Raw genomic sequence first — 70749 nt, 5'->3', positions numbered from 1 at the left:
TTTGGCTGTGCCCTCAATCATCTCAAGAACTCAGATACCAGTCCTCCCAGGACCGTGTGTATTCCCAAAGAAAATAATGGGAGGCATGGTGGGGTGGGGGGCAGATTTAACGTGGAGGGGGCTCTGGGTGCTTTCCCACAGCAGCAACCATCCGCAGGCTGTTTGAGGCCCCACAGCCGCTGTCCTCGGCCACCTTTGGGTGCTGGCATCTTTCACGCCAGGGAAGCCCCAGGATGGTGAGAGCTGCTTGCAGGGGCAGCCAGGCCCCTCTTCTGGACACTGTGGTGCTTGTAGGGATGGGGGGAGGATGTCAGGAGTTGCATAGCAGGGGTGTCGAGCCCTGAGGCCCGCCTGGGAGGAAGAGGCAGGGGGTCCACATCTTGGTGCTGTGAGAGAGGAGAGGCCCATTCTGCACCAAGGCCAAAAGCAGGAGCAGTGGACTAGTTGAGGCCAGAGGGCTGCAGGTTACCTTGGCTGGAGAGCCCCTGCCAGCCATAGGGGGCTTTGTGCCGGCTCAGGCTGTCCCAGAGCTCCTGGGTGAAGAGGTTCCCTGACAGCAGCACTGGAATGGAGAGATCAAACAGATCCCGGAAGTGAGGGTGCCGTCGAATGGCGAGATAAAGTCGGTGTCGACAGGACAGGTTCTGTGGGTGAGAAGAGGGCTGTTTCTGGGGGTAGGGGTCGGTAGGAGCCACCCTTCTCCCCCTAGACTTGGGCAACCCCCAGATCTGCAGGCCCAGGTGGCCTGTAGTGCAGCAGCCCTACAGCCCAGTGGGGGTGAGAGCTTTCTGGATTTACCCTGCCCAGCCCTTCTCCTGGATGCCACATCTCTGGGGCCTGATGGCTCTGGCCTCCTACAACTTCACCTCACACTTGGGGGGAACTTTGAGGCATTTTCCCACAAATGGGTAAGACCTGCCTGCCCTGTGGTGGAGGAGGAGGTCCAGCCTGGGCTTAGGAATCCGTCAGCCTGGATCCAAATCCTAGCTCTGGCAGTCCTTGCCGTAGGATTCACGTGGAACGGGCTGCTGGGAAGATTTATGACATGTTTCTGCCAGTCGGTGCCTATACTGAATTGAAGAGTGTCCCCTCCCCCAATTCATGTTTGCCCAGAACCTCAGAATGTGACCTTATTTGGAAATAGGGTCTTTGCAGGTGTAATTAGTAAGATGAGGTCATACTATATTAAGGTGGGCCCTAAATTCAATGACTGGTATCCTCATAAGAAGGCATGTGCTGATGCGGGCAGAGATTGAGTGATGCAGCTACAAGCCAAGAAACACCTAGAGCCTCCAGACGCTGGAAGAGGCCAGGAGGGATTCTTGCCTAGAGCCTTCAGGGGGAGGCTGGCCCTGCTGACACCTTGATTTCAGACATCTGCCCTCTAGAACTGTGAGAGAATCCATTTCTCTTGTTTTAAGCCACCCAGTTTGTGGTCATTTGTTCCAGCTGCCATAGAACGCCCTCCAGGGCCTCTGCACACAGCGACCTTGAAGGAGGGCAGTGTACCAAAAAGGCCTCAGCTCCATCTGCCTGCAGCCCCCATGTCAGAATCCTGAACAGCCTCGGCTTGGGTGGAACTGTTCTTCCCACTGAAGGGGGCTCTTTGTTAAGCCGTTGGTTTGATCAAAGGACAATGCAGGATAGAGCTGTACAGTCATTTCTGCTATTATGTGACATATGAGTGCCTAAAAACCATTATGCAGAATTATGCAACCAAAACCACAGGGCTTTTGGGAAAAGGGAATAGCAGCGCAACACTCAAAAACTTGATCAGTGGTGCATAAAATAAGGAAGAACGTGGGTAAGATAGAAGCAGTTTTTTTTTTGTTTTTTTGCGGTACGCGGGCCTCTCACTGTTGTGGCCTCTCTCGTTGCGGAGCACAGGCTCCGGGCGCGCAGGCTCAGTGGCCATGGCTCACGGGCCCAGCTGCTCTGCAGCATGTGGGATCTTCCCGGACCGGGGCACGAACCTGCGTCCCCTGCATCGGCAAGCGGACTCTCAACCTCTGCGCCACCAGGGAAGCCCGAAGCAGTTTTACATACATTTGCCGGTTAAGAAATATATAAGTACTACTAAAAATCTGGCACTTGACCTTGGAAAAGACTTGACATTTGCTTGGGGATGTGGGTGTCGGAAGGGTGGCAGCTTGGGAGTTTTCGTGAAGTGGTGAAAAGCTGGTTATAACATATGCGGTGAAGCAGACGGCTATCTGAAGTGTGCGTGTGTGTGCCTTTTGTGTATTCCTACATGGCTCCCTTTGGTTGAGTGTGGTTTTCCGCATTTACCAGTGTTCTTGCTGACAAAATCACTGATAAACACACACGAAATTTGGATTATGCTCATATTGTTTACTAATATAGCAATCTTTATGGAACAAATTCATGTTTTCAAAGCAAGCATTAAGCCGAACTGACAGCACTAATTTCACTACTATTCGGTTTATCATAGGGATGTTTTCTAGGGCCTTCTTTACAAGGCTCCAAGAGAAAAATCTTCAGGTCTCTGTATCTGGAAAGGCTGCACTTTCCTTCGGCAGCTGGCTTGCTTTTTACCTCATGGACAGGGTGGCAAACTTTCCTTCTTTGCCGTGGCCACTGGGAAGCTAAGAGCTGGATATATAGCCCATCTCTTACACCCTGTGGCATATTTTTCATGCACTTATCTGACGTTGTCTAATTTTCCTCCCTTTATTTTTCCTTTACCTGCTTCTTCATTTTATTCTTTTTTTTGCCATGTCATATGTGTCCGAAAGCCACCTCAAATCCTCTTCTTAAACGGGGTGGGGAAATATGTCAATTAGCACCAAGCAGCTCAAGGTGAAAAGGACTTTAGGAAAAGTAAAGGTGACCTGACCAAACACTTATAAGATCCTCGAGGGCTCTCTTCAGCCCGCTGGCCAAGTGTCCACCCGGCCTCTGTTATCAGTAAGGGGTCCCCATCACCTGACCAGGGCTGCCTACTGTCTTTGACCGCTCAGCAGTCACTAAGTCTTGCATGGGGTGAAATCTTACTCCCTGAGGCTTCAGTTAACAATTTCCAGTTTCTGGGGCATTAAAAACAACTCTTAAACCCGAATCAAGCCAGAATTACACAGTCATCACCCCTCCCAACTGCAGCACGCAGAGGGGGTGAGGCCGTATTGCTCAGTGGTTCAGAGCCAGGCTCTGGGGTCGAATGAGAAGCTCGAACCCCTGTACCACCTCTTCTCCATGAGTGACCTTAGCCTTTCTGCACCTCATTTTACTCATCTGTAAAACTGCCTCACAGGCTTGCAATGAGGCTTAAGTGAGAGAACTCACGTAAAATGCTTGAGACGGCCTTTCAGGCCACAGTCAGCGTGATCTGTTATAGAGCAGGGCCCGGAAGTTCTCAAACGTCTTCCCAGGGCTTGGTGTTTACTTCATGGTGAGCAGTTTAAATGTGACTTTTACAGTAAAAAGACATTTTGAGGAGTAGAATGTAGAAGTCACAGGACTTTTAAAGATAAATCAAGACTTCCCAGAACTTTTCAGCTGGCTACACACCAAGGAGTAAATATGGAGTCACCCTTCTCTGCTGTTGGGGTTCAGGGAACCCCAGTGGTCAGGTCTGAGGAGCCCTGACTGGCTGGCCGCTCAGTTCTGTGCTTCCTTTGGGGGAATGGCGGAGCGGGGGGGGGGTTCCAGAGTGCTCTCGCCCAGCAGGCTCACGAGAATGTTCTCATTTGTGCTATTCTTTCCCCTTTTCCCTGAATGCTAACTTGAGAATGTGAGAAACCGCCACAGGGTAGCTGGCCCCAGTACCTTTCTCGTCCTAGAATTCGATGGCTTGGGTCCAAAGAAAGCTCGAGACGATGTGATGTTCCTGGGGGAGAAGGCAGAAGTAAAAGCAGGGGTCTCACCTGCCCCTGGAACCTGCTGTCTGGCTCTGTTAGCTCTGGGGGCTGACAGTCCATCAGGGTCTGATTGTTTTTTCTGTGCTCTGATTCTTTTGCCCATCCCTCTCTTTTTGGGCACACAAAATACTGTCCTATTATTATGTTCTACCCAGAAACCAAGAAATAAAGAAGCCCCTTGGCAAGCGGCTGAAATGTGGAGTATATAAACAGGGAGGTGGTGGTTAAGAGAGGAAAATATAAAATAGGAAAGATTGCCAGCCCCCTGGGATTGTGACCATCTGAGGGGTCTCCCTGCCAAAAGGCCCCAGAAACAGGTGTTCGATCCCAGGTGCCTTGGGCCCCCTTCACCTGGTGAAGGGCATGGGTCTGAAGCCTGACTCCGTGGATTTGTATCCCAGGATCTCTGGAAGCTACTGAACTTCTCGGAACCTCAGTCTCTGTGTCTGTTCAGCTGAGATAATCATATAGGTGTGAAGATAATCACATTGAGACAGGCTGGGACCTGGGGGCCTTTGCTGCAGTGCTTGCACGTGGACAAACGACCCCTCGAGCCACAGAATGCAAAGAAACTATAAAGGACTAAAAATAGCTGGGTGCATGTGCAACTGGGGCAAATTATGAACAACAAGATACAAAAAGACCAAAAACTCAGCAAAAGCAGGGTGTCGAGCAAAAGCAGGATACTGCACATGTACCCTGCACAGGATACCACCAAGGGGGTGGGCAGACCACCTAAGCGCCCCCTCTGGCCCAACCCCTGGACCCATTTCTACTGTCACCCAGTATAAGGAACCAACTCGCCCCCCCACCACCACCAGGAGCAAGCAAGGGAACCTGTTACTTGTTTTCACTTCCCCTACTGCAGCAGGGGCCCCAGTAAAGCCTTGCCTGAATAGTTGGGAGGTGCAAACACAGAATCTATGTTATCTTACATAAAAAGCTTGCCTTCAGGTTTGTGAAAGACCATGGAGAAGCAGGCCAGGAAAAGCAGGGTGATCCCTTCCCCCACCTGTCCCTTTTGCCCCAGACTGGCCACCCACATAATCCTGTAGTTCCTTTTTGAGGAACTGGGACTGTGGTGCTCAGCCTAGGTGGCCTTGGAGAATCCTAGGGAGCTTTTGCTCCCTCCCTGGTGATTCTAACACGCAGCCAGGTTTGGAACCTGGTGGAGGAACTGCTGAATTGGTGGAATGGAGACAGAAGGAACAGAGTTGTGGGGCGGGGATGGGGAGCCCCCCAATCCAGTTTTGCTGCTCTGAATTGCCCCAGCCTCAGGGAGGCCTGCTCCTCTCTCCAGAGCACCCCTTATGCTCACAGACTTCCCCCCAGCCCCTCCCACTTCGGAATCCATGGGCATTTACACACCAGCCTGGGAGCTGGGAAGGAGTGGGGAAGGGGCCGGCCCAGCTCACCCGCACGCCTGTGGAAAGTTTAACCAGCCCGAGGAGAAAGGAGGTCGACGTTGTGCAGTTTTTCATAAAACTAAATTTACTCAACTTACATCATCTTCTTAGGAATTCTTTGCCCTAAAATAGCCTTTTCTTTTACAAAATAATGTTGAAAGTAGATGGTAACTGGCAGGTAACTGGCGTCCTGTAGCTATCCTCACCCCCTCCTCCAGAAAAAAACAAGTCTAGAAATCCCAAGCCCAGGAACTACTGATTCAGATTCTTCTGTGAGTAAATTCCTGAACCGATTCCACTCTCTAACCTGCAAGGAGAGCCCCGTCTCGGGTGTGGTAGGCCTGGTCCCAGGGCCTTGCTTCCCTGGACTCTCCACTGTAGCCAGCCAGGTAGGTCCATTTTTGGTCCCCAGTTGGGGAGGTCGCACAGCCTGCTGTCCCTGCCCAGATTTCCATCCCATCTGCCACCCTGCTTATCCACCTCCTACCAAGACTGAGTCTGGACCTGGCCCCTGGGGGTTAGTTACAGCACAGACATCACCAAAACAAGGATATGGACAGGTTCTTGGGTTGTACTAGATTTTTAAAAGATGAAAGATCTTTAAAAACTTTGTTGAGGTGTAATGGATGTTCAGCAAACCTCATATTTAGAGTGGTATTAGTTACTTTCAACAGATGTTTAAGTGTGTTTCAAAACATCCTTACATAAAACTGACAAGGATCCCCTTTCTTAATACCCTCAATATTCTCAGTCCTCCTTACGCAATTTCTGACTCCAGGGAGATGAAGTAACTTCAGGTATTGCCTGCTAGAGCACCTTTTGTTCTAAAGGGACCAGACTCATCATCAGTGGCAAGGGTGTTTCATATTGTTTTGCAACTTTGGGTGCCCTCTGACCTTGTTTCCTGAGAGCAGGCACTAATTTTGATTTCATTCCCTTATTCCTGGAGCAAGGTTTAGTAAGGACTGTGCTGGTGGGGAAGCGCTGGGAAGGGAAAGCCAGGCCCCGGAGGCCTCAGAAATCCAGACTCTGGGCAGAGCTCGGCCCACCTTCCAGAAGTAAAGCTAAATCCTTTTGAGGCTTCTTCAGTAACTGGAACCATCACCTAGCAAAGGCAGGCTCTCAGATTTCTCCTCCTGGGGCACAAATGAAAGAAAGGTGCCCAGGGTCGGCGAAAGGGAGCGGAGCGCAGGAGGAGGCCCAGGGACGGGAACTTGGATGGAGCCCAGGATGGGCCCCTGTTCGCCGATCGCTCCCGATTGCGCCCAGACGGTGCTTATCAAAATAAACGGAGCAGAGAGCCGGGAGTTAAGGGAGCCGGGCGCGGGGAGGGCGGGGACCACAGCTAGAGGGAGAGGCGACCCGCCGCAGCCCGGCTGAGGAGCCCGGCCAAGTTGGAACGGGAGACTTGGATTCCTACCCCCAAGGAGAGCTTGAAAAAAACGTGACGTTAGCGAGGGACAATGGGTGGCAAAAACGGGACTGTTTTTAAAATATTCAGGTGTCCTAGCCAAATCTGGACAATAGAAAGGGTTTCTACTCAGGGCCGGAGGGAAGTAAGCGTAAGGCTGTCGAGAGCGGATCGCCGGTGCGCAAGGGGCGAAGCTCCTCTCGGACCCCGGCAGAGGCTGTGGGGCCCCGGCAGCACGAGTTTAACGCCGGGGTGGAGGCTCTGGGGACAAAGGGCCGCAGCCCGAGTGCCCGCGGCAAGCCACCCCGGAGGGCGGCCCAGCCCTGAGCTGGGCGCCCTGCGCGTCCCCTGCGCCCTCCGGACAGGTCCCGCGCGGCAGCCCCTACCTGGCTCGGGTCAGGGGCCCCGGGTACGACTCCACCGCCGAGGAGTACAGGGCGACGAGGATCCCCGAGCAGACAACCGCCAGCAGGAGCAGCAGCCAGAAGAGCGGGCCGCGCGGGAGCCCCATGCAGCCCCGGCCCGCGGGCGTCCCGTCGGCCGCAGTCCCGGGCAGAGGGGAGAGGCCCGGGTGGGCCGGGCCGGACTCCCAGAGTCGTCCTCCCGGCCCCCGTGGCCCCTCCCTGCCCTGCCGCTCCCCCTTCTGCCCGCGCCGAGCCTCCGGACGCCGCCGCACCCTCGGGGCCTGCGCGACGGGTCCGGGAGGGGAGAATGTGGCAACGGCGGCGCCCAGCCCGGGGACACCGCGAGCCGTGGTTGGGCAGGGCGCTTCCCGGTACCTTCAAGGGCGGGCGCGCGCGGTCCGGGAGCTGCGGGGCGCGGGGAGACGCCGCCACCTGCCGCGTGGGCTGCGCACTGCGCCCTCGGGGGCCCCGGCTCGCAGCTTCCCGACGCCCGAGGCCCATGGGAGGGGCGGCGAGGATGGAGGAGCAAACCCTGACAGCCCAGACCCTGGGTGGAGCTGGAGGGGGTGAGGTAGGGGGCCTGCCGGGTTGGGATGGGTGGGGGAGCTGAGGCTGTTCATCCCCCTCATTTGGTGACTGGCCGGGGCCCTCAATCGCACTGTGTTCCTGTTACAAACCGAGGCCAACCTGGAGATCTCAGCAGTCCAGAGACACCTGAAGGGTGTAGCAGGGGATCCGGTGTTAGCAGGAAGGGCTGGGGAAGCTCGGGCACTCGTGCTCTGGAAGCAGAGCCCTTCCAGGGAGTGAAGGTGACAGTAGGTGACACAGTGTATTCTCCAGTGGGCCACGTCCTGGCCTCAGAAACCTGTGAAATACCCCAGACTCCCCCTCCTCCCCCCCAACTATCAGAACCTGCAATGACAGGGACCTTGTCCCTTTCCACTGGCTTTCTGCTCTCCCCTGTTCTTCATGTATGGGAGCAGGTCTGGGTGCAGCAACAGGTATCTGTCCAATTGCAGAGCTTCCCAGAAAGCTTCCTGGAGCCTCTGCTCGTGGGCAGGAATGGGTCTTTCAGGCTCAGTTCTCACAATTTAAAAAAATGCACCCTGCCACCCTGCTGATGGACACTACTTAGAATTGATGGTTTCAAGTCTTTTCCTTTAATCTTTATGGTTTTCAATCGCCAAAATCCCTGTCCATGTTACTTATCCCTTGATCAGCACCTTCTCCCATTTCTTCAGTGGTTGATAAAACATCAGACATCTCTCTAAGCCCCCCAATTGCAAACCTATCCCTCTCTCTCGTGACAGCCTCACCTACTTCATGAAGAAGGGGAATCACTATTGCATACATACGAACGAGTCATCTGTATACAAACAAGTTCTGTTCGGAGAGTGTGTTCTAAGTCCAGTTTGTTTCATAAGTCCAACAAAGTTAGCCTAGGTACCCAACTAACACAATCAGCTATATAGTACTGTACTGTAATAGGTTTATAATACTTTTCACACAAATAATACATAAAAAACAAACAAAAAATAAAACATTTTTAATCTTACAGTACAGTACCTTGAAAAGTATAGTAGTACCAGCTACATCACCGCTGCTTTTACACTTGCTTCCGGACATCCTGGGTTTGAAATAAAGATAGTGTACTACTGTACTGTATACAGCACTGTACAGTAAAGTACACAAAAGCACAACCACTTGTAGAGGATGCACGCACGTGACAGTGTACGCCAGACACATAAACTAACTTACGTGATTGGACATGCAAACGCATGTTCTCATCTTTGAAAGTTTGCAACTTGATGGTTTGTATGTAATGTCTTCAACGTTCCATCTTCAAACCTACAAACTTGGCCCCCACCACAGTCCAGCTTCCACCTGCCTGGACTCCAGCCTCAAGTTGGCGAGGGCTCTCCTCCTGTGTCGGGTTGATCCTCCACCATCTGTGTTAAGGATTTGGATCCACCTCCAGTGCCTAAAAAGCAGTACCCCGCTCAGACCAGAGTCTCCTATCCACCATGTGGGGTTCTCCTTCCTGTCTGCAGCTTGCAGTCTCTCCACCCCTCCTCTGTCTCCCAACAGATCAGCCCTCTCCCTGAAGCTTTCTTTCCTATCCAGCCAGGACCCGGGGAGTCATATCTAAAAGCTACTCTCTCATCGTAACCCAGATTCTCTTGTCTTCCTGGCTTTCCGCCCAGCAGAACTCCAACCTGGATTCACACTCTGATCTGCCTGTGCAGTGTCCCCTCCCCCACGCTGCCCACTCCCCAGCCTGGCTGAAAGCTGCTAGCCAGTGTCTTATTCCAGAGTAGAATGGTACACATTGTGCATCAGCTGGGCTCCCCACACCAGCCATTTCCTTGTCCTTGTCCAGCTTCCTTCCTGCTCAACGGTGATTCCAGAGCGTCACCTCTTTCCTCAAGCCTCCTCTTCTCCCTGCCATGCCTCTGAGAGAGGAGCTTCAACTTCCCATGCCCTCAACTACAAAGTCACCTCTGGCCAGAACTGTGAAGGGTCTGAGGTTTACCCTATGTTCAGGCTAACAGGTCAGCCTGCTACAGTTTTATGGATGCTGGCAGAAGAAACGAGACTCCAGGGCCAGAGACAAAGGACATGATTACTCATGACACAGCAAGCAACATAGACTTCATGAGAAGTCTTGCCCCTCCTTGCCTCTCAGACCCCACAAGGGTGAGGCAGAGGGACCTAGGAGGGGCCACATAACGGGTTTGCTGCACACTCAATGGGATTGCAGCACAGCTGAGGAACCCTGAACAAGGAAAACCAGAATCTTCTACAGTGGGTTGCAAGCAAACCTGCCCTTGCCCTAGAGGGAGGCGTTAAAAATTAGGCTGGGGGGCTTCCCTGGTGGCGCAGTGGTTGAGAGTCCGCCTGCCGATGCAGGGGACACGGGTTCGTGCCCCGGTCCGGGAAGATCCCACATGCTATGGAGCGGCTGGGCCTGTGAGCCATGGCTGCTGAGCCTGTGCGTCTGGAGCCTGTGCTCCGCAACGGGAGAGGCCACAACGGTGAGAGGCCCGCGTACCGCAAAAAGAAAAAATTATGCTGGAAGTAAGAAAATCTGCCCTCTACTCCAGGTGGGGGCAATATCTTTATCTTCCAAGACCGTTTGCTGTATACCAACATTCTTGGAAAGACAGTCTGGGACAACAGGCAGTTAGTGCCTCTGCTATCATGTGCAAAATATGCCCCACCCATTGAGGCCTCCCAACGTATTCATACCCATGCATCTTCACCTGCATCCCTGCAGGCTCTCCTCCAGGGAAAGCCGGCCTCCCTGCTGTGTGCTCCCACCTCTTCTGGTCTTGCTTTTGCAGCCATCCCCTCCCTATCTACAGGGTCGTTATCCTGGCCTTTGAACATGCCCCCAAATATCTCATCCTGAAAAGTAAAGCAAAGCAAAACAAAGTCAAACAAAACCTCTGTTGAGCTGACACTCTTCTTAGCTACCCTTTCCTTTTCATCCTTGTTCTTGGTGGGAAGTCCATGCTGTCACCATTTCTTTCTGAATCTGGTTTCTTTACCTACTTCACCACTGAAACTGTCCCCAGTGAGGCTACCAGGGCCTTCATCATTCCCAGTGGGACAATGGAGCAGACATTTTCCAGTTCTAGTCTTGCTGTGTCTGCCTCTGACTCTGAATTTGGAAAAAAAAAAAAAAAAGTGTCCGCCTCAGGGCTACTTTCAGGCTTTGTTAAATCCAACATCCGGCCACTCCCACGAGGTGGTTCCTACTTCCTACCTTTTTCCAATGTGAGTTATGCTTTCTTGTGTGGACCTGAAACAAGCAGACGGACAGATATTTCTCCAGTAAAAATGGTTTTATCTGACCTACTGTATAGCACAGGGAACTATACTCAATATCTTGCAGTAACTGATCATGGAAAAGAATCTGAAAAAGAATGTATATATAGATATCAATATGTACAATATATAACTGAATCACTTTGCTGTACACCTGAACCTAACACAACATTGTAAATCAACTACACTTCAATTAAAAAAAAAATTGGAATCAGCAGAGAACTGGAATTCAGGGTCTGCAACTATGGACCATGTGCAAGTCCCCCGGGGCAAGGGAAGGAGATGGCTTTTATAGAGGGGAAAAGAGAGTTGGGAGGGCTACTCCATGGCTTTTCATTGGCTGAGTCCTTGCCAGGAAGGAAGAGGAGTCTTTCTTCTTCCTGTTGGGTTCTGCAGCCCTCGCAGGGCATGAGAGTTACCCTCTTCTGTCTCCCGGGTCTATTTAATTGAAGTTTCTGTTTATTAATTTTTTACGCCTGCTTCTTTGCTTGTCTCGTATATTTTTGTTGGAAACTGGACATTTTAGATAATATATTGTAGCAACTCTCGGTGCTGGTCCCCACCCCCACCTCCTGGCCCCAGGCTTATTGTTACTTGCTTGTTCAGTGACTGGCTGGCTTATTTTAGTGACGCCTCCCCCCTCACTCCCCTGAAGTGTGAAAGCTCTGTTGTCGCTCCGCAGGAGTGTGCAGTTCAGGGTCTGTCCACAGTCACCCTGGGACTGCACTCACTGGCTAGACTCTCTTCCCCTCTTTCCCTGACCACACCCAGCTGTCAAGATCCATTAATTGACAGCTGTTGATCTAGCGCTTACAAAAATGCCCTGGGACATAAACTGGTCTACAGGCTCAGGCTCCTTTGAAGGAGTAGCTCCTGAGGTTGGGTGTCTGCTGTTTCCCTCCCTGGTTCTCTCCTGCAAACTAGCTGGCTTACACTTTAGCCTGTATCTTCATGGAATCTACCAATCTCCTCCCAGTTGCCTTTCACCACAACCTCCTTTTTTGAGAGCATCCTTAGGCTTGAACTTCTTCACTCTCTGTTGCAAATGAAGTCAGTTCCTTTGGGAAGAGATTAGACCTGTCTGTTTTATAGCCTGCTTGTATCCCTAGGCAAAATCTCTGAGCCTGGACTCCAGCTGGGGGTGGGGACAGTGATGTGCTTCTCTCTGCCTGATACCTCTGTTTAGGAGTTGACCATGTGGCAGAAGAGAGGCAGTAGCCTCAGGTCTTCTCTGCTTGCCTCTCCTGGCATGGAACCACCACTTTATAGCCGGGGCAGGGATGACCAAGGTCCCAGTATCCTCAGTGACACAACGCCCGAGGTGGAGCCCCCGTTCCATGACTGGGGGCTGAGCAGAAGGGAGTCGCACCTCTGGGTCACACTTGCCCAGAACTTAGCCTCAGCAACAGGTAGCTGGGGCAGGATGAGAAATGCTGATGTATTGCTCCTCCCAGAAAGCAAGCCCTCTGACCAGGAACAGATGGGGGAGGGAGCCCTGTGCGCTTGGCTGTGCCAATCTGGAATGGAGTTTTTGTCTCCACTGGGCTGGGAATAGGGAGAGAGGTCGCAGGTTTGGCTCAAAGACTCTTATCAACTTTTAGTAGATTTTCTTGAAGAGATGTTTCTTCATTTGCTGTATATCCTTAAGACCGTTTCCAGATACTTCAAATGATTATCTTTTTATACTTTCACCAGTTTCATTGCATAGTGGGTCTGTTGGAGTTCCATCAGGTGTCATGCTGGAAGTTTATCCCCTGCAATGGTTTTTAACTTAATGTTGGCTTTTCTGTTGATATGTTATCTTACAATTCTATTGTTTGAGTCAGGGAAATTTTGAATACAAACTGGATATTTGGTGAATCTAAGGAACTGTTAAATTTTTTAGGTGTGATAACATTATTTTAAAGAGTTCTTACCTCTTAGTAATACATACTGAAATATCTACAGATGAAACAATATGATGCATGGGATTTGCTTAAAATAATGAAGTGTGGGCTATAAGTGGGGAGGGGATGGGGACTACAGATGAAACAAGATTGGCTATGAGTTTATGTTATGTTGTATTAGTACTTATAGTAATTATTATTAATATGAGCTGCATAGTAGGAGTTCATAACACTATTCTTTCTACTTTTGTATATGTTTGAAATTTTCCGTAATAAAAAGTTAATTTTTTTCTTTTGTCTACATGTGAAATATACTTCGTTAGATTTCTTAGAAATATGTCATCAAGTTGAATTAAAATCTTGAGCATATATACATACGTTTCACCTAAGATTAAGTTTTACAGAACCGAGAGATCAAACTTCAAGTACTCTAGGTTCTGAAAGAATTTTTATAAGCATCTTCGTAAAAAAAATTTTTTTACTAAAATCAATTATTTTTCAGTATCTGAAATGGCATGAATTTCAAGCAAGTTCCTAATCAAAATTTATCAGATGTTCTAATTATGCATCAGAAGCTAGTTTTGTCATTTCAATCAAATCCATTTTTAGATGATTAATTATTTTATGAAAAAAAGCCATGATGAAAATTGTTCCAGTTGTATTTCAAGAATTTATAAGAAGGCAGATTTATACACTGAATTGAAGCTGAGTAGAAACTGAGCTTACAAAAAGAAAATACAGCTGATGACAAAATTTTGAATATCAGCTGGGATGTTCTGGATCAGTCAGAATATGGATTAGCATTTGTGATTCAAACAATTAGTGCCTAATGCTTTTCAAGATGTAAAACGTTTCTTTTTTTTTACATTCTTCTCTATAGACCTCTTAATGGGAAGTTTTTTTTCAATCCCTTGAAAATGTCAGCTTCTTGAAAAAATAAATGTTATTTTGTCAGAAATGAGAAACTAGTTTTGACAATAGATAATTTACCTATTTGTATGACAGTGCAGTTGATAAAATTTTGCACAATTATAATTGGTCTCGGTAACAATAGGAAACAAAAATGTTAAAATTATGAAACTTAAAGTGATTTCATCATTAATCTCAATTGTGCTTCCATAATATTGTATTTATTATAATGAATTAACTATTCCCAAAATAAATCACAGTGATTTATTATTTTTCTGTCTATGATGTTTAACACTGTTCACCGTGATTTTTTTTTATTAGTTTGGAATCCAAATTGAATCCATTTGCTATCTTTTTAAAAAATATATTTATTTATTTTATTTATTTATTTTTGGCTGCGTTGGGTCTTCGTTGCTGCACGCGGGCTTTCTCTAGTTATGGCGAGCGAGGGCTACTCTTCGTTGCGGTGTGCGGGCTTCTCATTGCGGTGGCTCCTCTTGTTGCGGAGCACGGGCTCTAGGCGCGCGGGCTTCAGTAGTTGTGGCACACGGGCTCAGTAGTTGTGGCTTGCGGGCTCTAGGGCGCAGGCTCAGTAGTTGTGGTGCACAGGCTTAGTTGCTCCCCGGCATGTGGGATCTTCCCGGACCAGGGCTCGAACCTGTGTCCCCTGCATTGGCAGGAGGATTCTTAACCACTGCGCCACCAAGGAAGTCCCCCATTTGCTATCTTGATCCTAAATATTTTACAAATCTGTGCTCATCTCTCCACGCGGCCCATATCTACTTGGGTTCCAATTATTTTCTAATTCACCAGCCTCCTTTCCATCTTGTTCTCCCAAATTTACCTTTCGCTCAGCTAGCTGCCAATGTGACTTATATAAGATGGAGATCTGACCATACCTCTCTTCTGGTTAAAAATTTTCAGGGGGTCTGTATCACTGATAGCAATTTTTCAAGTGTGAGAATACTTTTCCATATATAGCAAAGCCCTGCCCTCTAGTTTGAGAAACACTACGGTAGAAGTTAGTTAAAGTATGACATTTTAGGAGATTGGTAAGTAATCATCAGTACAAATGTGGGCACTGAAACCATATGGCAATACTTGACTATGAGAGTCCACATGAGCAGGAAGTCTTCTATTAAACTCTTAAAAGAGCATCATTAAAATAAAAACACTAGGCTAAACATTCCTTATAGGATTCTGAATAAAGATAACAGACTGAACACATGCATTTATTTATATTCCCTCCTAAAACCCCACTAAGATGATTTTTAAAAGCGTAAACCCACAAGGTTGAGGAAGAGAGGATTAGAGACAACAGCAACACAGTTCTGCAAATTGAAAGCAGAAGGATAAGGGGTAACTGATTTAGCAACTCCAGATAGCTGCATAACTGAACTTGTAGTGAGGAGCCAAGAAGCAAACTAGACTGTACTATAGAGACTTCAAAGGCATTAGGAAGTTTTGGCATTTTGTACCTCTGGAAATAGGATAAGGGGGTGAGCTATAATAAGGATTCATAGAAATCTGTTTAAGACAGTTCCCTTCCACACACTCTTCACGTGACTTCCCCTCAACCTTGGCAAAAGAACAGAGGCTTGTTTTCCTCTAAAGAGTTAAATAGAGTCTTGGTCTGGAGGATACCAGGCACAGTTGAAGACGTGGTACATTAATGAAGCCAGGCATGTTAAGGGAATGTATGAATACTTAATGCTTCCAGAGAGGAGGGCAAATAAGATAACTGGATGGAAAATAGGAGAAAAAAAATAAGAAAAATTACAGGGTAAATGTAGGAGGCCCGATGCCCAAATACTAGAAGTTCTGGAAAGAGAGAGGAAAAGAGAAGGGTACAAATCATTGATTAAAATAATTCCATAAAATTTCTCAGTGTTGAAGGACATGAGTTTCCAGAATGAAAGGGCCCACAATGCCCGGAGAAGATTCTACATAATTCCACAGAGAGAAAAAACAGGTCATATTAAAAAAGATCAGGAATGGCTTTAGGTTCCTCAAAGGCAAAAGTAGAGGCAAGGGGGTTTCCCTGGTGGCTCAGTGGTTAAGAATCTGCCTGCCAATGCAGGGGACACAGGTTTGAGCCCTGGTCCGAGAAGATCACACATGCCACGGAGCAGTTAAGCCCGGGCACCACAACTACTGATCCTGTGCTCTAGAGCCCGTGAGCCACAACTACTGAGCCTGCATGCCACAACTACTGAAGCCCGAATGCCTAGAGCCCGTGCTCCGCAATAAGAGAAGCCGCTGCAATGAGAAACCTTCACACCGCAATGAAGAGTAGCCTCCGCTCGCCACAACTAGAGAAAGCCTGCGCACAGCAATGAAGACCCAACGCAGCCAAAAATAAATAAATAAAATAAAATAAATAAATTTATATATATATATATATATATATATATATATATATATATATATATATATATATATATATATATAAAGTAGAGGCAAGGAAACAATGGAGTAATGTCTTGAAAACTATGAAGGAAAAGTACTTCCAATCTGGAATTCTATACCTAGCCAAACTATTGATGCAAGGGAGGAATAGACTTTTCCGAGTTAATGTCTTCAAAACTCCCTCTTACTCCTTTTCAAAAGGAAGCTACCAGAGGACTTGCTCCACTAAAATGAAAGTGTAAATTAGGAAGAAGACATGGGGTAAGGAAAGGAGATTCAGCTCAGAAAAGAGTTGCCAAGATGACAGTGAAAACATGGGCCAGGTGAGGAGGACAACCAGGACAGACTACAGGAGATCAGAAATTCAGGGAAAGATTTCTTCCCCAATAATGAAACAGATAGACTCCTTGACATAAATAATCAGCCTGAGTGGGTAGTTAGGCAACTGGCAGAAAATTTGAGCTAGAATTACTGACAACTATGTGGAAAACAGAGCTAACCCCAAAATATAACAAATATCAATGCCAGGGCAGGGTTGGGAAAGTTGTGCAAGAAAGGAAAAGTAATTATAGTTTACTACATGGCCCCACTGTGGATAGCATTTATTTAACCTTAATAACGTGAACACTGGATTCTGAACTAACTAAAATTATGATAGGGACTTCCCTGGTGGCACAGTGGATAAGACTCCACGTTCCCAGTGTAGGGGGCCCAGGTTCGATCCCTGGTCAGGGGACTAGATCCCACATGCTGCAACTAAGAGCTCACATGCCACAACTAAGGAGCCCACCTGCTGCAACTAAGACCTGGTGCAACCAAATAAATAAATAAATAAATAATTTAAAAAAATTATTATATAATCAAGTTGCACGTGTGTGGTAGGGTAGAGTAGGGTAGGCAGCCAAATCCTTATTTTCCCTGTGAGACACCAGTAGGTAATGCCTAAAATCAAAAACATAAGAAGTATCAATGCAAGCATGTAATTTAGAAGTATGGGGGTTGGGACTTCCCTGGCAGTCCAGTAGTTAAGACTCTGTGCTTCCACTGCTGGGGGCACAGGTTTGATCCTTGGTTGGGGAACTAAGGTCCCGCATGCCGTGCAGCACGGCAAAAAAAAAGAAAGGAGGTAAATACCAAAGCTCAGCTGGAAGATTTGAAAGTGGTTGACAACTCTGGGCAAGAAAATAGTGGGACAAGAGTAGCTGGGGACTACTGCTTTTGAAAACCAAAATTCTAATGGGGCTATTTCATTAAAAAAAAAAAAGAAAGAAAGAAAGAAAGAAAAGAAGAAAAAAAGAAAAAAATTCTCATAGGGAATGTACAGATTGGATTTTGTCCTCAGGCCCAGTGCCTCAGAACAAAGCCAAGCTCTGATGCTTCTCATTAAAGGCTGTCAATGGTCTGGACCTTGCCTACTACTCTAGTAATATTCCTGCCTTATATTTTCTACAATAGCAACACCTTACTTTCTTGTAGGTCTCCTGTATCCATGCCATTCTCACACTGGTGGCCTTGCTTCTGCACTCCTCTTTGCCTGGCTTGTTATTTCTTCCCCACTGCCCCCAATCCCCACCTCTCCCACCTTTTTCTGCCTTTCTGTGGGTTATTTTTAGTATTCTGTTTTGATTTATCTATAGTGGTTGTGGGTTTTTTGTTTTTTGTGTTTTTTTGCCATGTTTCATGGCATGTGGGATCTAAGTTCCCTGACCAGGGCTGGAACCCGCGCCCCCTGCATTGGAAACATGGAGTCTTAACCCCTGGACCACCAGGGAAGTCCCAATTTATCTATAGTGTTTTTGAGTGTATCTCGTTTTATAGGTCTTATACATTTATTTACTTATTTTTGGCTGCATTGGGTCTTTATTGCTGCGTGCAGGCTTCTCATTGCTGTGGCTTCTCTTGTTGCAGAGCATGGGCTCTAGGGTGCATGGGCTTCAGTAGTTGTGGCACAGAGGTGCAGTAGTTGTGGTGCATGGGCTTAGTTGCTCCGCTGCATGTGGGATCTTCCTGGACCAGGGATCAAACCTGTGTCCCCTGCATTGGCAGGTGGATTCTTGACCACTGCACCACCAGGGAAGTCCCTGTATAGGTTTTAAAGTGCTTGCTCTAGGCATTATATGGGGCACATGTAACTCATCTCAGTCTATTGCTTTCCTCATTTTACCAGTTTGAGTGAAATGTGCAAACCTTACCTCTATTTAGACCCCTTTGTCCTCCTGCACTTATCTTAAATGTTTAAATTTAAGATATCCCACACTGTCTTAAATATTTCCTCTACATACATTTAGAACCGCATCAATGTTATAATTTTTGCTTTAACCATTGACATAATTAAAAACTCAAGAGGAGGAGAGTCTATTATGTTTACTCGTATTTTGACTCTTTCCATTGTTCTTTCTTCACTCCTGATGTTCCATGTTTCCTTCTTTCGTCATTTCTTTTCTGTTTGAAGAACTTCCTTTGGGCATTCTTTCAGGGTAGTTCTGTTGGCAACAAATTCTTAGTTTTTTTATCTCGTCTGGACTCTACTCTGTTATTATGGTTAGTCTTCTTGTGCCAATAGCCATGTTGCCTTAATTACTGTAGCTACGTATACATCTGGGTAGCTGGTAGTGTAAGGCCTTCAGCTTTGTGATGTTTCTTCGGTATTGACTTGGCTATTCTTGGCCTTTTGCATTTCCACATGCATTTTAGAATCAGTTCTTGGTTTCTACAAACACCTGTTGGGATTCGATTCGGATCACATAATCTGTAGGTTAACTTGGGTAGATATGATATCTTAATAATATTGAATCTTCCAATCCACTAACATTGTGTATAGTTCCATTTATTTGAGTTCTTTAATTTCTCAGTAATGTTTCATAATTTTCAGTATAGAGATGTGCACATTTTCCCTTATACATATTCCTAGGAGTTTGGTGCTTTGGGATGTTATTGTAAATAATGATGTTTGTTGTTTTTTTTTAATATAATGCTGCTTTTAAATTTTCATTTCTTATTTTGTTTGTTGCTGACATATAGAAACACAATGGTCTGTTGAAGGGACTTTGTATCTAGAGATCTTGCTAAATTCACTAATTAATTATAATAGTTTTTAGATTATTTTGGATTTTTTATGTGTACAATCATGTTGCTAGACAATAATGACTTTCTAATCTTTATGCATTTTATGTCTTTTTCTTGCCTATTGACATGGCTAGGATATCCAGTTTAATGTTTAATAGTAGTAGTGATAACTGGCATCTTTATCTTTTTCTCAGTCTCAGGGAGAGTTTTCAATATTTTGCCATTCATAATGATATTTGTTGCTGACTTTATTTATTTATTTATTTATTTTGGTAGCTGATCTTTATCACACTAAGGAAGCTCCCCTCCATTCCCAGTTTTCTAAAAATTTTAAAAATCATAAATGGGTGTTGAATTTTGAATTTTTTCAAATGCATTTCCTGAATCAATTGAGATGATCCTATTAGGTTTTTCTTTTACCTCTGTTAACGTGAATTATATATATATATATTTTTTTTTGCTGTACGCGGGCCTCTCACTGTGTGGCCTCTCCCGTTGCGGGGCACAGGCTCTGGACGCGCAGGCTCAGCGGCCGTGGCCCACGGGCCCAGCCGCTCCGCGGCATGTGGGATCCTCCCGGACCGGGGCACGAACCCGTGTCCCCTGCATCGGCAGGCGGACTCTCAACCACTGCACCACCAGGGAATCCCCCAACGTGAATTATATTGATTGCTGTTGCCATCCCATATTTTAAATTGAGGAATAATTCATATACACTGAAATACATATATTTTATTTTATTTATTTATTTTAATTTTTAAAATTATTTATTTTTGGTTGCATTGGGTCTTTGCTGCTGTGCGCAGGCTTTCTCTAGTTTCTGTGAGCGGAGGCTACTCTTCATTGCAGTGCACGGGCTTCTCATTGCAGTGGCTTCTCTTGTTGTGGAGCATGAGCTCTAGGCACACGGGCTTCAGTAGTTGTGTCTTGCAGGCTCAGTAGTTGCAGCGCACAGGCTTAGTTGCTCCGCAGCATGTGGGATCTTCCCGGCCCAGGGATCAAACCTGTGTCCCCTGCATTTGCAAGCAGATTCTTAACCACTGTGCCACAAGGGAAGCCCTGAAATACATACATTTTAGTATACAGTTCAATGGATTCTGAAACTGCATATGCTCATGTAACCCACACCCAATCAAAATGTAGACATTTCCATTATCCATCCAATCAATCTGCCGTTGCCTCTAGACACAACCACTATGCTGCTTTCGTTCAGTATAAATTAGTTTAGATTGTTCTAAACACACGGTCAAAATCACAGTCTGTATTCTTTGTGATTATGTGCATTAGCAGTTTGTTCCCTTATCTTCTAAGTATTTATAATTCCATTGTATGAATATACCACACATTGTTTATACATTCTCTTACTGATGGACACTGAGGTTGTTTCCAGTTTCTGGCTAATATGCACCATGAGTACATCTGCTATGAACATTGTTGTACCAACCTTTTTGTGTGCATATTTTTATTTCTCTTGGGTCAATATCTAGAGGTGGAATTGCTGTGTCATAAGGAAGGTATATGTTTAGCCTTAGAAGAAAGGGCCTGACTTATTTCCAAAACAGGTTTGAATTTGTCTATTTCTCTTTTCAGTTTTGTCAGTTTTTTTTTTTTAATATTTATTTATTTATTTGGTTGTGCGGTGTCTTAGTTGTGGCGGGCGGGCTCCTTAGTTGTGGCATGTGAACTCTTAGTTGCGGCATGCATGTGGGATCTAATTCCCTGACCAGGGATTGAACCCAGGCACCCTGCATTGGTAGCGCAGAGTCTTATCCACTGTGCCATCAGGGAAGTCCCCAGTTTTGTCAGTTCTTGTTTCATGTAGTTTGAAACTCTGTTATTTGATGCACTGTCTGTTTCTGATTATATTCCTTGTCCTGAGGTCTATTTTGTTTGGTATTAATATAGCCACTCCAGCTTTTTTATTATTAGTGTTTGCATGGTTAACTTTTTTCGTTCTTTTATTATATCTTTGTTTTTATATTTAATGTGCATCTCTTATAAACACAAGACCACATATATGGTTGGTCTTGCTTTTTTGTCCAGCCTGTCAATCTCTGTCTTTTAGAGTATTTAGTACATTTATCTGTAATATAATTATTGATATGATTGTGTTTATGCCCACTGTATCACTGTATGTTTTCTATTAGTTTCATGTATTCTTCATTCTTTTTTTTCTTTCCTATTCTATTTTATCTCCTCTATTGCCTTATTGGCTGTATTTCTTTGGGTTATTTTGAAAATCGTTGTTCTAAGGTTTACAATATTCATCTTTAGTTTATCATCGTCTACTTTTAAATGACAGCATGCCATTTCACGTATAATGTAGAAACCATATACTTCCATTTCCCCTTCCCATCCTTTGTACCAATATTATTGTACATTTTACTTCTACATGTGTTAAACACCCTATAGTTCATCACTGTTGTCTTTGCTTTAAATAATCAATCATCTTTCAAAAACATTGAGCAATGAAATATCTACCCATGTGTTTATCATTTCCAGAATTCTTACTCTCTTTTTGTAGATCCGAGTATCCATCTGGCATCGCTGGCCGTGACTTTTTGAGCTGTGTGAGCTCTGGTTCATTCAGCTCCCGGATTCTTAGTAGTTGTTCTTTATTTGGTGGCTTTCCTTTGCTTGGCTTTGTGGACTCTTGCACTATACTGGCTCAAATTAGTATTCACCAATAGACTCAGATTTCTGTGAAGATTTCTGACTCCTTCCTGCACAAATCCTTGTCTCCAGTACCCTGACCTTTTTTGTCATTTTGGCTTCTCAAGGTATACCCTATGAACGAGCAGCTTACAAGTCAGGAGAGCCTGAACTCTTAATCCCTCTGCTACACTGTTTCCATGGAAATTCTTTTTTTTTAATATATATTTATGCAACAGGATCTCTTTTTAAAATTTATCATTTATTTTATTTTATTTTCGGCTGCGTCGGGTCTTAGTTGCGGCACACAGGATCTTCGTTGCGGTGCAAGGGCTTCTCTCTAGTTGCAGCACGCGGGTTCCAGAGCATGTGGGCTCTGTAGTTTGCGGCACGGGGGCTCAGTAGTTGTGGTGCATGGGCTTAGTTGCCCCGTGGCATGTGGGATCTTAGTTCCCTGACCAGGGATCGAACCTGCATCCCCTGCATTGGAAGGTGGATTCTTAACCACTGGACCACCAGGGAAGTCCCATCCGTGGAAATTCTTAATGCTAGCTAATACCATGGACTGAGGTATCCTTGAAATGGTGTATGATTATGGTGTGAATGTATGTCTGTGTTTTACTGGCTACACACCAAGTACATACTTCCTTTCCCTTTCTGTCTTATGATCTGTGTTTATTCTCTCCTATCTATCCAAATTTATATACAACTCAGAACAAAATATGTTCCCAGAGCTTCCCTGGTGGCGCAGTGGTTGAGAGTCTGCCTGCCGATGCAGGGGACACGGGTTTGTGCCCCGGTCCGGGAAGATCCCACATGCCGCAGAGCGGCTGGGCCCGTGAGCCATGGCCACTGAGCCTGTGTGTCCGGAGCCTGTGTTCTGCAACAGGAGAGGCCACAACAGTGAGAGGCCTGCATACCGCAAAAAAAAAAAAAAAAAAAAAAAAAAAAAAAATATATATATATATGTTTATGGAGTTAAAAAAATTAATCTTCTTATTTATCATTTCTGGTTTTCTTTATTTCTTCTTGTAGATTTGCATTACCACATGGTGTCATTTCCTTTTTTCCAATATAACCTCATTCTCATCACCTTCCTTTGTATTGTTGTCAAGTATATTAACATTTCCATATGTTTTAGGCCCAACAGTACAATTTTATAGATACTGTTTTATGCAATTACTTTTTAAATCAGTTAAGAGAGGGAATAAAAATAAATATGTAAGTATACTTTCATTTATTATTGCCTACATAATTACCTTTATTGGAGTTCTTGGTTTTTTCATGTGGATTCAAATCCTGTCTGGGTCATTTCCTTTCTGCTTGTAGAACTTCTTTTGGTATTTCCTATAAGGAAAATCTGCTAGCAAAAAATTCTATCAGTTTTTGTTTAATATATAATTTTACCTTCATTTTTGAATGATAGCTTGGCCTGGTATAGGATTTTGGGGTGTCATTTGTTTGGGTATCATTTATTTTAGTACTTTGTATATGTTGCCCCACTGCCTTCGCGCCTCCGTTTTTTTAAAATTTTTTTAAAATAAATTTATTGTGGGAAGCAGCCGCAGAGCACAGGGAGATCAGCTCGGTGCTTTGTGACCGCCTGGAGGGGTGGGATGGGGAGGGTGGGAGGGAGGGAGACGCAATAGGGAAGGGATGTGGGAACAGATGTGTATGTATGACTGATTCACTTTGTTATAAAGCAGAAACTAATAAAAAATAAATAAATAAATAAAAATTTATTTATTTATTTATTTATTTATTTATTCTTGGCTGCGTTGGGTCTTCATTGGTGCACGCAGGCTTTCTTTAGTTGTGGTGAGCCGGGGCTACTCTTTGTTGCGGTGTGCAGGCTTCTCATTGCAGTGGCTTCTCTTGTTGTGGAGCACAGGCTCTAGGTGCGTGGGCTTCAGTAGTTGTGGCATGCAGGCTCAATAATTGTGGCTTGTGGGCTCTAGAGCACAGGCTCAGTAGTTGTGGCACACAGGCTTAGCTGTGCTGCGTCGTGTGGGATCTTCCTGACCAGGGCCCAAACCTGTGTCCCCTGCATTGGCAGGCGGATTCTTAACCACTGGACCACCAGGGAAGTCCCCTCCATTGTTTTTGAAGTCAGGTGTTAATCTTATTGTTAACACATATCAGATTAATTGTTTTTATCTTGATGTTTTCAAGATTTTCTCTATCTTTGGCTTTTAACATTTTGACTCTGATGAGTCTGGGTGTGGATCTTTTTGCATTTATTCTATGTGAACTTTTTTGAGCCTTTTGGATGTGTGGATTGGTGTTTTTTCATCAAATCTGGGAAGTTTTCAAGTGTTATTTCTTTGAATATATTTTTCTCTCTGCTCCTTCCCATCATGCACATGTTGGTATGCTTAAGTGGTGTTCCACATTTCTCTGAGGCTCTGTTCATTTTTTCTCATTATGTGTTCTTAGTGTTCTTCAGATTGCATAATCTCTATTGATCTATCTTCATGTTGACTGATTTCTTTTGCCAACTCAAGTCTATTATTGAGCCCCTCCAGTGAATTTTCTGTTTTGATTATTACACTTTTCAACTCCAGAATTTTCATTTTTTAAAAACAATTTCCATCTCTTTATTAACATTCTGCATTTCATGAGTCCTCATTGTCATACCTCCTTTACTTCTTAAACATAGTTTCCTTTGGTTTTTAACACATACTTATAACAGCTGCTTTGAAGTCTTTCTCAGATGTGTTCAACTTTTGGACCCCTTCAAAAGCAGTTTATATTGCCTCACTTTTTTCCATGTGTGTGAATCACACATTCCTGATTCTTTGCATGTCTTAAAGTTTTTTTGCTGCTGTTGAAAATTGGATATTTTAGAGATATATTGTAGCAACACTATATACTCAATCTCCTCCTGCTCTGAGCCTTATTGTTGTAACTGTTGTTTGTTTGGATACTAGTTTATTTGTTTAATTCTTAACTAATTCTGTGAAGTTGACTTCCTGGCTTGTGTGTAGAGTGTGCATCTACTGATGTCTCTGCTCAGATTTTTCTTTTTCTTAAAAAAAAAAAATCTTTTAACCTGGTTTCCTACAGATCACCCCAGGTCAGCATAAGCCACTTATTGGTCAAAAGTTGTGCTTAAGCCCCCTTAACCAGTTATATTTTTATTTCTCAACTATTGGATGTAGGTGTGTAGCTAGGAGACAGCTTTCACAGTTTGGGAGTTCACAGTTTTGCCCCATGTTCATCCCTTCTGGGGGGGTTGTGCAGCCTTGGGCATTTGCACAGTCTTCCAGACCACCAAGGATGAGTGTGATTTTATTTGGGTATGAATCTCAGGAGTCACCCTGGGGCACAGCAGCTTATTGTTCAGCCAGCATTTGGTCAGAATTTGTGCTTCAGTCCCTTGAGCCAGTAGGGCTCCTGCTCTTTGCTGATGGATCTGTGTGGTGTGGAGAATGCTCTCAAATCTGCTCTATATCCTGCTCTGACTGCTTCTGCATGGGTGCAGCCTAGCACATGCACCCACCTTCCAGACGCCCCAGGGATGAGTGGGATCCTGGGAAGACTCTTCTTGGCTGTCTCTTTCCCTGGTTCTTTCTGTTAAACTTCTGGCTGGTCTGCTACTATGCTGGTTTCTACTACTGTCATGGAGCTAACACCCCTTTTAATTATTTCCCCCAAATGTGCTTATATCTGAAGAACCCACAGATCTTCACAGCATCCAGGCGCTGTCGCCTTGGATTTTGAAGACATAGGGCAAAGGATGTAGGGAAGCCTCTCTGGGGCCTGACCAGTGTTAGTCATAAAAGTGTATGTTGGGGACTTCCCTGGTGGTCCAGGGGTTAAGAATTCGCCTTCCAATGCAGGGGATGCGGGTTCGATCCCTGGTCAGGGAACTAAGATCCCACATGCCGCAGGACGACTAAGCCCACGCACCACAACTACTGAGCACGCAAGCTACAGCTAGAGAGCCCGCATGCCACAACTAGAGAGAAGCCCGTGTGCTGCAATGAAAGATCCCATGTGCTGCAACTACAACCCGATGCAGCCAAAAATAAATAAATAAATACATAAAATAAAAAATAAACTCATTGTTTAAAAAAAAAAGAGTGTATGTTGATGGTTATGGGTCGTGGTCGTGCTGTGGCAGCTATGAGCCCCAGATCCAAGTGACATAGGTGCTCATTGGTCTTTAAGTCTGTACTTGTATGTTGGTGATATGGGGCCTTCTAAAGTGCAGGGTCCAGGGAAGGGGCTCCTGTCTGTGTCTCAAGGTGATATTATTCTATACTCTGTTTTGGCCACACTTTCCTTTTTTTTTCTAGCTAGAATGCCTCTGGTTTTTCTTTGTAACAGGCTCAACTGACATATCCATTTTTTAGAGGTTTCTCACAGGAACCCAAAGGCAAAAATAATATCGTTTGGTAAAAAAGGAAAAAAAATAGAACTTTAATTCATGGATCTTTGTTGTTTAATGAAGGAGTCGATGACTAAGGGTGCCCTAGGCAAGGATTCAATATTCAGTTGGCTTTCTAGCCTTTCTCCCACACAGAATGTTCTATTTCCCGGTTGGTCACACTCAGCAGGTGTGCTCATCTTGGACACTGAATCTGGATCAGATGGCCTGTTGCGAGCCCTCTTGTCTTCTGGAAGGGCCAGGCAGACCCTGATAGACTTGTATGATGACCCTTCTTCGGTCTCTGGACACAACTACGGTATTTCTTATTCTCTTAAGTCTCCAATATCAACAATAGAACCCTAGTTCGTTTTCTAAGATCACAGCTTACCGTTCCTCAGGGCTTGGGAGGTCATCTACCATCCCACTGCCTCTCCTTTTGGAGGAATTACTGTCTGAGGGAAAGGTAGATATACACCTTGGCCCACCGTCATGGTAACAAGTGCCGTCTAAAAGCAACATGACACAAGATCAAAGTTTTTGCTGGTGAATTCATTTACTTTACATTTATTGAGAAATTACTATATGCTGGACTCCTGGGGTGGGAACTGGAAACTGGTGTGTGACCGTGTGTCAGAAGACACGGGAGTCCACTGGAGGCACACAGGAGGGGGGTCTAACCAGCATGAGTGCAGAAAGGTTCCCCATGCCTTGTTCCCATCATGGCCAGTGAGACCCACAGAATAACATGGGACACAGACCCACAAAAGGCAGCACCAGGAAGGCTGAGGATGAGACTCAAGCAGAAAAACTCTACCCTGGCCACATCTAGCCCAGATTTCCACCAGTACCCAGAGAGGAAGGGTTGAAAATTAATGGCCAAATTGCAGGACACCTGCAATGTTAAAAATTGTTGTGTTGAAGGTGCCTTGTGGAGAGGTTTTCAGGGTTGGAAGGAGACTTTTTTTTTTTTTTGGCTGTACCATGTGGCTTGTAGGATCTTAGTTCCCTGACCAGGGATCGAACCCGGGCCCCCTGCATTGGGAGCACGGAGTCTTAACCACAGGACCACCAGGGAATTCCCAGGAGACTTATTTTAAACTGTATTTCCTCTACATCAAGCACCTTCAACGCGGCAGGTACAGTAATGAGCAGCACAGACCAAGTCCTCACCTCATGCTGGTTAACCTCCTGCAGCAGAGACTAGAGTCCATGAACAGATAGTGATCAGTGCTGTAAGGAAAAATGAAGGGCGTTGAGAGCTGTGATCAGGGACGGGCTCTCTGAGGAACGACCAGGTAAAAGAAGGAAGCAAGTCACGAGAAATCTATGGGCAGAAACTGGGCTGAGCCAGAAGAACAAAAATATAGGGCCCTGAGTCAGAAGCGCACTCAGCACTTTTTAAGATGCATACAAAGTCCAGGGTGGCTGGAGCTGAGTACAAAGGGAAGGAGGGGGAAGGGTAGCTAAAAACAAAATCTCCTCCTGACCCAGAAAATCTCTCCACAAAGGCAGAAGAGAAAGAAAACAATTTCATTGTTGAATAAGCATTAAACCAGAATTTGACGTGCATCATAGGCAATCCACTAAGAGGTGGCAAAGACAGGAAGACATCCCGCCCTTTTCTAGAGCCAAGCGGATACAACTTATTGCAAACATGTTCGCGAGAGAAACAGTAACTGGTCCTCAAGTAAGAGGGCTAAGCAGCATCCTGTGTCACAGCACGCATCCTAACTTCCCTTGGTGGTTGTGGAGGCCATCTGTGTTCACTAATTGGCTTTATCCAAAGGTAAATAGGTGTAGGCTCCTGAGCTCCCGGAGAAGTTGGGAGGTGGGGTGCTCTCGTCCTTGATGGTGGCATTTCAAAGGGAGGCTTCCCAAGTCCTTGAGAAAGACATTCCCAGATCTGGTGAGAGGATTCTTTAGCTTTAAACAGATTCACATACATTTCAAAGAGACAGGGAAAGAACGTACAGGTTTTCTAAAGTAAATGCTCTAAGAAAAGGAAGGGGGAAGGACATCTCTTCCCTTACTTTCAACAGAAGAATTAAGCCTCTTATTCTTTCCTTGTATTTGCCCTTACCCTAGAAAACCAGAGTATGCGGTTTATTCTAATTGTGATGAGAAGCCACAGGAGGTCTTGAGCTGGAGAGCGTTCTAAAGGTGCAGGGGGGTTGCTGGGTGGAGACTCAGCCCCCAGGTTTGGCCAGGGCGGGGATGATGGGGGCTCTAGGAAGTTGAGGATAGTGCTGATTTCCTTCATGGTTTGTGCCATATAACCCGAGGGTCTGCTAAACACAGCACCGGTGGTGATAAGCATGTGTGTTTCTTTTCCTTGTTTGGCTGGAGCCCCCAACTGCTGTACAATGAGTGTCACGTGGTCATTAGAGAACACATCCGTCCTTCTTCCACGGTTCTGATTTTTTCTCCAGGACAACCTCTCTCACACATCTCAAACTTCTCATAAAAGGTGGAAGTGGGGAGTTCCCTGGTGGTCCAGTGGTTAAGACTCTGTGCTTTCACTGCTGAGGGCCTGGGTTCAATCCCTGGTCAGGGAACTAAGATCCTGCAAGCTGAGTGGCATGGCCAAAAGAAAAAAAAAAAAAAGGTGGAAATGAAGTAAAGCTTTGGGAAACAAATTCTGAGGAGCTATTTTGTCGATGTCAAAAAAAATCACAAGCTCAGGGCCGGCAGAGTAAGGAAATGCTAATAGGACTGTTGTGCAGCAAAGTCAAGCCAAGGCAGACTGTAACACCTGCTGTTGGCGACCAGGGGACAAGGCTTTGACTGTGCCCAGCGCCTGAAAAAGCAGGCAAACAGGTAGAGAGGACACTACCCAGATCAGAGGGTTTTTTTCCAGTTTCCCACCTGGGTCCTTTGTGCTGCATCGTCCTTTACATAACCGCTTCCCAGTAGAATACTCCATTTAAACAGCTCTCTGCAAAGAAGCAAACTAATTACATACAGTTTCTTTCACGCTTGTGGCATTGACTCACACATAGAATTAAAATTGACAGCACTTCCTTCCAGGCCAGGAGCTCATTCCTACCAGTTGAGATCCACCTGCTCCCGGAATTCAAGCTCCACTTGGGTGTGTCATTTACTCTTGCTTGTTTTTGGCCATTTGGTAGGAGTGTTGGTGTTTATTTTAGAGCACTGCCCCTATCTCTGAGCAGTAGGCTGTTCAGAAACAAGAAGTTAATGGAATCTTTTCTCTGCATCTAAAGGAAGATTGATTGATTGATTGATTGATTGATTTGCAGTACGTGGGCCTCTCACTGTTGTGGCCTCTCCCGTTGCGGAGCACAGGCTCCGGACGCGCAGGCTCAGCGGCCATGGCTCACGGGCCCAGCCGCTCCATGGCATGTGGGATCTTCCTGGACCAGGGCACGAACCCGCGTCCCCTGCATCAGCAGGCGGACTCTCAACCACCGCGCCACCAGGGAAGCCCCTCCAATTCACTTTTTATTCCCATAATCTCCCAATCTCTCAATCGTGTGTGCCCTGTCTTTCTCTCTGTCTCTTTTTTTATTAACGTATAGTTGATTTACAACGTTGTGTTAGTTTCTGCTGTACGGCAAAGTGATTCAGTTATACATATATATATATATATACATTCTTTTTTATATTCTTTTCCATTATGGTTTGTCACAGGATATTGAATATAGCTCCCTGTTCTCTACAGTAGGACCTTGCCATTTATCCATCCTATATACACGGTAATACTTTGCATCTGCTAACCCCAAACTCCCAATCCATCCCTCCTCCACTCCCACGACCCCGCTGGCAACCACAAGTCTGTTCTCTATGTCTGTGATTCTGTTTCTGTTTTGTAGATAGGTTCATTTGTGTCTTTTTTTTAGATTCCACATATAAGTGATCATATGGTATTTGTTTTTCATTTCTGACTTACTTCACTTAGTATGATAATCTCTAAGTCCATCCATGTTGCTGCAAATGGCACTATTTCATTCTATTTTATTGCTGCATAGTATTCCACTGTATATATATATACACCACATCTTCTTTATCCATTCACCTGTTGATGGGCATTGAGGCTGTTTCCATGTCTTGGCAGTTTGTTTTTTTTTTTTTTTTTTTTTTTTGCGGTACGCGGGCCTCTCAGTGTTGTGGCCTCTCCCATTGCGGAGCACAGGCTCCAGACGCGCAGGCTCAGCGGCCATGGCTCATGGTCCCAGTCGCTCTGCGGCATGTGGGATCTTCCCAGACCGGGGCACGAACCCACGTCCCCTGCATCGGCAGGCAGATGCTCAACCACTGCACCACCAGGGAAGCCCATGTCTTGGCAGTTTTAAGTGTAGAAGAGGAATGTTCCATGTCAGCTCTGTTCATCCCCCAGAACTTTCACCAGCATACAAGTTCAGAAACCACTAAAGATAGGAGAAACCAAGTAGGACTCATCTTCATGAATAAATCATTCATGGAGCTGTACTATGTCTGAAACAGTCTTGCCCTATATCATCATTCATGTACTAGATGAAGCTCTTGTATCAGATAGGGCTCCTAAAGCTTCTGGAATCCACTGGTTCTTGGGTTGTTTATGAAACTAAAGCAGGTTAAGTCCCTCTACACCCCAATTAGAATTGACCTCTCTGTCCTTTGCACTCACATGTACCCTACCAAGATTTGATCAGTAACACTTATCACGTGTCTTATGTAATCTTTGCATCTATGCAGAGTCCACCCTGTCATCAGAGACCAGTAGTAGTAGATAGAACTGAACCCGGCCAGACCTGGGGCCCTCCCTGTCTTGGACACACAGCAGGTTAAATTAAGGGATCTGTTTCCCCTTAATTCCCACCCCAGCGGTTTCCATTTCAATTTGTTGCTCTCTACACCAGGGAAGCTAAGAAGTTGGGCCTTGAAAAGAGAGGGAGTGGGAGGTATCACAGAACCAGACCACACCCACCCGCAGTCTCCCGCATTCTCCCAGCAACCAGGGTCAGTGCCCCAGCTTGTTTTGGGGAGAGGAGCTGACGAAGCTCTGAGTCACGTGTGCAAGTGAAGTTTGAAACAGAGCTGGCATGAGTCTTAACAGCCTAAAGTGTCTGAACCTGCCCAAGACATTGCAAGGGACAGGAAAGGCAGTTAGCCTAGAATGGTGGGAAGTGGTGCTTAGAAAATAGAGAACTGAGTTGAGGCTCAATGAAATGGCTGCACTTAGATTCTTGTCTGGACCACAGTTTCTGCCCCCCAGCCTCCCCCCAGCCCACCCCCACCCGCTGCTCCTTTGATGCCCCCAATCTCCCTTCTCTCTGACACTTGCAGTTCTGTCCTGAGACAACCCTGGAGCATTTTCTGCTACCCTTCATTATGGGAAACATATAAGGCAAATGTGCAGGCTCCTTAGCATCCCAAGGGTAGGCAGCCTTTTCTTGTCTTTTTACTTCAGCCTTTCCGTTTCCCTGGGAGCTGTGGCCCCTGGGACAGTGGAATGGTAGGAACCCAGGACCCAGGATTGCGTATCACTTAAGAAGTTTGTTCTTTTAGATAATTCATAAGAACAAGATACAGGATTGCTGATAGTAGAACAGCCATATTCCCAATGAGTCAGAAGCCTGTCTAAGCACAAAGGGAAGGACTTTGCTAAGAACAATGACCTCCAGAGATGCACAGGTGGCCGGCCTGGGGCAAATTGACTCCTCTGTGCTGCTACTGTGTGTATATATGGCTGCACTTCTGCTTTGCTCAATCACCTAATGTTTATACAGGTGTTCTGACCCTTCCTTGACAGCCTCCTGATGTCCCAGTTCTGTGTTTGCACCTCCAATAAATCAATAATGTTAGATAAGAAAAGACAAGTAAATCTCACAAGTCGTAAAATGAAAAAGGGGTAGGAAAACAACTCAGGGATTATACTGGGTGAACCATACGCAAAGCCATGTCAGTGGAGAAGGGCCATACATTCCCCCTGATTTTCCCAGTCAGAAAAACTGATCCACAAAGGCCAGCCTGAAAATGCTGTTCCCCCAGACGCGGGGTCTGGGGCACAGTTGGGGGGCCAGTCCTGCCTCAGCGGGCACTACTCATCTACCCGTTACCCTCACTCACACCTCGTCCCCATTAATGGTGTCATCAGAATTCAGTTCCCATCTCTGTGTCCCGTTTCCCACTGAAAGAAACCAGGGATCTTTAGAGAAATGGCCGTTAGGATAGGGAATAGGAAAGGTACAGATGAACTTGGGACATCTTGTTATGCCAGAAAGCAAGGAAGCTATCAAAGACTGATCGTGTTAGAAGTTCACAGAGTCTACTAAATAACTGGTCTGTACTCTTCAAAAATGTCAAGGTTATGAAAGACCAGGAGACTTAGAAGCCATTCCAGACTGGGGGAGACTAAAGAAAAAAGAGATTAAATGCAATGCTGAATCCTGGCCTTGATCCTGGAATAGAATTTTTTTTTTAAATAAAAGATTTGTTGGGACAACTGGCAAACCATGAATAAGGCCATAGATTAAATAATAGCATTGTATCAATGTTAACTTTCTGACATCAACCATTGTTCATGATTATTTAAGAGTACATCCTTGTTCTTAGGAAATACACACCGTTGTATTTGTAGGTAAAGGAGCATTATGTGTGCACTTCACTCTCCAGTAGTTAAAAGGTTGTATATATGAAAGAGAAAACGAGTCAGCAAAAGGGGTGAAATGCAAACAACTGGGGAATCTGGATGAAGGGTCTATGAGAGTTCTTTGTCCTATTCTTGTAACTATTCTGTAAGTCAAACATTATTTCAAAATTTAAAAAATTACCAAAGGGAAAAAAGGCTCACAGGAGTCGATGTAAAAAATTTTCTTTCCTATTCAAACTATTTTAGTGAAATCATAGAACTGGTAAAGGAAAGTTCTTTACAGAATTCCAGTAATAAGTGCAGGAGAAATAATAGAATTAGAAAACCACCATCTTAGCAAACCCTAAGGCAATGCTCATCAATGAATGCTAAAACCATGAGGTGGGACCCTGGAGGGATCAGGCTGACACCACATGACTCCTCTGGCCAATCCTGGCACCACTAAACATGGCACTGGGACTTCCCTGGTGGTGCAGTGGTTAAGAATCCACCTGCCTGCCAATGCAGGGGACATGGGTTCCATCCCTGGTCCGGGAAGATCCCACATGCCGCGGAGCAGCTAAGCCCGGGCGCCACAACTACTGAGCCTGTGCGCTAGAGCCCGTGAGCCACAACTACTGAGGCCTTGTGCCACAACTACTGAAGCCCGAGTGCCTAGAGCCCATGCTCCGCAACAAGAGAAACCACTGCAATGAGAAGCCCGCGCACCACAACAAAGAGTAGCTCCCGCTCGCCACAACTAGAGAAAGCCTGCATGCAGCAATGAAGACCCAATGCAGCCAAAAATAAATAAATAAATAGAATTATAAAATAATAATAATAAAAATAAACATGGCACCACCTGTGAAGAGTTCTGGCCCAAACCAATGCAAATGAATATGATCAAGCCTTTGGAGCTAACCACCAGTTCACAGGAAACACAGCGTATAAAGGACTAGGGAAAACTATACTATGAGGACCCCACCTGCCAAATCCAGAAAGTGGAAGATTTTATAAAACATATGAATGACCTGGTTTCTCTATCAAATCAATGTCATTTTTTAAAAATGGAGGGAAGACTATTATGTAATAAAAGAGACTTTGAGGGGGGCTTCCCTGGTGGCGCAGTGGTTGAGAGTCCGCCTGCCGATGCAGGGGACACGGGTTCGTGCCCCGGTCTGGGAAGATCCCACATGCCGCAGAGCGGCTAGGCCCGTGAGCCATGGCCACTGAGCCTGTGCTCCGGAGCCTGTGCTCCGCAAGGGGAGAGGCCACAACAGTGAGAGGCCCGCCTACCGCAAAAAAAAAAAAAAAAAAGAGACTTTGAGGCAAAACCACATGTGGTGTATAGCTCTTGTTTGGATTCTGATCTGAAAAAACCAACTACTTTAGACAATCAGAGATTAGATGATATTGAGGAATTATTAATTTTATTAAGGGGACAATGGCATGTGATTATTTTTTTTTTTCAAATGCTCTTATTAAAGATGAATATTGATGTACTTATGAGTAAAATGACATAATGTCTGTGTTTGGCTGAAAAAGACTGGCCAGGGGTGGGGGGGGCAGTGAAATAAGATTGGCAAAACGTGGGTAATTGTTGAAACAGTGATAAATACGGAGGGTTTTTTGTTTTTGTAATCTATTTTGTTGAAGTATAGTTGATTTACAATGTTGTGTTAGTTTCTGGTGTACAGCAAGGTGATTCAGTTATACATATATATATTTTTTTCATATTCTTTCCCATCATGGTTTATTACAGGATATTGAATATAGTTCCCCTTGCTAAACAGGTAGGACCTTGTTTATACCGAGGGTTTTATGACATGATTCCCTCTACATTTGTATATGTTTGAAATTTTCCATAAAGAGCCTTAAAGAAAAAAAGCCTTTAAATCAAATCCTAGAAATCTATTACTAAGTTCTATAACTTGTTCACATAAAACAATAAATAAAGAAAAACTTAAAAACCCTATAAGTGAAAAATTTGGGAAGTGCCGAGTCTTACTATTCCTCTGTCCATTCACCCGCAGTTGGGTTGTATTTAGATTATCATACACATGGGTCAGACCCTTTATAACCTGGGTTCAGTCTTCCACTGAACCTCAAATTAGAACCACACACAGAACCAGTCGACAGCCAAAAATCCCACAATAATCACCAAATCATTTATAATAATTTGTATGCCTGCAAATTAAATTTGCTTCATAAAATGAGTCCCTAATAATTAAAATAATTGTTCTGCAATTGCTTGTATTTCTTTTTTCTTTTTTTTTTTTTTGCGGTACGCGGGCCTCTCACTGTTGTGGCCTCTCCCGTTGCGGAGCACAGGCCCCGGACGCGCAGGCTCAGCGGCCATGGCTCACGGGCCTAGCCGCTCCGCGGCATGTGGGATCTTCCCAGGCCGGGGCACGAACCCACGTGCCCTGCATCGGCAGGTGGACTCTCAACCACTGCGCCACCAGGGAAGCCCTCCATGGGGTTTTGATTTACATTTCATTTGCCTGCTGAACATCTTTTCATGTGCTTATTGGCCATTTGTATGTCTTCTTTGCAGAAAAGTCTATTAAGATCCTTTGCTCGTTTTTTTTAAAATTGGATCATCAGTATTTTTTGAATCTTGTTTTCTTCTTCTGTAGGAGAACATTATGTCCTTCACAGAGTTGTTGTGAAGATTCATGAGAGAGCGTTGGCAAGGCACACAGTTCTCTGCGTTTAGCACTTGCTCCAAAAAGTTAGTGAACCTTCCTCTCACCTAGGCATTTAGCATTACATCATCCAGCATAGCGTTTTTGCTTGAAGACAGACTCAATAAATGTCTGAAAGGGTAAATGTGCCAATTCACACCATTCAATATTCAAATCTGAATCCTATGTGTTTTGTCCCTTTGCTCCCATTTCCTTCATTAAACCTTTTCATCCTGGAACAATTTTCTTAATTTCATTCCTCTTGCCAGCTGTCTCCTCTCCTGAAACTCAACTTGCGGTATCATTGAAGCTGATTACAAGGGAACCAAAGACACCGCCTAACACTGTTCTGAGGTGAATATGATCAACCTTTGAAGAAGCTAAATAACTGACAACCTGTCAATATAACCTGTCCTCTGTTGGAGCGCTCAACAAAAAGTAATTAAGGTACATAAAGAGATGAGAGAAATGAAATTTACCAAAAAACCCTGATTGCAGATGGATGGTTTTTAACAGTTCAGTAACCCCTGATGACCCAACCTGCTGTGGGGCATGGCTCTCTTTTTCATTTGTAGAGGACCCAGGCCACCATCAGGCCCAAAGACTCGATGTTGGTGGGAACCTTCTAAGGCTGTGGAGCCTCCAGTGGGCCGGATTTGGGTGTCGGAATGGAAACAATTTGATCACTCAGGCCAGGTGGTGAGTCCAACTTGATCTTCACACTTATTCAGCAGCTGCTTTGGCAAACCTCAGCTTAAGCGCCTCGGGCATAACGTGAAAGGGTGAGCACAGGTGTGGGAAAGTGTGACTCATTTCTCCTTGCACCTTCTTGAAGGTCAGCCCAATACCAAAGACACCTTGGTGAGAATATATGGGTGCGTGCAGTTGCCTGATCAGAAGGATCTCCTGGATTTTGCCTTGGGCGCGGTGATAAGGGGAACGTGAATAACAGGGGGGTTTGGGGGTGTGTTGGATTCGGAGGTGGGACAGTGGTCTGGGAGTCTAGGGTGGGCTTGGGTAGTGCTGGGGGGAAGGTAGTGGTGGTGGTGGTTGGCTCCTGGGGTGCAGGGACCGGCTCGAATTCGTCTTCATATCTTGGGTCTAGCTCGGTGGGCGGCTCAGGCTTTGCTGTTTGCTAAGCTGTGGGAACCTGGCCTCGGTAGGGAAGTCAGAGACGGCCCCAGTCAAGACAGCTCGCCAGGCCGCACCCCGACGCGGCGGGGAACTCGATTCGAGGAGAGATCTTTTGACTTGAGCCCAGAGGGGCTGGCAGCCGGCAGGGTCTGGGCTCCAAGGAAGCCCTGGGGGATCGCACCCGGCCGAGAGGCCTACCCCTAACCAGCCCCCGGCTGCCTCCGCCGCGGAGGATCTAGGCAAGGCCGCGTGTGGGCGGGATGAGCCAGCCTGCACTCCTTATTGGACAAAGGCTCTTGTCAATCACTGAGGAAACCTGTCTGGACGCGACCGGACATCCGGAATTCCCACCTCAGAGGGAAGCGGGCTCGGGTGGAGGCGGGGAGCGATGGGAGGATGCGGTACCCAATGGCAATCAAGAGCTCCGCCTTCGCAATAGATTGGCAGATGCTTGAACCACTGAGGCGCCGCTAAGGATATTGGCCGTGGAGAATGATTGGTCCAATCTGCGGGTGCGTGGTTCTTCAGAGTATATAAAGTAGGCAATTAACACCTGGTTGAAATCGTGCTGCCGACGGAGGTCTACTTTTGTTGGCGTTTTGACTTCCACTAAGGCTCCTGAATTTGGTGAGCTTTCCCTGGAATTATCTAGGTTCCCTTCTCAATTCAGGATCAAGGGCTTGAGGATGACGGGTGCTGTACCCCAAATTATGGCCAGATAATCGGAAATGGGTGCTGTTCGGTGAATTAAACCTGAGATTAAATGTTGGTGGTCAATAGAAAACAGGAAGAGACAGGAAGGGGCAGTTTACAGGGGGAAAAAAAATGCAAAGAGCCCCTAAACATTTGAATGGTTGTGCAAACTTTTACATAATAAGAAAAATGCAAATTAAAGTTTCACTGAGCTAACATTTTTGACCTATCAAATTGACAAAAATCCAAAATTTGACAAGGTTCTCTGTTAAGGACGATGCAGTGGCCCAGATGGTATCGATTTTTCTTCCTCCCGACACTTGTGAACAAATGTTTCCTCTTGCTTTCAGCTTGCAGGGTAGGCTGTTATCTTATGGTCATCTGTTAAGTTCTCACATTGACTCCCGGGAACTTTTAAGAACAAGTTCTGAGCCTGCAGGTACATTTTTTCGAAGGTGCTTTGATTTTCCTGACTAGTAGCAATACTGAGATCTGGTGGGACATATGGGTGTCATTTGGAAATGGGTTTTGTTTTAAGAGGGCTCTTCTGGCCACTGGTGTGCCAGTGAAGCAGATGAAGTGACAGAAATCATATAAACAGAAGATGGAGCTTATCTGGAAATGGCATCAGAGCCGCCCAACAATTGTAGCAAGCCAGCAGTGCTTCCACAAAGCATCAAAGGCCCAGAACCTGGGCAACAGAACCACCACCCAGGAAGAGTGTCACATATTCTGGGCACTCCAGACACTGGCTTCCAAGTCCCCACCAGGTGACAGGTCCTGTCTACCCAGTACCCATCCCTCCCACCCCTTTCTCACAGAGCCCCAGTGAGGTCCAGTGGCCCCCTCCTCTGGATGGCTAAGTGTTCAGGGGATGCTGGCCCCAGCCCCAGGCATCTCAGCCAACCATCGTGGTCCCATCTCCTTGCTAGTGATTGGTGAAGGCATGGACACATGACATTCTGGCCAATTGGGACCCAAAAGGGGAGGGTGCACCTGAATTGGTTCCCTCACTCCTAGGACACAAAGAAGAGATGGCCCTTTTCCTGCTCCTGGATGTGATATCTGAACTCCTGCAGCCATCTTGCAACCCTGAGGAGAGCTGGTCTGTGACAAAAGCCCACAGTGCAAGGAAGACCAAGTTAAGAGAAATATAGCTTGGGCCCTGACCCTAATGGACCTACAGGCATTCTGCCTTTGGACTCCTCCCGTGCCCTAATTCTCCTTTTGTTTAAGACAATTGAGTTGGAGTTTTCAGCTCTTTGCAGTTGGAACATCTTAGCTGAACCAAGTATAGAAAAGTTCCTTCAGTTTACTTTTCCCATAGCCATGAGAATTTTGACTCAGATACCCACGAGTCATTCCTGTTTGTTTGGTATAATCAGAGAAGAAGAACTGGAAGAAGGAGGTGAAGAAAGAGATATAAAGTGGCTACAGGGCAGTGCATATTCTGCTGACATGCATTTAGGGGGCAGGGAGATAAAAAACAACCCGGGGGGTCCTTGGGACCTGAGAGAGGGAACAAATAATACTTAAATCATAACATTTTTAAAAAGCAGTAACAAAAAAGATAAAAATATTTTTTTAAAAAAGAAAAAAGAACTGACATTTGGATATAACAACAGACACACAGATCAGACCCTCCTGCTATGGATTGTCAGCAAAGAAGCAAAAGCAGTTACAATGATGGGGGGAGGCCTGGGAAGAACCCTAACAAGCAAGAGATGATGAAAGGTTCACTGTGATCCCGTGATAATTATTAAATTGTGGTACGTAAAACGCCACTGCTTCTTTTAATTTCGTGTGTTTAGTTTTATGTCAGCAAATAAAAAATATTCTCAAGAACTTTCTTAGGTTGTCCCTTTAGAGTACCCTCCTAAATTCAGCTTGCTATGAATTTTTCTGCCAGTGGGGTGATCAGATACAGGACCTGGGCAGAACGGAAGAATCGCTTTTATTTCCATCGTCATGCACTCACTGACTCACTGAACTTTACTGATGTGCTAGGGTGGCCCAGATTCTCTGTGAGGTCATTTTGGCATTTTATTGAATGCTGACTTGTGAGGTTCTCTTTTCCTGCACACATGCCTGGCTTCTCCAAAGGACTTTATTTTTATGTATTTATTTTTGGCCGCACCACGGCTTGCAGCTTCTTAGTTTCCCGGCCAGGGATTGAACCCGCACCCTCAGCAGTGAAAGCGCCGAGTCCTAGCCACTGGACCACCAGGGAATTCCCCTCCACACGTCTTTAATCTCTCTAAAGGTAGGACTGTGTTGTGTATTTTATTTCCATTGACAGTGTCTAGCACAGGTCTAGGTGTGTGATAAGCACTCATAGAAGTCTTAATTATATATAAAGTAAGTCTCACGCTTAAATAAGAGAAACTTAGAGGGTCTTAACTCTGATACTGTTGCTTTGGTCCAGGATCGAAGGTGAGTCTTTGAATCAGACTTTTTGCTTTTTAGGGATGCTCCCCTACTGCTTGCTTCCATACAGTTACAAAAGTGTCCAGAAATCCTCCTAAGGAAGAAGAAGGTGTAGCGTTATTAGACTGGATGCTCGGGCAGTGGGACCTGATACTCATCCCACAGCACCCCTAAATCCTTTCAACACCATGTGCTGGGGCTTCTGAGGCTTCGAGCCAGCCCTTCTGGGCTGCTGCCTGCTCAGGGTCTGCACGGAAGGTCTAATTTGGATCAGATGACAGCCTTGGAGGGGAGCCCATGTGACAGCTGGAAGCTCACCAGCAGGCAGAAGCCAAACAAGTCAGGGATTTTTCTTCTCTGAAGACAACAGTCCTGATTCCTATGACATGATATCTAAATTGCAAGAACCGAGCAACTCTGTATATGATCTACCTCTACATCTATGTATATGAGATAAACTGAAGCCTACAGAAGTCTGAGAGTGGCGCGGGGTTGGGTCCCGGGGCCGGGGCAGAGTCACGGCCCCACCGTGGCGGTGTCTTGCCAGGCGGAGGCGCCTACATGTCGTAGAGCCGGAGCTGGTCCTGCACGTCGCCGTCCGACATCTCGCCAAACGTCTCCTTGTTGTCCTTCATGAGCTTGAAGATGGCAGCCAGCTGTTCTTTCTGAACTCTGTCAAGAAGAAAGGATAAAGAGGAAAAAGATGCTCCCAAACCAGGGGAGAGAGAGGGAGAGAGGCCCATGCACATCCCGTGGAGTCGGGACACTCCTCACTCCTGTATTACTGCTTTGCTTTCCAGAATAAGAAGAAAATGAAACTAAAACAAAACCCACTCTTAACACAGGAGCTGATTTGGTCTAAAAAAAAACTCAACTTGAGACTTCTACAAACTGGGGTTCTAAGTCTTGGGTTTACCCTGGAGATTTGGGGATCCCAAGTTATCATTCAGGTTCTCGGTGCTACAGTTTCCCTGTGGGCCTCCCTTTTTTTTTGGTTGTGCCGCACGGCCTGCAGGATCTTAGTTCCCGGACCAGAGATCAAACCCGGCTTCTCGGCAGTGAGAGCTTGGAGTCCTAACCACTGGACTGCCGGGGAATTCCCGGGCCTCTCTTTAATGTTGACTACACACCTCCCGGGAGGCCACGAGGAAGCAGAGGTGCTCCATTGGGCGGCTAGAGAGCCTATGAAGAGACATGTTAGAAACAGCCTTCGTTTAGAGGGATGAGCCAAAAGTGGAGGAAGAAAAACACAATTGGCTGGGAAACGGGAGCATACAGATGTGTGCACAGGGTGCTTGGCCCAGGGGCAAGGGTGGGTGTGGGGTCTCGCTGCCCAGAGGAAGGGGCGCCTCTTTCCAGTTTGCACAAAGACACCTTATAGCCAGCAGGGGCCCTGGCCCTTTTACCAGGGAACAGGCCTGGCTGGAGATCGGCTTTATGTTCACCACACACGGACCGGGGGGATGCTGGGAGTGATGTTCTGTTATCTCTCTGTGGCTGGACCACACCATCTAATCAGCACGGGACACCTCTCACGAGTGCAAACATGAAAGGGTGGGGTGAGGGCTTCCCTGGTGGCGCAGTGGTTGAGAATCTGCCTGCTAATGCACGGGACACGGGTTCGAGCCCTGGTCTGGGAGGATCCCACATGCCATGGAGCAACTAGGCCCGTGAGCCACAACTACTGAGCCTGCGCGTCTGGAGCCTGTGCTCCGCAACAAGAGGCCGCAACAGTGAGAGGCCCGCGCACTGCGATGAAGAGTGGCCCCTGCTTGCCACAACTAGAAAAAGCCCGCGCACAGGAACGAAGACCCAACACAGCAAAAATAAATAAATTGGGGCTTCCCTGGTGGTGCAGTGGTTGAGAGTCCGCCTGCCGATGCAGGGGACATGGGTTCGTGCCCCAGTCCGGGAGGATCCCACATGCCGCGGGGCAGCTAGGCCCGTGAGCCATGGCCGCTGAGCCTGTGCGTCCGGAGCCTGTGCTCCGCAACGGGAGAGGCCACAGCAGTGAAAGGCCCGCATACAGCAAAAAATAAATAAATAAATAAATAAAATAATTAATTACTAAAACATCTTTAAAAAAATTTTTAAAAAAAAGAAAGGGTGGGGTGAGACTCTGCAGCCACGGTTTGCTTCTTGTTTGTTCTGTTGTGCTGTGCTCATCAGCGAGGCTGGACGCTGTGTGCTGGCATGGGCTCCCCATTCGGTTTCAGGCTTCTGCAGTTCCCCCCTCCACACCGCCCTACTGGCTCGACACGGGCCACCTTCAGAGGATGTAAACCAAATGGCAGGGTCTGCTCTGGTCCCTGCAGACCCACCAGGAGGCAGAGTTTCAGCACAGCCTCTGGCCACCCTGGCGCTGCAAGGCACAGCACTGCCCAACCAGCACCCCAACCCTGCCTAGAGGGGGATCCGATCGATGTCTGGTCTTACGCTTGTCCTAACATATTCCTTCTGCAGTAACCCCATATCTCCCAAACAGCAAGCAGTTGGTTTTCTGACTACAGCAGCATCTAGAAGCTGAAATACTGAAGTCCCAAATCCAACCCTCTCTTAGTCATGCTGGGAAAGTTATTTCTACAGTCTGCTTTCCTGTCCGGAGGAGAAGGAGCCTGTGAGAAGTACGCGATACCCTACCACCCGAAGAAAGGAGTACTGTGAAATGACAGTCTGTGTGTTTAGCTCTTTGGAAGGAATCACAGTCCAGGTGTATGAGTGGGCATCCCCCCAAAGGAACACAAATCCTCTTGTGCGTCTCTTAATGGCCGTGGCGCTTGCATATTTTTACGAGGGTGGGCCTAGGACTTCGCACTCTGCTGGGGAGTAACAGGCACAAATTGAGAGAGAGCTCAAATTTTAATGGGTTCAAAAAGATGATTTTTTTAAAAACAAAGCAAAACTGAAATAAACACACAGTAATCAAGACCATCTACTCAAAGTTTATTGGACCGAACAAAGGCTGAATACACAGATCCCGGCCATTGGGAGTATGTGAGGCTTGGCGCCTATAAGCCACGTCCAGAAAGTGTCCAGACAAACTTAATAACCTGGAAGGAGTCACCTGTTTTTCAATCGGACCCTGGCCTGGACAAGGACATTGCTGTCGCTACTGCTGTGTGGGTCAGGCTACACGGCTCTGTGTGGCTGTTGCTTTGTTGCCTGTTCTGTCCTAAACCCGTGAACCTAAGGTATTAGACCCAGGGGAGAAGGTCCCTGGGAATGTACCATGCCCTAGGCTAACAGTGGACATTTCCCGGCCTTCCACTAAATAGAGGAAAAAAAATTTTTTTTCTATAAACTTACTGCTTTCAAAAAATGTTTTAACCAACACATCTAAAAACTGCAGGTTAGTTTGGTATAGTATAAATATTGTCAAATATAAAATTCCAAGAAATGAATCTGGGACTGATCTGATTATCTGGAGAAGTTCTAACTCATCTATGAAACCTAGGAAAAGGCAGAATCGAGACAGCTGTTTTAAGCGAACACTATCATTATTGCTTCTGCGAAAGCGAAGGTGGAGATTCCGCTGAGCTGGTAGGAACATCAATGAAAAGGCCTCTTAGCAACAAGCGGGCTGGATCCGAGCCTGCTCTCAGCGGAGGGTAAGGGCAAGAGGAAGTCAACAGCTGGTTCTGGTTCTTTGTTGCCCACTCATCAATCATCGGGCTCTCGCCCCCACAGCCGAGCCAGCCGAAGACAGAGAGGGGAGCGGGCCCCAAGGGGAAGGAGGGCAGTCAACCAGCCAGCGAGCACAGGCAGCTCTCCCTCATTTGTCCATCACACCTCAAAGTCTTTCCTGGTTTGGCTTTGGTGATGAAAAGCAGGAGGGCTGGAATGAAACTATACCGATTTTAAAGTGATGGCATTGCTGACACTGGTGATATCTCAGGTGCAAAGCGTGTGTGGACAGGAAGGTTGAGTAATAAGGAAAATAAAAGTCCAGGAAAACCCTTCAGCTTAACAAAGCAATCCAGGCAAACGGGGAGGAATGCCTCTACAGGGGAGCGCCACGGGCATTCGGGATCCTCCCAGCCAAGGAAAGTCCTGGATGGGGGCCTAGTCCCGGCAGATTTATGTAGGAAAATGCGCCCCAGGAGCCTGCTGGCTCCTCTCTGGGGGTTCCACTTTATCTCTCAAGTTTTAAGATGCCAAAAGGAAAAGCCTTTAGGAGGAGGCTAAGGATAACTTCATTATTCCTCGGTTCTGTAAAGAGAAATAAGGAGAAAAGATAATTTATTTCACTCATGCCATCTTACCAGTACTGCAGGAAAGGAAAGGGGGAAACGGGGTGAGGAAGGGGAACGTCTGGAATTGCAGAAGCCAGCCCAGACGCTGGGATCCAGACCCAGGGGAGTTTGCCTCTCATCACCTGCTGCAGGAGAGCCCACTAACCAAAGCCAGCCCGAGACCCCGTTCCAAGTCTGCAAGGCCTACAGGGGCAGGTCAGGGCCCACCTGTAGGTAGTTTAGCAGGTAGGGTGGCATTGTAGGTAGTTGGACAGGGAGGGTCCTACATGGTGGTAGTTGAGCAGGTCAGGGCCCTCATTTAGCTGGTTGTACAGGTTGGGTCCCACATGTAGGAGCGAGGCAGGTCAGGTCCCACTTGCAGGTAGTTGGTCAGGGAGCATCCTCAATAAGATAGCTGGGCAGGTCAGGGCCCACTTGTACATAGTTTAACAGGTAGGGTCCCACTGTAGGTAGTTAGGCAGGGGGTGTCAGACTTCAGGTAGTTGGGCAGGTAGGGTCCCAGAGTAAATACTTGGGCAGGGCAGGTCTCTCGTTTAGGTATCTGGGCAGTTCGGGTACCCGTGCGGGTAGTTGAGCAGGTTGAAGCCCACCTGTAGGTAGTTGGCAGGGAGGGTCCCACTTACAGGTATTTGGGCAGTTCGAGTCTCACATGTGGGTGGTTAGGCAGGGAGGGTCCTCAATTAGGTAGTTGGGCAGGGAGGGTCCCACAGTAGGTAGCTGGGCAGGGAGGGTACTACATGTTGGTATATGGGCAGTTTGGGTCCCACATGTAGGTGGTTGAGCAAGGCGGGTCCCACACATGGGTAGTTAGACAGGGAGCATCCTCAGGTAGGTAGTTGGGCAGGTTGGGGCCCACTTGTGCACAGTTTAAAACGGAGGGTCCTCAATTAGGTAGTTGGGCAGGGAGGGTACCACAGGTGTGTTGTTGGGCACGGGGTCCACATGTAGGTCGGTGGGCAGGTAGGGAGCCACAGATACTTAGTTAGGCAGGTCAGACTGCGAGGGTCAGATCCTCAGCTTTGTGGCCACTCTGGGCTGGTCCTCTCTGGGCCGGTCCTCTCACCACAGATTATTTCTTTTCTTTTTTTTTTTTTTTGCTGTACGCGGGCCTCTCACTGTTGTGGCCTCTCCCATCGCGGAGCACAAGCTCCGGACGTGCAGGCTCAGCGGCCGTGGCTCACGGGCCCAGCCGCTCCGCAGCATATGGGATCTTCCTGGACCGGGGCACGAACCCGTATCCCCTGCATCAGCAGGCGGACTCTCAACCACTGCGCCACCAGGGAAGCCCCTACCACAGATTATTTCTTATCCTTGCTGGGTAGGTTTTGTCCCTTCTGGGGACAGTGGCTTCCAAGGAAATGTGCTCCCCAGATGACACAAATGGTGTGCCCACCTTTTGTAAGGGACATGCAGAAGCACTGGTTTACCCAGGTGAGCACTGAGGGAAACCGGTGGGGTTCCATTTTATCCCTCTGGCGCCCTCATGTGGAGGTGAGTCAGCACGCGTTCCTAGAAATTCACACTGGTGGATGGTTTGTGGACCCATCAGAGGGCAGAAAGCAGAATATCCATTCACCCTTGCCAGTTACGCATTTCAAAACACCATCCACTAGAGTGGTGTCCACTTCCAAAAACGTCAGGCCAGTCCTGGGGACCTTCAGAATGGAATGGGTGCTGGGGTCCTGGGTCCTCACTATCAGAGCCAACCTAGTCTACCTCCTGGGTTCCACTTTTCCCCTGGACCAGAAGATGGGAAGAAGGGACGGTGTACAAGGAAAGGAGTAGCCGATGGTGCGTCTTCTTTTTGCTGCTGAGCTAGAAGTCAGCCAAGCTCGCCAGCTTCACTGGCCCTGGGGCTGAGGGGGTGGCATCTTGCTGCGGGGAGCGGTCACAACCTGCAAGCCCAGTGTCCCAGCCACACTGAGGCTGGGTATGGCACCTCCCAGAAAAGCTGCGGGGAGAACGCAGGGGCACCCCCATCCCGGCAGAGGCAGTGCTGAGGGAGCCTGTGAGCTCCAGCCCCAGGGGAGACCCAGCAGGAGGTGGGCAGCAGGGTGAGGAAGCAGGGTCTTTCTTAAGCAGCGTGTCTCTGGATTTACAAACCTTACACTTTCTGCCCCTTGGGCAGAAGGAATCTCATCTGTGAGCTGCTCCAAGGATGGGAACGCCCAGTTATTAACCACGTGGAGGAACGAATTTGGGGTGTCTTTCTCTGGGTCCTGCTTACCAAGTGTCATGCCCTGAAAACTTGTGAACTGCAGCTTCTGAGGAACTCTGGGTCTTGCAACTACTAAAGATTTAGGGTCTAGATACTGCTGTGCTGGCCAAGGTAAAGAATTTGAAGTCAAGGGTTTGCAGCATGGGTTTTTAACCAGCTTGCAACTTGACGGGGACCCTGAATGCCAGGAAGGGAATTAGGAACAAGCAGAGTTTGGTCCAGAAGAATCTGACAGGCAAAGAAGAGCACACACTTTTCACTGGCCTGTGGTTTTAGTGGTTTGACAATATTTTTCATACTGACAATCCCAAGGCAGTTTCCTAGACTCAGCTGGGACCGGAGCTGTCTCACACCCTTCAGCTTTCCCGGTCCCCACTGGAACTATCGTGCTGTAGATGAAAACGCGAAGCCACACTTGCCAGCCTCTGCAGCCCCAAGCGTCACTGTGCGGGGAACATGCGAGAGGGGTGGGTGTCAGGGGCCCCATGCAGTGCTGAGTGGGCTGACCACGTGCAGGGGCAGGAGGGAGCAAGCGCACCTCACAAGCAGATGTGTCGGACAGCCACAGGAGCATGCTGGGAGGGGCGGTAATGAGAGTGAACATGAACTCCAGCCCCACCCTGGGAGGACCGTGTTCACCATGAAGTCCACCAGTCCCTCCTTCTCAGCTCAAGCATGATTGTGATAACCAAGCCTGCAGGTGAGGAGGTGAGAAACCCTCACCCCGAGAGCAGCGCTTGGGCAGTCTCGACCCCACAGAATAGCTCAGCGTGAACCACTCATCTAGAGACCCCCAAAGATCCACTAGGGAAAGACCCTCCTGGGCAACGCAGAGCCTGCTGTCTGAACACGATGGAAGAAGGACTTTCCCTGTCCCTCCCCGAGGTCCCAGCACTAAACCCAGGGACGGTGGCAGTCTGACCCCAGCCCGAGACCTGCCACTGAGTCGGCTAACTGGCCTCTCCTATTCTAATGGCCCCTCATCTCCGCAGAGCACACAGAATCGGGCCAGGGTCCCGGTCACAGCCTCTGTCCACAGGGCCCTTTGAGGGACCACAGGCACGTCAAGCCCCCTCCATCCTTAACTCTGGGGCTGCACACCTTTTCTGGAAAGGGCCACATACTGACTCTTTTCAGCTTTGTGGGCCTCTGCAACTACTCAGCTCAGCCACTGCAGTGCAAAAGCTGCCACAGACCACAGAAAAACAGTGACCGCAGCCCTGTTCCAGTCACACTGGATTTACAAAAACAGGGCTGCAGTCCACCAGCCCTTGCTCTGATCATAACACCCTGCCTGAGCCACAACTTGAGGGCACAGGGTTTCTGCCGGGCACCGTTCTACCTTCTCAGGGAAAGATGAAAACTGCAGGCGTGACACCACGCAGTCCAGCGGAAGACAGTTTCCCCCCAGCCTCACAAGGGGGCGCTGGCCCTCCAACCAGCTGGCCCATTAGGCCCAGGAGCGACTTGTGTTAACTGGGCCTCCAAGAACCCTGCAGCCCTGGGAGGGGAGCCTGTTCACCCAGGAGCCCTGCGCTGGAGAAGAATGAGCAGGCCCGGGTGCACAGAAATGAATTAATTGGTTACGAAGGCAGCGGAGGAGGAGAGGTTTGGACCACATTCAGTCGTGATGGGGACACAGTAACAGACAGGATGAGGGAGGCACCACTAATCTAAGAAGTCAGTCTCCTTACCAAAAGGATTTGCAAGGATATTTGTGGCTCAGGACCTAAGGAACTTGCTACAGGGAAGTGAGGTCAGAGGTCAGCTCAATCCTGAAATATAAAGGCAGCAAACCGGATCACACCCAGAGGCAGCGGCTGGGCTCCGAGGAGTGGGGGGCTTCCCCGGGCTGGGCTCACCCTGCCACCCCTCCGCCCCCAGTGAAGAGCCTTCCAGGCCAGGTTTGGAGGGACTGGCGGCGGCTCCAGGAGGGGAAAGGGGGTTCTCGTGGGCACAGGGCCTTCTGACTTGAGGGACGCAGGGTGGCCTGGTAATAAAGGGTAGTTGAGATCTGCATCCTGGAATAATAAAGCCTCCATTTCTGACCCTAGACCCCAGCTTACGCTAGCTAGGAAGTAGGGGGTGATCACCCAGCCCCTCCGGGTTGCTGGGCTCAGAAAACACAGGCCCCCATTTAGCTCTGTGCTTAAACCAGAGGACCCCAGGCCACAGGCTGGCCCGTGTCAGACCACTGGTGCTCCCCCATGGCCTGTCCCTACTGCTCCTCATGAGGGAAGCCCAGGGGTGTGCATGGGTGCCCGGCTGGGGGCTGGCGGGGGAAGGGCCCAATTCTAAAGATGAGGAGCTGCGTGGCCGCAACTGCCTCAGAGCTCCGTGGAGCAGAACGGATAAAAAACGACTGCTGGCCCTGGGCTGGGGGGTTTGGGGGGTGCTGAGGGGGGTTGGTGGCCAAGTGGATGAGCAGGAAGAATCATGCTCTGTCCTGCAGTGATGGATTGGTTTTGTCATGAACCCTCCGTGTAAGTGAACAGCCGATCTGCTCCAGGCTCTTCCCAGGCATCTGCTTTTTCCCTTTTGGCGGGGGAGGGGTGGGGTGCAAGAAGGGGCTCGGCCACCCTCCCCCCATCACCTTCACACGCTCCTCCCGAGGGCCCCAAGGGGACTGTCGGGGGAAATCGAGCCTGGCCGAATATTGCCAGGACATGGGGGAGAAAACCCTAAAATGGAAATGGAAGAGTGGGGGGCTGGCAAAGCTTACAGGAGGCCCTCCTCCTCTCCCGCCTGCAACGAAGGGGGCTCACGGCGGTACCGGTACTGTAGAAAGCTGAGCGACCCCGAAGAGGGTGGGCGGCCTACCTCTGTTCCTCCTCCAGTTCCTCCTTGGTCATCATCTTCTTGTACTGGTTTCCCCTCAGCTTCCCGGGACTGTATTTGAAGGAGAAGGCCTCTCCCCCTGCAGAGAGGACACCCAGTAAGAGCCAGTTAGGGTGCTGCGCCCGCCTGCAACTTCAGGCCCCTTTCCCTTCCGAAGAAGGGTTTCCAAAGAACCACCTGGGCCAGAGAGGGTGCCCCCGCTTCAAAGAGGGGCAGACGGGCCCCATGCCCACCCCGGGCCGGCTCACCTAAGCCTCAGAGAGGGCTGGACGCCCACAACATCTGCTCACCCTCCCCTGGGCCTGGCAGGTCCTCCCCCCACACCCCTTCCACTTAGAAGCTCTTTTGGGAACTTGAACCGGGGATGAGGCAGCCGGAGTGAAGGGAGCATCGCCGCCCCACCCCCGCCCATGCTATTCAGTTCCATCCACCAAAGGCCAGTTCCCTTCCAAGACCAGGTTGAGCCATCCACAGAGCTGCCTGTGGGCCCCTCTCCAGCAAGGGCTCTGGCCCAGCAGCTGCCCACAAGGCTTTTCTCCCCCTCAGCCTGAACCACCCCCTTCCCCATGACTGCTGTGCTAATTACACAGTCGGAGGGCCCTTATCTCTGGGAAACAGCCTGTGCTAAGGCGATGGGTGCCCTGCCTCTCCTCGGGTCCCAGGTCCGGAAGGCTCCAGGGACCCCCGACCCTCCTGCCAAGGTCCTCGGGTCTCCCAGGCTTGGGGGTGCCCGCCCTGCCATCCAGGGGCATCATGTCGGCAGGCCCCTTCTATGCCCCTCCCCGCAACCAGTTATTAAAAATCTGAAACAACGCATCCAGCCCACAATGGGATATGGGAATGATGTGGCTTGTTCACACAGTGTTCAAATCGGTCATTAAAACCAGCACTTAGGGAACTGCCTGGCGGTCCAGTGGTTAGGACTCGGTGCTTTCACTGCCGAGGGCAGGGTTCAATCCCTGCTCAGGGAACTAAGATCCTGCAAGCCACGTGGCGTGGTCAAAAACTTAAAAACCGAAAAAACCAAACCAAAAATCCCCAGTACTTATTGCTGAACAGGTGTACCCGGCTTTGCCAGTCCCAGAGCAGACCCCGTAGCTGCTTTGGAACAAATGAAAGGGCAGCTCTAGAGGCCTGAAGAAGGCACACCAGGGGATGTGGACAGAGGAAAACAGGGACGTGTGACGTAGGGAAGCCAGGCCAGAGGAGGCAGCATGTACAGGTGAAGGCTGCAAGGGAAGAAAAGGAAAGAGCTCTAGAGCATTCCCCTGGCTGAGTGTCCAGGTGGAGAGAGTTCCCTTAGGAAGCAATGCCCTTATGTGGTCCTTCAGCCCAGCAGGTGGAGGGTAGGTGGCCTCCGGTCAGCCTCGGGGATAGAGGCTCAGTGCCTGTCTTATCTAATTTCAGTTAATGTATAAAGAATTGAGCATGGGAAACGCAAGACCAGCAAATCACCCTCCCACACGGATGTATTCTTTTTCACTTCTGTTCTATAGACCAGCAAATCACCCTCCCACACGGACGTATTCTTTTTCACTTCTGTTCTGTGTCACTCCAGTGTCAGGGATCTCAAACACCTCCACATCCTGCCCTGGGGCCACCCGGACCTCCTCCAGCTGGCAGCTGTCCCGAGTGATCAGACAGGCTGATGTGGGCTCCAGGGAGAAAAAGGCTGCAGCCTCTGAGATTCGAGTTCTCTCTGGGCTAAAAGAAGGTTCTGGATGCAAATTCAGAACCCAGGCATTGTAGCTGGGGTGGTGTTTGCTCTCACCACAGCCTGACTTTGCAGGAGAATCTGGCCGCCAGGGCTGAGCCCTTGCCTTAGGAAGCAGTTACGGTGTTTGTACCAGGATTAATTCGCTCTTCATTCATTCAGCAAATACTTAGCGAGCACTCTGCTCGGTGCTGGGGACTTAGCAGCGAAGCAAACATACAGCAAGCAAAGATTAGTAATTAAAATACAGAGTTTGGGACTTCCCTGGCGGTCCAGTAGTTAAGACTTCGCCTTCCATTGCAGGGGGTGTAGGTTTGATCCCTGGTCGGGGAGCTAAGATCCCACATGCCTCGTGGCCAAAAAAAGACTTAAAAAAGGTCCATGTTAAAAAAAAATCTTATAAAATAAGTAAAATAAAATAAAATACAGAGTTTGCAGTAGGTCCTGAGAGCTCTTCAGAAAAGCACAGCAGGAGGGGAGAGAGAGGCAGGGAGGGGGCTGCTTGGAAGTTTAAGCGGGGGGGTGTCAGGAAGGGCTCTACAGGTGATGCTGCAGGTCTGGGGAGACAGATCCAGCAAAGCAAGGAAGCCAGTGAGGCGGGGGGCAGGAAGCAAGGGGACAGGAGGACACGGGGTGAGAAGCCAGGCTGCCAGGGCAGGCCTTGGCTCTTCCTCCTGGTGAGCTGGGGCTGGGGCTCAGCGCAGACAGGATGACTCCCCCCGACCCCCCAGCCCCGGAGACCCCGCTCCCATCAGCTTCTCTTCCCTCCAGGCTGAGCTCAGCTCAGGCTGATGAGCAAAGGGCCCGCAGCATCAGGAGCTTCTAAAGGCTCGGGGCTTGGACTGCGGTGTCCGGGCATCTGGGAACTATGCTGAGTAATTTGGGGCCGCCGTTTAAGGGGCCTGGGTCTTTGGTTGTCAGGAAAGAACCTGCCATGGGACAGAATCACACGGAGCTAGTCTCAGAGTGAGCTCACAACCATGCTGGCTTCTGGACCTCAGAAAGAGGCAACGGACAAAGACGACGGATTAACTTCGACTTCAAGGTCATTGTGTTGCTATGTTTTAGAAAAATAAAACATAAAAAATGCTGCCAGCTGGGTACTACTCAAGGTTTCAATCTGTGGGGCCTGATTATGCTGCTTCGAGCCAGAGAGAACAAGGCTTGAAAAGGCTTTCACTTAATCACATATGGTGTGACGAGGGTTCCACAGCAGCCTCCAATTTTGCTAGACCAGGAGGGTTCAACGTGAGAGACCCCTGGGAGGGGGGACTTCCTCTTGCAGTCTTCTGAATCCACTCAGCCGCTTAGGGAAGGCACCTTAGTGGACACTGAGCGGCTCACTGCAGAGGGGCCAGGGGCCTCTCACGTTTTCTTCTGACAGCTGGGGCCCTAAATCTCTCCTGCCTCCGCCTTGTCAGGGCTGGGAGGAGGCGGCTGGGGGATGGGCAAGGTCCAGGAGCAGCAGTCAGATGAGGACGGAGGGCCCGGAGACACTGCCCACGGCTGGGTGTGGGGCTGCACATCTATGGGGTCTGACGGTGTTTCAGAAGAGGGGTCTGCTGAGCCTCCCCTTGTCCTGGCCGAGGGGCCTCCAGCAGCCTTGGCGCTTGCCTCCTGTGTCCCCAAATCACTACCGGGATCCAATAACGTGGCAGGGACACACCCCAGGCCCACGGTTCCCGCAGAGGATCTGGAGAGTCAACAGCTGGAGGGAGAGCCCCTGGCAAGGGGCTGATGTCCACCCTACCCAACCCCCGCCCCCCTGCAGCATCCTGCCACTCCCTCTTCCTCTAAGGCTCTATTGATAGAAACTGAAGGCCCATCCCTGCTGGGCCTCAGGGAAAGCTTCCCCACCCCCCATCCCAGCCCTGCCTGCCTGGCCCACACCAGCCTCGGTTACTGCATTCCTGCAACCTTCTCTTTCCAGGGCTCCAGCCAGTTGTTGACTTAAAATCACAGCAACAGACTCCCTTTTTAAAAAACCATGAAATATTTCGAACGTACACAAAAGTACAGCAAGTAATAAGTCCTCCCTGTACTTGCCATACAGATTTGACAAATGTTGACATTTTGCTATTTTTGCTTCAGCTTCTTTTTTTTTTTTTTTTTTCTTTAAAGAAATAAAACATGACAGAACCAGCAGAAGCCCCACACCGTGTCTGATCCTGTCTGTCTGTCTGGGGCACTGGTCCCCGTGGGTGGCCAGAGCAAACACACTGCCTTCTAGCTGGTCAAGTCCAAATTGCTCAATGCTCCCGGTCACTCCCTTTCTCTTCCCCTAGCTGCCTGGAACCTGATGGCCACGCTAGTCAGCTGGAGCTGCTTGGGAATCAGGCGTTTCCTCTCTGGGGGACTTTAACCTGCAGAACCCTGGGAGGCGGCCCTGTAAGTGGCTTTAGTCTCCATAAAATAGGTCCGAGATGTTTGGAGAGAAATGTGAAATGTACAAATCGGGGACGAGAAAGGAGTTAAGAGGCACTGCAGGAAACAGAAGGTCAGTGACAGGCCACCTGTATTTGGAGACAACTCACATTGTATAAATGGAAAAGTAAAGGCAAAGCAGCGACTTCCCTGGTGGTCCAGTGGTTAAGACTCCAGGCTTCCACTGCAGGGGGCACTGATTCGGGTTAGATCCCTGGTCAGGGAACTAAGATCCTGCATGCCACACAGTGCAGCCAAAAACAAAAACAAAAACAAAAGAGCAAAGTAGGTGGTCAGGGAGATGCGTGCAGGAAAGCAGGGGGTCAGAGAGGAGTGGGCTCCAGCCTCAGTGTCCTCTGGGTTGCAGCAGACACGGCTTCGCAGCCCCTCTCCTCTATCCTCTCCCCCTCCATCCTCTCCCCTCCTCCTGCCACTCAAATCCTCAGCTGGGGAATCCAAAGGGCCGTGGCACAGCCTAGCCTCCACAGCCAGACACGATCCGGCCGGCCTCAGCGGGCAGTGGTGCGCGGGTCCCACTCACCGTTGTCTTCCTCAGGCCCTGCCAGGGGTGGGCCCTCCACGCCATCCAGCTCCTCTTCCTGCAAGACAAGGGGAGGGCTCAGTGCCTGCGCACCTGATTTACATTTTTGATACTGTCATTCAGGGTTTGACCCCTCGGTCAAAGCAACCTGACCCCTGGGTCTGCTCTTAGGATAGATGTGCTTGGGGACCGGAAGCGGGTGACCGCCTCGGGGAGAGGGGGCATTGGTGGACAGGACATCGCGGGGAGAGGAGGGGGCCGCCCAGGGCCAGCGTGACCACTCACAGCACCCGCGCTGTCCTTAGAGTGTGGCCAGGAGGTCCTGAGTGGGGGCCACGGTCAACAGCAGGTGGAAACAGGGACATCAGCGGGAACTCCCTGGTGGTCCAGTGGTTAGGACTAGGCACTTTCACTGCCGTGGGCTCAGATTCAAGCCCTGGTCAGGGAACTAAGATCCCGCAAGCCATGCGGTGCAGCCAAAACACACCAACAAGCAAAAAAGGAAACAGGGACATCAGTGTCTCAATTTTTGACCTCGGTCCCTTTGCCTTTTCCAGGTGGGTGCTGGTCAAGTGGTGGGTGCCACTTCGATAAGTGGACTGGGCGACTCCCACTCCTGGCTATAGTGAGTAGAACAAAAGGCACGAGAGGAAAGCTGGCGGGTTCTCTGGGGTCCGGGCTGGGCTGGGTGTCACAGAGAAGCTGCGTTTGTGGTCAGAGGCTCCAGCTCTGTTTCCTTTAACATTGTTTCCATCCCTGACCATTTCAGGCTCCATTTTTCCCAAAATGGGAGCTCCACCTCCCTCAGCCTGGTTCTCTCCCACGCACACAGACAAATTAAACAGAAGGCTGGAAGGAATGTCCCGGGATGGCCTCGGTGGAAGGCAGGAGTGACTTCAACTTGCAGGAATGTTGGAGGATGACAGGGAGGTGCCGGTGCTGCGGCTCTGAGGGACTGAAGAGCCAGGGACCTGCGGCCCGAGGAAGCCCAACAGCAGACAAGGCAGAGCCGGCAGGTTTAGGAGAGGGGAGCCCAGACGTGAATGAGCTGCCCCACGGGGGCCGAGACAGCGCGGCGGACTAATCCCAACCCAGGCCTTCAGGCTCCCGGCCCGGGGGTCCAGCGGCTTGCAGCCTCAGCAAGCCGGGCAGGCAGTCCCCCCAACAAATCAGAGAGTGCTAAGCTGGGAGGCAAAGTCTGCACAAAAGCCCAAGAGCCGGTCATCTTAGGCAAACCCAAAGGGCCTCGAGTCTCTTGTGACTTTCTCTCTCACTGGACCCCACAAGATGCCGCAGGGCCGGAGGCAGGAGCTGGCTCTTCTCCAGTTAGCAGTTTACATCAGGCTCAGCACCCTCTGATGTGAGGCACGCTGCCCTGAGCGCTGGCCAGCACCTGGGGCTCGGGTGTCCAGACGCCTCTGGGATTTTGCCCAGCAGAGCGTCTTTGTGGCTGCAGGGGAAGGCAGGCCTCTTTGGGGGACAAAGGAGACGCCCCTTTGACTCAGCAAACCCAGTTCTAGAGATCTGCTCTGGGCTGGAAAACCATCTATCTGGGTTTTTATACGAGGACTCTGGGTGCAGGGGAGAACAAGACAAAACTGGGAACAACTAAATGTTCATCCATGGAGTTAAATATAGTATAGTTAAATATATTATAGTTAAACAGTTTGGTCGATATGTTCACCAAAATATTAACAGCTTAAATATATTACAGTGCACGCATATACTGTGCAACACTGCCTTAAAAAGGAGGCGACTGGGGACTTCCCTGGCGGTCCAGTGGTTAGGACTCCAAGCTTCCACTGCAGGGGGCACGGGTTCGATCCCCGGTCAGGGAACTAAGATCCCACATGCCACGCGGCACAGCCAGAAAAATAAAAATTTTTTAAATTAAAAAAAAAAATTAAAAAAGGAGGCGACCATACGTACCGATGTGAAAAGCACACTGAGATACATTACCAAAGGGAGAAGCAAGAAGCAGCACAGGGTGAAGAGTGCAACATTCTTGGTGTGCATGTCAAAACAGGAGTGCACATATACACTCATAAATGCGGAGAAAACGTTTTCTGGAAGGACACGCAAAGACACCGATAACAGCGACCGCCTTTGGGGAGAAGAGCTGGTTGGGGGCGGCCTTTCCTCTCCATCTTACACATTTCAGTATAATTTGGATTTTCTAACAATAGGCATGAATTGCATTTTTAAAATGCTACACAGGGATCTCTGAACAGTGAGCTTGGGGCTACTATATATTTTTTTCTTTAAAAAAAGAAAGAGAAAAAACACAGAAAGAAAAACAGATTAATCTAATCAGGGCTAGAGCCCAGAAATAAGCCCAATATCAAGACTAGAGGGTAGGCCAATTCTCCTACTATGTTCGAGGGACACAAAGGCTAAAGGAAAAACAACAGAAAAAGCAAGCACAGCCCCTTCGTGAAGGAACTCACAGTCCGGTAGGAAAGACACATACCCAGATAATTGCTACCCAGGATGGTAAATTCAAGAACCAAGGCAGACCTCTTTATCCCAAAGAGACACGGTGTCAGTTGACCTGCCAACACCCCCCTGGGGAGAGGCTGGTCTACATTTGGGATTTTGCACTTGACTTTTGAAGTGTGGTACTTTTTTTTTTTTTTTTTGCGGTACGTGGGCCTCTCACTGTTGTGGCCTCTCCCTTTGTGGAGCACAGGCTCCGGACGCGCAGGCCCAGCGGCCATGGCCCACGGGCCCAGCCACTCCGCGGCACGCGGGATCCTCCCAGACCAGGGCACAAACCCGCGTCGCCTGCATCGGCAGGCAGACTCTCAACCACTGTGCCACCAGGGAAGCCCCTGAAGTGTGGTACTTTTTAAACCGGTTATGACCCGTTGGTGAGTCACGAAAGCAACTTAGAGGTTGCTACTAGTATTTAAAAATTGTGCAGCCAACGTCTTAGTGTGATTTTTTAAGATTTAATAACTTCAGAAGCATAAATGCTCCCAACATACCAAAAAATGACATTTGAAAGGTTAGTTATCTACATTTTAAATATGTTGACGTTTCCTATCCAGATTCATATAATACCCCCGTCTAGTGGCTCCAGCTGATTTTCAGACTTTGGAAAACCATTCATGGGCAGATGGTCAGTGACTAAAGGGACTGCCTTTGTGAGTACAGCCTTGTGATCTTATGAGGATTGGAGGCACACGTGACAGTCTGGACATGACCTCAAGGGAGGTCGACCAGGTATCTGAGGTGCCCACAGGAGAGGACCCCTCTACCTGCTCGCCCGTCCAGATTCCAGCACTCACAAAGACTTAAAATGAAAAACACAGCATTCAAATGTCAGGAAACTAAGTATAAAAGGAATTTAAATAAGTAAATACTCAACTGATGTATTCTGTAGGTTTGTAGCATTTACACTTCTTCAGTTATTAAGACTTAAAACTACACTAAGACTTCGGGGGCGACCCTGTATCCCAATATGAAATTAAAGATAAATAGTGGTGTGTGTGTGGTTGATGTAGATACCGTTTTATAAAACTTCTGTGACTTTATAGACAGGGATGCAATTCAAATAGATTTCTTATTTGAGACTTAATGAAGTTTGGAAAACATTGCTGAATCGGCCATTTACTGTTTTCTGTCTGCACAGAAACCCCCTTCTTTCAGAAGATGCCCTTTGAAGCCTGTGGTCCTGGTGGGAACTGCCAGATGGGCAATCAGACCCCACCCCACCTTGCACACCACGATGGGCAGGGCAGGCGGATGTGACCCAGGGCCCAACTTCTGCTTGGGCACAAGGGACCTCTGGTTCCAGAACTGGGAGCTCGGGAGCTGCCCAGGGTCACCGGGGCGGGGAGTCCCTGGCTGTTCCACCCCTGCCTCCCCTGTATGTGAGCGACTCAAATCCTGGTTCTGCGAAAGCTCACCTGAACCCAGTTTCTGTCACCGACAGCCAGAGTCCTGACCACGGCCACTGTCCACTCACATCCCACTCTGCAAGCCCAGAACATCTCACGTTCTGCCAGGAGGCTCTTGCCTCTGTCAAATACCAGCTGCACAGCAGAGGGGGTGGGTAGGGGGGGCTGCTCCAGGGTGGTGCCCAAGGCCTCACATTTATCTGGGTTACTTACTGGTCTTCTAGACAACATCATAATAATGGAAAGCCTTCCATTATTTAAAAAAAAAAAAGTTTAAAAATCACTCTTTATTGCATTTTGCCCTTATTTTATAAAAAATGTGTAACAGCGACTGAGACAAGGATGGAAACCCTTCTGGAGGTTGGGACTCTTTAGCCTCAGTCCAGTGCTCTTTGCTTCAAGATGGTGAGCTGTGTGCACGGCAGCAAAGGAAAAGAATAAAGGGAGACCGACCGTGTGCAAAATGCTGGAACTGCTCTGTCGAAGCCTTTGTCTGGAAGAGCAGTCAGTAAGGACTTTACTGGGAATTCCCTGGTGGTCCAGTGGTTAGGACTTGGCGCTTTCACTGCTGGGGCCCAGGTTCCATCCCTGGTCGGGGAACTAAGATCCTGCAAGCTGCATAGTGCGGCCAAAAGATAAAGATTTTACCTGCCTGCCTACCTGCTCGCAACACATCCCATCTTTAAGTTCTGCTTTGGCAGGTACATACCTTATGCATTCAAGCAACACGATGGTGGGGGACCCTAAGGAGGGGAGCTCAGCTAAGCCTGAGGGGCACAGGGGAAGCCTTGGAAGGGATGAGGATCCTGAGCTGGGTCTGAGAAGAGCTGGGCAGGCCTGGAACATCCCGGCTTTTCCAGTGACTCCTTGGAGTTTGGTGTGACTGTGGGGGTGGGGGGGAGGAGGCCAGGAATGCAGGGCCCGGACTAGAGAGCTTATATAGGACAAGGCCCTGAGGAGCCACCGGGAAGCTTCAAAGTGCCGAGAAACAGGATGAGAGCTGCATTTGGGAACAGTATGTGGGGATGCACTGGCAAGACAGGAGGCAGGAAGGTTCAAAGCACAGGTGAGTGGGATGTTCAAAGCACAGCTGAGAGATGTAAGGGCCTGAACCGAGAGGCTAAAGGAATTGGGCCCTCATCTCTGTCTTTGCTGAATGAGTCTCGAAGGCCCAAGACGACCCCTCAGGGCTCTCAGGGTCTGAGTCCCACGCTGGGGCTTGCCCTCCTGTGGCTGGTGGGGCAGCCGTGCCCCACAGCTCGGCCAGGACCAGGCCTGGAGGCAGGATGCACCCAGCAGCTGCTCAGAGCGCTGACTGCAGATCTCACAAGAGGCCATCACCACTGTTGATTTCTGGTCCATGCCCTTGGTCCTGAGACTGTTGCATGGTACCCATGCCTTAAGGGCTGCATTGTGTCCTTCCCCAAATTCATATGTTGAGGTCTGAACCCTCAGTACCCCAGACTATGACTGTATCTGGAGAGAGGGTCTACAAAGAGGTAAGTTCAGTCAGGTTATTCGGGTAGGTCCTAATCCAGTCTGACTGGTGTCCTTATAAGAGGAAATGTGGACACACGGAGAGACAGCAGGAAGCTTGCACACAGAGGAAAAATCACGTGAGGACCCAGCAAGAAGGCAGCATGTGCAACCAAGGAGAGAGGCCTCAGGAGAGACCAGACCCCTGACACCTTGACCTTACAGTTCTGGAGAAAATACATTTCTGTTGTTTAAGCCACCCAGTCTGTGGTACTTTGTTATGGCAGCCCTAGCAGACGAATACCCCAAGTGCAAATGAAAGTAAATCAATTTAATGAAAACTGTGAGTTGGTGACACCCTCTGAGACTGACAGCTGGTGTCATCCTGGCTGCTCCCCAGAGCAGGCGTGGGACTGAGACCCTGCCCCGGTCTGCTCAGTGACCAGCGTCTCAGCAGGTTAGAGACTAGTTCTAACTTCACACGTTCTGGGCTACTTTTCTTTTTTTTTTTTTTTATAATTGGGAAAGATATATTTTGTTCCTATACAAATTAAATTCATTTTTTTAAAAAGACACGGCAATATCTACTAAAATTAGTATTGACTATAGCCTGCCATATGGGCTACTTTTCTAATTCAGCTTTTCCACCAATGGAGGCAGGTGGAGGGAGGGCCTCCTGACAGCCCTGCCAAGGCCAGGAGCCCAAGACCGGAGTCCCCCAGAGGCCAAGAGGGGTGGGTGGCGGAGGGGATGGGAGGGGGCTGTAGGGCACACAGGGGCTTGGAAGGAGGCTTCTCAGAGCCCCCAGGGGCCACATGCATAGCTGACAGGCAGCACATCGCCATTTATGGCTGCCCTGGCTGATCCAGGCCCGATACACAGGCTGAAGTAGAGCAGAGATGGGGGGAGAGAGAGGCAGAGAGACAGCTGTCTGTCTGTCTGTCTGTCTGTCTGCCTGCCTAAGGAGATGGGTCTGCCCTGGAGTCCTGCAAATAGGGTCTGTTGGACCCTGTGACCAGCCACCTGAGCTGCCTTCTGCTGTGGCTGCACCAACGCCCCTGCCCCCCAGTTAGTCCGGACTGGTTTTAGACAGGGAGGACCATGGCTCCACCAGGCAGGCAGAGGGGGAGGCCAGCCTGTCCCTCCCTCCCTGCGTAGGAAGCAACGACAGAGATAACAGGAAGCTCTCCAGGGGCCGCAGCATCCCCTATGCGCCGCCCCGCAGCCTGGGTCGGGCCAACTGACCCCTCCTTCTCCGGAGAGGGTTTCCTGGCGCAAGGGCTGCTTCCAGGCTCCCACTCAGGCGGGAGCGGGCGGGACATGGCTGGCACTCCTTCCAGAAGGATTCCATCAGGCAGTCAGGCTGTTCATCCTCCGCATTCAGAGGGGAGCGTCAGCTGTGGGACGAGCAGAGAGAGCAGAGCCGGCGCCAGTCCCCGGGGTGCCGGCTCTGGGTGGGGAGGACGGGCCAGCAGAGGTCACGACCAGGCTGCGCTCTCTGCCCGCACCATCAAAACAACTCAGCCACCCTCGCTCCAGGCTGAGGCCGCTCAGGCCAGCTCTCTAAATCCACACGTGCAGCTGGACAAGGCACGTGCCCCGTGACAAGAAACTGAAGTCTTCTTGTCCCAAACTGGCCCCCTCAACGTGTCCATTTTATCCCTGCAGTCACAGCATCTTGACACTTTATCACGGCTTGGGAATGCTGATTTTCTTTTTCTTTCTTTTGTCCATGCCACACGGCATGCGGGATCTTAGGTCCCTGACCTGGGACTGAACCCGAGCCCCCTGCAGTGGAAGTGTGGAGGCCTAACCACTGGACCGCCAGGGAATTTCCTGCTGTTTCCGTTCTATTCTGACTTCTAGACTCTCCCCGCCTTTGAGAGCCGTCTGGGATCCGCCCCCTCATTCTCCCCACTCCTGTCTCAATCACTCAGTGCCTTCACAGGCACGGTGTCCTCGACTCCACTCTCCTCCAGTCATCTGCTCTGAGGACAGCTTAAAACGCAGACTTCATGACGCTCTTCCTGCCAAAGCCCCATAATGACGGTTGCCACGTTCAATCCAAACAACCCCTGGCTTTCAAAGCTCTCCTGCTTCCAGACTCAGGGAGGTCACTCTCTAAGGGCTTACTGGCAAGTGCCGTCCTCTCCCACCCACCACGTGTGCCATGGGGTGCGGGGGTGGGCCGGAACGTAGGGTCATCCTTAGGGCCACAGCCTCGGGCACAGGATCTGTCCTTGGCTGTTCACCCCTGAGCCCCTCTCCTTCCTCTGTCTGGATGGGGTCCTCTGAGATCACAGGATCCGACCTGGACGGTCTTGAGCTGATGTTATTATTCTACCCGCGGTCGGCAGAGCCCTGGAGCCGAGTGGAGGGGCCGCGGGGACCACTGCGAGGAGGAGGGGGAGGGGCAGAAGGGCGGAGACCCTCGCCCAGGGCAGCTCCGCTTTTCCTCTGTGCACTGGGCTTCCTCCCGTGTAAGATTAAAGAGGGAAAAAGGTATCGGGGCATTAAAAAATGTTAGAAAGCCACTGATCTAACATGGCTTCTATCCAGTACAAAACTCCAGTGGATAAAACCTTTGATGAATTGCCAGTTATCCAGTCTGTTTGAACACGTCTCACACTGGGGGGGTGACTACCTTGCAGAGCCGTCTGCCTCGCTGGGGCATAATACACAGCTCTAGGGTGCACTGCAGGCAGGCGACACGCAAGGCCCTGGGCTAGAGGCCGGGGCGTGAAGGGAAATAAGACCCCTGCTGCCCAGGGCAGTCCTACCAGAAGGCAGCGCCTGCCTTTCGGCAGGAACCAGCAGAGTTTTCTTTCCTTTTTGTTGTCATTGCAGCTTTTATTCATTCAGCAAGTTCTTTCTGAGTGCCGCTTGTCCGCCGGGCCTGTTGTAGGAGCTGGGGACGTGGCCATGAACGTGGCACGCAAGGACTCTGTTCTCATGGGCTGACATTCCACTGCGGCAGACAATGCAGGCTAAAATAAAAGATGATCTCAGCCCGTACTGAGTGCTGAGAAGGAAGCCAGCCGGATGGGACGATGTACTGGGGGGAATTTATATCCGCCAAGGTGGCCAAGGACACAGAGACTTGAAAGGGGAGGATGAGCAATCTGTGAAGATCTAGGCTGGGGAGAGTCTGCCAGGCAAGGGAGGGGCGGCGCCAGGCGTGTGTGTGTGTGTGTGTGTGTGTGTGTGTGTGCGTGTGTGTGTGTGCACTGAGCGGAGGGGGCGGGGCAGCTGGGAGAAGCGGCAGAGGGGCAGGGTCCTGCTGGGCCTCAGGGGCCCTGGTAAGAGCCCGGAGTTTACTCTGTGGGCGATGGAAGCCACTGGGGGCTGTAAGCAGGAGAACAGGAGATGAGGTTTCTATGTTGGTTGCGGGGTGGGGCTTGGGTGGGGTACACACTAGAGGCAGGGACACCGCTTGGGAGGTTACTGAACAGCCGGATGAGCCCTGGACTGGAGCGGTGGCCAGAAAGATGGGCAGATGTGGCAGCAGGCAGGAGGCCTTCTGGAGACACAGGTGACAGGACTGGCTGATGGAGTGACTGCGGGTGAGCGGGAGAGGGAAAAGAAGAAACCAGGAAGACACGTGGGCGCTTGGTCTGAGCAGCTGTGGGAGTGGTGCTAGACTCTCAATGGGCTGAAGATCACTGGGCTTGGGGAGGAGGTGCAGGACATGCCAGGGGGACAGAAATGAGGCACGCTTATCAGACATGACTGTCTGCGGTGCTCATTAGACAACAGAGGGGAGGTGTCCGGAGGCAGCTGGGACGGTGCTGGGCTGGGCATATACATTTGGGCACCATCAACCACAGACCAGGAGGCCGATCGTCGCCAGTGTATTCTGGGAGATGGCGATGGTGGTCCAGGCCCTGATGTAAGTGCTCCACTTGATATTATGGGCAGGAGCTTTTCTAGCAAAGAGCAAAGGAGAGTACCTGCTAAGCCACTGACTCAAGGGGCAGGGCTGTGGGGAGAGGGAGAGAGAGAGATTTCGGAGCTGCACACTGCCCCAGGGCATGAGGAGCCAGCCTGTAGGGCGCTGTATCCAAACGTCCAGACCAAAGGGACCATCCCAGACTCTGACCTCAGATCCCAATCAGGGCACATTCACAAGCCCCAAACACACTCTGTCTGGCTCAGACGTCAGCCTGCCAGATTCAATCCTATCAGATTAACAGTTTTTGGCACTGTTCCTATAAATCGGATTTAGAGGACATCAAAAGCTTCATTAAAAAAAATACCCTGAAGCAGCAATCAGGCATCTACCAGACCCTCAATCAGTGAGTATTACGTTGAATTCTAGTCTCTACATTTTGGGATTAATAGAGAAGGTCAAGGACAGGGAAGAAAACTAAGGGACTGACCAAATCAGATCTGAGAGGGTCAGAAGAAGTGAAATCATTGTGTTGGGGAAAGCCAGGCTGAAGAATTTTGACCATGACTGACTCCAAGGGCAATAACAGAATGTAGGGGGCCAGCATTTAAGATCTCTTGAGGAGGCCTCCACCCGAGGAAGGGAAACCAGCTTTAGATCATGAGGAATAAAGACAAAGAATGGTCTGACCCTGGAGTAGGTTTACAGATCTTCATAGGAGGCCACTGGGCCAGAGGTATTTTCTTGTCTTGAGATTGATCTCAGACTGTGAGACTTCAGCAAGGAAGAATCTGGCCGGGAGAAAGAGTATTAATACAAAGGTCACAGAATTAGGCCCTTGCTGAGACCAAGCCCAGGATTGTCTCAACCAGACTGTCCAGAGGGTTAGCAATGTCTGCAAGGATTTCTAACTTGGAAATATTAAACACGAGCACGGACTTCCCTGGCGGCGCAGTGGTTACGAATCCGCCTGCCAGTGCAGGGGACACAGGTTCTATCCCTGGTCCGGGAAGATCCTACATGCCGTGGAGCAACTAAGCTCATGTGCCACAACTACCGAGCCTGCGGTCTAGGGCCCACGAGCCACAACTACTGAGCCCGTGTGCCACAACTACTGAAGCCCACAAGCCTAGAGCCGTGCTCCGAAACAAGAGAAGCCACCACAATGATAAGCCCATGCACCGAAACAAAGAGTAGCCCCTGCTCGCCAGAGCTAGAGAAAGCCTGTGCGCAGCAATGAAGACCCAATGCAGCCAAAACAAACACACAAAGAAAAAAAACACGAGCGTGTGCGCGCATGCGCACGCAGACACACGCTCTACCCAGGCCATGGAACAGGAGCTGATGACTAGAAAGCAGACAATCCCAGATTGTTACAGAGGTATCAGACATCATTTTAGTTCACCCCCTTCATTTTGTAGATGGGAAATCTACAAGGTTAAGTGACTTCCCCAAGTCCTAAGGCTATTCTGAGGCAAAAAAATTAGATAAGCAAGTTCCATGAATTCTTGCACTGGGTTTCCTTCAGGCTATTTAATCTCATTAGCTATTCTTTAGCCACCTTGGCCAGGGGAAAGTGACCCATGCGCCCACCTCCCTGGCAAGAGAGAAGGAATGATTGCTATTAGCATCCCAGGCTTCCTTTTTTGGTTCTGATCAGGCAGCAGGCAATCAGAATGGCAGCCAACAGCTCTGTCTGTGCATCAGGGCCTGACAGGAGGAGGTTTCTGGACCCTTCTTCGATTTATCTGTCCTTAACAGGGGCAAACCAAGTGCGCTCAGACTCAGGTTGTTCCAGAAAAGCTCTGGCTACCACGGACTTGGCATTTCTCAAAAAGAATGTCCACCAAGGGTCTAAGTTGGTCTCACCCCTCCCACGCTGTGGTTTGGGCCGATGGTCTGGGAAGGAAGAGACTACCAAAGAGAAACTGTCTAAAAGTGAACACGCTCAGTGTTTTATTTCTAACTCTCTGAAGGCAGACAGCTTTCTTCTTAAGGTATGTTCTTTAGGAGTTCACGTCTTCCCACTAAGTAGAAAAATTCTGACAGCTACATTTTCTATGTGCAAACAAGACTCTATCTCCGAAAGAATGAACGAAATTTAGCTATTAGGAAAGCCCCAACTTCTTTCTCATATGAAAAAAAAATTATGAGCTTAAAGAACTTTACAAAACACACCCTCTTGCAGGTCTAAACGTTGAACTCTGCTTCCAGCCGTCTGCGCCATCTTGTTTAGTTGATGTACATCATTGGGATGACTGTGAAGACATTATTCCTGTTTTGTGTTCAGCTTTTTTCCTTACTTATTGCTACCAATTTGCTTACTAATCTAACGTCCTAATTAATGGACATTTGGATTATTTCTGTTTCCCACCCCCCCAGAAAATCACTAGATCTGATACAGACTGCTTGTATCCTCCAGCATTCATATGCTGAACCCCCAATGTGATGGTACTTGGAGGTAGGACCTAGGGGAGGCAATTAGGTTTAATGAGGTCATGACAGTGGGGGCCCCCGTGATGAGGTTAGGGCCCTCGTAAGAAGAGGAAGACACCAGAGTGTCCTCTGTGCTGTGTGAGGACACAGCAAAAAGGCAGCTGTCAGCTGGCTGGGAAGTGGGTTCTCACCAGGAACCGAATCTGCCAGTACCTTGATCTTGGACTCTCAGCCTCCAGAACTGGGAGAAATAAATGTCTGTTGTTTCAACCAGTCAATCTACAGTACTTTGTTACAGCAGCCCGAGCAGACTCAAAGTGCTGTGAACAACTGCCAGATATCTGTTAGCCTCCACTAAACTGGCTTCTGTTAAGAGAACAGAAAAGTAGAGTCATGCTGACATCACGAAGGTCAGGACATGAAAAAGAAAAAATGAAAATAAAATACAATAAAGAAAAAAAAATAAATGAAGCTCAGGACAGATGATGGGGGATGGGATTTACCTGCTTCTTGATCATTCTGGGAGGGCTAGGGGCTCTGCAGCTCCCGGGGGGCAGGCCTGCGGTGACAAGGCTGGTGACAAGATGGACCTAACAGCAAGATAACTTCAGAAAAGGTGAACCAGGGCCCAGCTGCATGGCGAGGACAGACAGAGGAGGCTCTGCAGCTCCATCAGACCAGCACCCCTAGAGTGCCCAAAAAACCAAGCCGTTTCCCGAGAAATTCCGCACTGGGTTCCTTTTTCCCGACATTGTATGTTGGAAAATTCCAAACCTACAGAGAAGTTGACAGAATAATACAATGGACACTCATATACCCTTTCACCTAGATTCACCAATCCTTAACATTTTTCCATCCATCTTTGTACTCTCTCTCCATACACACCCATGATCTGTGTGTGCGACTATTTGAATCATGACATGTTTATCCCTAAACGTTTCAGCATGCATCTTCCTAAGGACAAGGACATTTTTCTACATGATCACAATGCCGGCATCACCCTCAAGAAAGTGAGCATTGATACAATAAAATGATCTAATAAAACATTCATTTGACACATGATCCAGTTATCTCCAAAATATTCTTTTTTTTTTTAAAAGTCTTATTAAGTTTGTTACAATATTGCTCCTGTTTTATGTTTTGGTTTTTTGGCCGCCAGGCATGTGGGATCTTAGCTCCCCGACCAGGGATGGAACCTGCACCCCCTGCATTGGAAGGCGAAGTCTTAACCACTAGACCACCTGGGAAGTCCCCCAAATATTCTTTATAGCTCCCCACACCCCCGCTCCACACCCCCCACCCCAAATCCAGAATCCAATCAATGATCAGGCATTTCATCTGTCTTTCCTGTCTCTTTAGTCTCCTTCAATCTCGAACAGTCTCCCTGCCGGTGACATTGGCCAGCTGCCTTATAGGAAGTCCCTACTCCGTTTCTGAGTAGACTGAGGGCCCGAGCACCAGGATGTCTGAGTCCTGGCACAGACAGAGTTATCTGACTCTGGTACTATTGAAGGACACTTGACCCTTTGCCCATGACCACTGTTTGGTATCCTACAATACAGCCTTGCTAGAATCCACATCTCCATTAGGTAAGAGGCCTGCAAATCCTAAAATCCTAACCTATACCTCAGCACCCAAAAAGCACTGTTTCCTGGGCTTAAAAGGGACCAGCTCCTGTTCTTGACGTTGTTCTCCATAATTCTCTGTGAGGGTGGGGCACGCCCACCCCCTCCCCTGCCCGCTCCCACACTAATCCCTCAGAGAGAAATGACAAGAGGTTTCACAATACAACTCTGCCCTCTGCTCGGCCTCCCTGCCCTGGCTGCTCTGCCCGCATTTCTTCACTCCCAGTTCAGCCTCCCAGCCCGTGGAGGCCCTTCATGCGACTTGGTTCTCCTGCACCGAGGGGACGCTTCCCCATGACCCACAGCCGCAGCTGCTTCCCTGGGCTCTGGATCCTTCTCAATAATCAGCTTTGTGAGCGTGGGCAGCAGCTGCCTCAGGCCTCCCAGGCCTCCAAGAAGGAAGGCGATTGGATTAGAATGGAAAATGCAGGGGGGAGGGGAGAGGTGAGTTAAGTGCCACTCTCCCGGGGCTGGGGCTGGGGCTGGGCCTTCCCGCTCTCAGCAGCCGGGGCCGCCCTCCCTCCACTCCCACAGCCTCTGCCGCTGCTCACTTAGGGAGAGGCTGGCTGAGGGCGTCCCTGCTGCTTTCCCAAACCCTGACTTGAGTTATTTTTCCCCAGTGGGCCTTCCGGTCTGCTCTCCAGGATTGGGCAGTGTGATCATCAGAAGAAAGCAGTGGGACCTGCTCTCGCAAATGCCCAAGTCCATTTCAGACAATTTCTAGCAGCTCCTTTCAGGGTAACCCCACCACCGGGAAGGCGGGGGAGTGGGTAACAGTGGATATTTGTGTCCCCCAGCACCTGGCCCAGGGCCTTGTGCACAGCTGGAGTCGACGGGGGCTTGCTAGCTCAGAGAGGGCTGGAGACCTGAACCCAAAAGGGAAGGGCAAGACCTCCAAAGGAGGAAATGGACTTAAACTTAATTCTCCCGTTGGGTGGGTCACGTCAGGCCGTGGAAGAAGGAGGGACGCACAAGCCTCAACTGTCACAGTCATCTGCTCTGGCAGCACACCAGATCCGAGGCTGTGTCCACCACACTAGCCTCCGTAAGGTGCCTTGTCCTTTGAAGCCCCCACTCGCCCTCACAGGACTGCTTTCTCCCAGCCAGAGGCAAACCAGGGCTGCTTTTTAAAGAACCACTAAACCCATTACATAGATATCATATTGCCGAGAGCCTAGAGGCCTTGTAGAAAGTTCTTTGAGGAGTGCTGTAACCCAGAGGATCGAGATGACTGAGCACCACTAAAGGACATTTTATTTATTTATTTATTTATTTATTCATTTATTTTTGGCCGCGACATGTGGCATGCGGATTTTAGTTCCCCGACCAGGGATCGAACCCGGGCCCCTGCAGTAGGAGCATGGAGTCTTAACCACTGGACCGCCAGGGAATTCCCTACAGAACATTTTAAACTTCAGTCCAGAAGCTGCCTCTGGGTGAAAAGGGGCCACTGTGTTAACTCTAGGAGCAGGGCTGACTGAGAGCAAGTGGCAGCCTGGGAACAGCCCCTATACCTCCCCTGTTCCCAAGAGAATCCTAAATATGGGAGCAAACCTAACACATCAGCACACGTCCAAACCCCCCCTGCCATCACCACAGGTGAGGTCAGCAAGAACCACAGGGCCTCGGTGCTCCCTGGCATGAATACAGCAGCTCTCCTCAGGCTGGTCAGAATACACTCTAATGGCACAATCAGTCACCCTCTTGTCAAGCAAAGCGCCTGCTCACAGGGGGTCTGGAACAATTACTCAGCAAAGAGAAATGCCTCCGCCCAGCTCGCTGCTTCCTCCTCCCCGGAAGGGTTCTCTCCAGTATAAACCATTGTGTCCAGCAAAATTCAGAGTGGGCGCTGCAGACATGTTCACAACGCACCAAAGCAGCTGGCTCACAGTTTTGACCGTCCTGGCCATCCTCCCTTCCAAGAAAGGGACCTCAGGAGTCAGAACAAGGCCTTCTGATCAGGCTCTGGACCCTTGCTGGTGGCCTGGAAGGGCCAAGGGTGCTGAAGTCCTGGGAAGGCGCATGGCTTCACGCCTGGCAACTAGGCTTCCAATCTAAAGAGGTACGTCGGAAAAAGTGTATCGGGCTGGGCAGAGGAGTGCCCACAAGCCATCAGACGCTCATCTGGATATCCTGAAGCAAGACGGCAGCCGCGGGGTCAGGACAGAGCTGCTGGACTGCAGAAGCAGGAGGGCGGCTTTGGGGGGCTCAGCTGTGCCGCAGGAGGGCCTTATCCTGCTTCCTCACTGCACGCTGGCCCGACTGATCTGCAGCCCCTGGGGGAGTGTGCAAAGCACCGTGCAGTTTGGAAACGGCAATAAAAAGGATTGCAATTGTCCGGTGCCTTTCTTTCAGTCCCACCCAATGGGTTTCACACATAAATGACTCAGGAATCTGGATTTCAAATTAGCCTATAAAGAAAAGGCAGCTCTCCTTTTTTTCTTTCTTTTCTTTAAGTATTATATTTTCCACTATCAAGACAACTGTCATTGCAGCCCTTGAAATAAGCCACATGCACGTGGATTTGGGAACCCGTGGGCTGGAGGGTGAGGGGTGGGGAGTGGGGTATGACCCGTGCCGGGGGAGGAGAGGCCAAGAAGAGGAAGGCCAAGAAGAGGAAAGCCATCCAGGCGACAAAACACAACTCCGACAGGCTCGGCGACACTTCGTGGGGTAGGGCGTTGAGTCTGCACGCCGGGACCTTCCCTTCCTGCCGTCCGCGGGCTCCTGCCCTCCCTGAGGCAGCCCGGCTCAAGACTGGGGGCGCGGTTCTCGGCTCCGCCGGGGACGCCAGGGGGCGCCGAGCCGCGGAGGGTACCTGGCCCCAGAGTGGGAAGGGGCGCCCGGGAGGGCGGGTCCGTACCTGCCTCTCCTCGGCGGCCTGCTCCTCCGCCTCCGCCGGCGCCGCCGCGGACTCTTCCGGCGGCGCGGACTCGTCCGGCGGCGTGGGCTCCCCCGGCCCCTCGGGCGCGGCTGCCGGCTCCGCCGCGCAGGGGCCGAGCGGCGCGGGCGTCCCGCTGGCCTCGGCCGGGGTCGCGGACTCCGGGGGCGCAGGCTCCGGGGGGTCGGGGCTCGCGGCCGCCCCGCGCCTCACCAGCAGCCAGGCAAGCAGCAGCGCCAGCGCGGTGGCCAGCGCGGGGAGCGCGGCCAGCAGCTCGGCCGGCGCCTCCATCGCGCCGCGGCCGCCCGAGTGCCCGCCCGCTGGGACCCCGAGGGAGCGTGCCGCGCCGCGCCCCGCCTCGGGGCGGAGCCCCCGCCTCGCCCCGCCCCCTGCCCGCCTCCGACCTCCCAGGACCCGGGGTGGGGGTGGGGGTGACTCAAGATGCTGGGGACCAGAGCCCTGGCCCCTTGGGAAGTGCTCCTGAGGCCTGAGAAGGGCCGAGCCCTCCCTGCCCGGGCAGGCCCGACGCTTTGGGCTTAGGATCCTTTTGAAAAGCAGTTTGAAATACCCAGTACTCCGGGGCCCTTTCGGCATCATTTTAGACCCGCGCAGGTCATCTTAGAGCACTTTGGAATTGCTAGTTGGGGAATGCTAAGGGCCAAGTAAAGACAGGAGGGTTCACTAGACGTAGCTCTGGACTGCCTGTAAGACAATGAAAACACCAACTCTGCTTACTTTTAGCCACTTTATAGACCCGTCACCAGCTGCTTTTACTCCTTGGGGTTGCTTTGCTACGTTTTCACAAAGAGGACG

General features: G+C 49.3%; 2 protein-coding genes across 4 annotated transcripts in view; both read right to left on the bottom strand.

Moving 5' to 3' along the window:
* Positions 1-7208, bottom strand: part of LOC307068079 (alpha-N-acetylgalactosaminide alpha-2,6-sialyltransferase 2-like) — a 14878-nt gene extending 7670 nt beyond the window's left edge. The window contains exons 1-3 of the mRNA XM_079725735.1: positions 7082-7208; positions 3787-3847; positions 470-644 (exon numbers count right to left, since the gene is read on the bottom strand). Of these exons, the coding sequence (XP_079581861.1) occupies positions 470-644; positions 3787-3847; positions 7082-7206 (361 nt within the window). The 5' untranslated portion in view covers positions 7207-7208. The remainder of the gene's footprint in view (positions 1-469; positions 645-3786; positions 3848-7081) is intronic.
* Positions 7209-40296: 33088 nt separating this feature from the next.
* On the bottom strand, positions 40297-70227 carry MXRA7 (matrix remodeling associated 7; the record flags this gene model as incomplete). Of its 3 annotated transcripts, none has more annotated exons than XM_079724653.1 (4): positions 40297-40411; positions 49031-49127; positions 53728-53785; positions 69919-70227. In XM_079724653.1, 4 exons carry the CDS (start codon positions 70225-70227, stop codon positions 40297-40299), a joined length of 579 nt encoding a protein of 192 aa, XP_079580779.1. The 3 variants fall into 3 exon arrangements, with proteins under 3 accessions (XP_079580779.1, XP_079580781.1, XP_079580780.1); XM_079724655.1 differs by lacking the exon at positions 40297-40411 and adding an exon at positions 42662-43948; XM_079724654.1 differs by lacking the exon at positions 40297-40411 and adding an exon at positions 47952-47985.
* Positions 70228-70749: the final 522 nt, after the last annotated feature.

This window comes from Hyperoodon ampullatus, assembly GCF_949752795.1.
Source record: "Hyperoodon ampullatus genome assembly, chromosome: 19".
NCBI lineage: Eukaryota > Metazoa > Chordata > Mammalia > Artiodactyla > Ziphiidae > Hyperoodon > Hyperoodon ampullatus.
This window is presented reverse-complemented; position numbering and strand designations above follow the sequence as displayed.